The sequence below is a fragment of the Monodon monoceros genome, unplaced genomic scaffold (genome assembly GCF_005190385.1).
Source record: "Monodon monoceros isolate NGI ecotype Baffin Bay Population unplaced genomic scaffold, NGI_Narwhal_1 Super_Scaffold_6, whole genome shotgun sequence".
Classification (NCBI taxonomy): domain Eukaryota; kingdom Metazoa; phylum Chordata; class Mammalia; order Artiodactyla; family Monodontidae; genus Monodon; species Monodon monoceros.
The window spans coordinates 15251513-15323601 of record NW_021703783.1 but is presented as its reverse complement, the minus strand read 5'-3'; positions in this window follow the sequence as shown (position 1 = coordinate 15323601).

Below are 72089 nucleotides of genomic sequence, written 5' to 3'. Positions count from 1 at the left end.
TTTTTTCTTTCTCCTTCCAATGGTTTGGTGACTGTCATATGAATACGATTCAGTGGCCTCTGGCCCGCAAACCTCTACACACCATGGGGCCATTACAGGGCACTGAGATTTGATACAAACATGCTCAGGCCGGAGAACATGCGTCATATGTTCTACTGGCTGGAGAGAGGTTTTGCCTTTCAAGCTCTCAATCTTTATACTTAATGGAATAAACATTAGGGCACACCCACCACGTGCCCAGTATATTATATTAAGCAATGCAGATACAAAAATGAATATGTTCCTTGCCTTCAAGAAAGCAGTCAGCGGAAGGCTTATAAATAATAGTAGTCTAGAAAAGCTTGTAAAGGGCAAATTTCATGCATTTTCGTACTTCTTTTCTTTTTCAGAGAGTGGCCTACCCGATCATCTCAAGGATCATCACAGACTAACTCCTCTCCTTTAATCCTAACATTTAAACAGAATGCAAGCCCCACCTTCTGAATTCCTCTATCACTGCCAAGGCTCGGATCTGCTTCTCTCTCTGCTTGGAATGCTGCAGTAACTTCTGTGTTTATCAGCAACGTTTTAGTAGGAAGGGATAGAAACCTAATTCAATCTGGCCCAAGGGCAGAAACGAACAAACATACAAAAGGTGGAGTGAGGAAATTTTCTGGAAGGAAGGAAAGGTCAGGCGGCCCCTAAAATCGAAAGAGTAACTATGGAACCCAGTACAACTACAGGGCACTTAGAGACCAGAAACTAGGGCTCCTTTCCTGCTACTATTCGCTCCACCTGTCATCTCTGTTTCACCGAGTGCTGTGGACTTCTCTATCCTACTGCAGCAGGTCTGCCCAGACAGCAGGGAGTACAGCTGCACTGAGCTCAACAGTGCCCTGCCTCCACCTGCCACCACACAAAACTCATATCCACCTGGAACCTCTACCTTAGCTGGAAATAGGATCACTGACAATGTAGTCAAGTTAAGGTGAGGTCATACTAGATTAGGGTGGGCCTTAAGTCAGTGACTGATGTCCTTATAAAAAGAGGGACATTTGGGCCCAGAGACACACAGTAAGACAGCTGTGGGACAGCGGAGGCTGACATGGAATGCTGCATCTACACACTGAGGAAAGCTAGGACTGCCTGATACTCCCCTAGAGCCTTCAGAGACAACACAGACCCGCCGACAGCTTGATGTTAGACTTCTACCTTCCAGATCTGTGAGGAAATACATTTCTTTTGTTACAAGACACCCAGTTTAAGTAGATAATCAATGAGGACCTACTTATAGCACAGGGAACTATACTCAGTATCTTGTAATAACCTATAATGGAAAAGAATCTCAAAAAGAATATATATATATATATATATATGTATTTTATATATATATATCACTGAATCACTTTGCTGTACACCTGAAATTAATGCAACATAGTTAATCAACTATAGTCCAATAAAAATTTTTTTAAAAAGACACCCAGTTTGTGGGACTTTCTTATGGCAACTCTAGGAAACTAATATAATGGCCAATAGCATACCCAAATATCACTTGTGTTTAGGAACCCCAAAAGAAAAACCTACTTCTGTCTTCCATAGCATATTTAAAAATCTAACCTCAGCATCTAATTGGCCTTACTTGAATCAGATGCCTCTTCTTCGACAGATCAAAGCACCCAAGGAAGGATGTAATGCCAGCACACGCCTAGGAAATGTATGCATCTTTCTGACTCTAGAGAAGGGGCAAAGGATGGTAAATGGAAGTTTCACCAAAAAGCATATGAAAGGAGAAAATCTCAGACAAAAAGACAAAGATACCAAAACAGTGGGGAAGGGACATCAAACAGACAAATTGACATCAACTATGTTCTCTTATCTCACCTTGTCCTGCCATTAATCCATTTCCCAAACTGTCGCTAGACTAGTCTTCCCCAAAGGTATCGCTCAAAATCCTTCAGCAGCTGCCTTGAATTTTCAGAGTAAAGTATCGCGTCATCACGTAACAGTGTATCATCTTCTTGCCCCTGTCTTCTGTGCCATCCCCAAAACTCACCGCACCTCCAGCTCCAGGTGCTTTCATCACACCCCATCTCCTTGCTCCTCCCTGGAACCTTCTCTCTACTTTTCTCCACTTTATTAATTCCTATTCAACCTTTAGGATTACATTTAAATATCAACAGTAATGTGCTTCTAGGCACGTTACCTCACCTCTCTAGCTTCAGAGGTCTCCTTTACAATATGAGGGCTGGGCATTATTAATTTCAGGATAAAACTCTTCAAACCTCAGTGTGCTTCCTGGGTAACTGACAAGTTAAAGTCTCTGCTTTCTTCTGTGAGTCCAACAGGGCTGACAGAAACCATAGAAACACTCTAAATGACTGCTAGCAAATTGTTATCTATCTAGCAATAAAATGCTTCCTGTTCACTGGGGAAATAAAAAAAAAAAGGTACCATGTGAGCGTTGTGAGTTAAGTTTTATTTGGGGGCAAAATGCGGACTGTAGCCGGGAGACAGCATTTCAGACAGCCCTGAGAAACTGCTCCGCAGACGCAGGGAAGAGGTCAGTATATGATTTTAGCAAAGGAGGTATGTGCAGTCAAGCACACATTTTAGCAGAGGCTTGCTGTTAGGCATGAGGCACAGATGTCACCATTAATGATTTTAGTGCTTCTCTAGGTAGGAAGACATGTAAGAATTGGGCTCATAAAATCTTCTCCTGAAAATATCCGACCATCTGAAGGCTTGTTCTGCCTTTTTCTCCCACAGCACACAGTGCCTCATTCCTAATCTCCAGCCTGAACTCCATTCAGGGTGTGCTGCAGGTCAATGGCCGCAGCGGCTGGTGACTTAAGCCTTGTAGAGGCAGATGTCAAGTGCCCGTTTTTTGTTGGCATTCCTACTTCTGAAATCCTAGATTTGCTGTAAGCAATTCGAAAGCTAGAAAGAGTTGTTATGCAGCAGATGAAAGAAATCACTTATTTCAAAAAAAACAGTGGAAAGAGTAAAGGAAGATACTTTGGAGGGTTACTGTGAAAGACCTGAGTCCCTCTTGGATACATTCCCTGGTCTCATTCTATCTGGAAATCCCATGTAACTTATCCCCTGTGCATCATCATAAAATCCCGATAAGATTTCAGGGGACAACTCATAAGCTAGTATATTTTATTTATACCTCAACATTAATTGTCATATGTAGACCTGAACCACCTAAGCTCTAGACTCAGACTACTTTGGTTCAAACGTATGTTCTGCCATTACATACATGACCTCAGGGAACTTATTCAAATTCCTAAAGTTTCTAAAGTTCTGTAAAATTGGGACAATAATAGTACTTTTCTCATAGGGGTCATACAAGGATTTAATGGCCTAAGACATATAAAGCACTTAGAACAGAAGCTGACATACAGTAAGGTTTGATAAATGTTTTGATTACATTATCTCCAGTCTTTTAGCAGGACCATAACAGAATAAAGGAAAGTTCAGGGTGGCGAGACAAAGAGCATGGGGCAGACCCCATGTACGAGAGGGGCTGGCAAGACAGTTAATGGAGAAGGAAAAGAGAGATGCTACACCGGGCCTCTGGAGGCATCCTTGCTTTAGCAGGAGCTGGTGTTCATTCGGGAAAGTTGAATAACAGAGGGCTCAGCTACTGATTTGGGGCCAGTCATTGCTCTGCCATAGCCTCTCTCAAACTGGAAGCTCCTGTAGTTGGACTGCAGGTAGAATTCTCATCTTCATTTTTTTCCCCTGCTTCTCCACGCTAACTTCTGGCAGGAAGGGGAAACTTTCAGTGATGGAGCTTAGAGTTCCTCTATAATCCAGCAGGGAAAAAACTTTCCTATATGGTGTGGTGATCACCCTGCTCTCCTAGCTCACAATGGCGTGAGGGCCTGCTGAATACGTCAAAAGTTTTAAAACAAGAGTTACGAAAAGAAAATCACACAAAGTGATGAGAGATGTCATTTTAGACCTAGTTACTGTATTAGGGTTCTTAAGGGAAACAGAAGCAATAGGATATGTGTGTATGAATATTTATACATGTATATATGTATACGGAGATATAGATACAGACAGAGACTTCAAGAATTGGCTCACATGAACGTGCGGGCTGGCAAGTCCAAACACTGCAGAGCAGGCAGGCCAGAAACCCAAAGAAGAGTTGATGTGGCAGCTCAAGGTCAAAGGTAGTCTGCTGGTAGAATTCCCTCTTCCTTGGGGAAGGTCAGTCATTCTTCTCTAAAGACCTTCAGCTGATTGGGTGAGGTCTGCCCACATTATGGAGGGTAATCTGCTTTACTCAAAGTCTACTGATTTAAATATTAATCTCATCTAAAACATATATTCACAGCAACATCCAGACCACTGGTTGACCAAATATCTGGGTACCGTGGCCTGGCCAAGTTGACACATAAAATTAACCATCACAATTACCATTAGTCTTTTTGTTTCCCAAATCCCAAGGAAATGCTTCCATTTTAAGCAACCAGATAATAGTTAGACTAGCATTATGTCTCTGTCTCTCTCTTTCTAAAGTAACAAAAACAAAAATTTCAATTACAAATTTTGTTTTATTTCTACTGTTTCTTGAAAAAATAAAACTTTCAGCCCCCAATTCTCTGAGTGCAGTATCATTAGGTTCCAAAGTGCATGTTTCCACATATAGTCATACTATGGAGAACCACACCCCAGAGGCAGCTCCTTAAAATTGGTGTGAATTCATGAAGAGATGCTCAACATCACTAATTATCAGAGAAATGAAAATCAAATCTACAGTGAGGTACCACCTCACACCAGTCAGAATGGCCATCACTAAAACGTCTACAAATAACAAATGCTAGAGGGGATGTGGAGAAAAGGGAACCCTCCTATATTGTTGGTGGGAATGTAAACTGGTGCAGTCACTATGGAAAACAGTATGGAGGTTTCTTAAAAAACTAAAAATAGAGTTATCATATGATTCAGCAATCCCACTCCTGGGCATATATCCAGACAAAACTATAATTCAACAAGATACATGCACCCCTATGTTCATAGCAGCACTATTCACAATAGCCAAGACATGGAAACAACCTAAATGTCCATCAACAGATGAATGGATAAAGAAGATGTAGTACATATATACAATAGAATATTACTCAGTCATAAAAAGAATGAAATAATGCCATTTGCAGGTGGACCTAGAGATTATCATACTAAGTGAAGTCAGAAAAAGAAAGACAAATACCATATGATATCACTTACATTTGGAATCTAAAATATGATACAAGTGAACTGATCTACGAAACAGAAACAGAGTCATACAGAGAACAGACTTGTGGCTGCCAAGGGGGTGGAGGGGTGGGGGAGGGAGGGATTGGGAGTTTGGGATTAGCAGATGCAAACTATTATATACAGAATGGATAAACAACAACGTCCTATTGTATAGCATAAGGAACTATATTCGATATCCTATGATAAACCATAATGGAAAAGAATATGAAAAGGAATATATATATATGTACAACAGAGTCACTTTGCTGTACAGCAAAGATTAACAACATTGTAGATCAACTATACTTCAATAAAATTTTTTTTTAAATATTAAAGTTTATTAAGTATAAAGAAATGAAACTGCAGAGGTAATCATAAGCTAATATAAAATACATGTGAAATACTGGAGGAGTCACAGGCCACAGTGTCAGTACAAATCTGTAAGGGATGTTAGGACATTGCAACTTGGCTGCTTCTATTTACGAGTTCATGGATAAAGGGCTAAACCATGATGCTATCAGAGGGAACTCAGTGCACTGGACATGAGATCAAATGGTCGTGAATTCAGTGATATATCTTTAGAAAAGATATGATGCCAGATTCCTAAGCCTTCTCCCTAACTGTGATTTGTGCTTTATGCTTTTTTCTTCCCTCTGTCTTTGAGAATCTAGGAGCCAGAACACTGTCTCTGAAGATAAGTAATTAGTTGTTATTTATTCCTCTCTGTTAACTTGGATGTGAATGTCTCCATTTTTCTATTTTGACACTGATAATAAGAACTGCACCGTGAGTCAACATTTACAAGACGCATTGAAATCCTGAAACTAGGAGTATGGAGTGAGGGTTACAATTTCTCACCAGAAAATGACCTCCAAAGTCTCTTTGTGTCCTGAGATGCTGTGATACGCTCCGTTTGGTGTCCATTCATCATAACCAAGGGGCCAAGGTCAAGGATGCAATAGTAAGAAGCCCTGGTCTAGCTCAGACACTAAAATGGTGGGAAAAGAATGTGCTCTCAGCATCTTACATTAACAGCCAATAAAATTCAACATATCTTAAGAGCGAATGATAAAAATGAAAGAAAATTAACTTTAAAACTCAAAACAGAATTGGGACAGGGCAGAAGACCTGTTTGGGAAATGGAGTCAACTCTAACTTTCAAGGAACCATATATTAGCAAAGGAGAGAGGAACAAGTTTTTGTTTGTTTTTTTTTAATATGAAAGGAAGTTAAACAGCCACATTTCTATCAAATCAGGAACAGATTTGAGCAGCCACAATTTGCTAGGATGATTGGGCTACCTAAATTACTTAATTGGATGAGGGTCATTTGATCATAGTAACTGATATTGCTTTAACTACATTTAATTCTCCAACCGAAACAAATCAATCCACAGAAGCTTTTGGTGGTCTTAATTGATGATCTTATCATTTGCCTTTAACATTATTTCCTTAAGCACTTGAAAATGTTACTAGAGATTTTCTTCATTTTTAAGCTTTTTCTCTTTTAATATACAGAAGCTCTAAGCCAGACAACATAAGAAGTAAAATAATTAAAGGTAAATTTTATGCAGCATTTTTTAAATGCAAAAGATAGTTTTTTAAGGTCTTGGATATTCTAGATTAAGTCAACAGCAGTGGAATTTGGAAAGAAAAAATATCTTAACAAAATTCTGGAGCAGCAGCCCACAAGAATCCATGAAAAAACTGCTAGAGCTAATCAACAAATTCAGCAAGGTTTCAGGGCACAAGATCAACAAACAAAAATCAGTTGTGTTTCTATACACCGGCAATGAACAATCTGAAGAAGAAATTAAGAAAATGATTCCATTTATAAATGACTGTAATGATTAGTTTTGAAAGTGGAAAGCTTGAGTTCAAGGCCCAACTGCCACTACTAGCCAGGGGGTCTCATGCAAATCACGTAATCACTTTGTGCCTCGGTTGCTTCAGCTGTAAAAATGGAGATAAACCATCACCTACTTCACAGGGTCGCTGTCAGAACAAATCAGTTAATTCATGTAAATTTCTGAAAACCATCACCGGAGGAATCATGAGCACGGAATAAATGTAAGAGATATAAAAGAAACAACAATAAACAAGCAAAAGGAAAGATAAAGTCTCTCTTATTCATCAGTGGTTTTGGAGGTGGATTTATGTATTTGGAGGAACTTGTTCTGTTTTTGTTAATAGGCTGGGCTGCTTCAGACTCTCAGGAAGGTGAGAGCTAACAGTAGAAACTGGCAAAAGGTCCTCAACACAGATGATCATGTAAAAAACACTCTCTTCTCTACAAGATGCTCTAATGAGGAATTAGTCTTCTCTGAAAGCTGCCTTTGTCTCAGTCATTTCCACATCTAATCATTTACCAAGGTCTGTGATTCTACCTTTAAAATGGTTCTCCAGTCTCCCCTTTCTACTTCCTTCTCTACTCTTACTACTCTGGTTCAAGTTTTTATGGTCTTTCACCTGGAGTACTGCCACAGCCTCCAAACTTATGTCCCTACCTCTGTCTCATAGTCTTCAAATCTCCCCTCTACATATCCTCCAAGGATGATCTTTCTAACATCACTTCCTTGCTGAAATGTGTCAAAGACTCTTTGCCATGGCATCCCAAGTCTTCTACGCTAGATCTCTGAGTTCCACTCCATCCTCGTCCACTACATCATTAACCAGTTTTCAATAAACTGCTTGCAGTGTGCTCTTCTTGCTGGTTCTCCCTCCATCACCTTTGTTCATGTTGTCTTCTCTTCCAAGGTGCACCCACACTACCCCAAAATGATTCTCAAGTGATTTTATGACACTCTCCAAATAGCTCCACCATTTCACTTGCTATCATGTTTTATAGGGTTTATGTGTTGTCTCCCCACTTGACTGTGATTTCCTTGGAAACAGAACCTGCTTATTTATACTTGTATTCTCCATGCACTCACTGCATAGTACCTTATACACGTTGAAAACAAGAATTCAACCATTCTGCATCACCACGGTATTTCCAGTACCTGGCACAGGGCCTGACCCATAACAGACACTTAATAAATGTTGAAAAAGGAAGGAAGGTAGGGTGCGAAGGAGGGGGAGAAGAATGTTTGTTGAGAGGGTAGCGTTAAGAGTCACAAAGTTCTGGGTTCTGCATGTACAACAAGCAGAAGGGTCCGTGAAAGAACAAATGTCCACATTGACTAAAATATAAAGTACAACTGTCCAACATCTGTCCAGTGATGCCACTCCTAACTCTGTCCTTTTCCACATGACATAGGCAGTGTACTCCTTAGTGGTGTCACCCATAAAACTGAGCTAGTACTACCTATATTCCATTATTATTATTTTTTTAAACATTGAGACGACTAAAGTACCTGGGACAGAATCTGGTAAATATTTCTCAATAAATGGTAGCGACAACTAGGGCACCTATCAGATGCTGACGCCCAATGAGACAGGTGGAACCCCAAAGCAACCGAGTAGGATGTGGTGGGGAGTGAGGGGGGAGGAGAAATGGAGGGTGGACAAGACCGGTGTTCCTGAGTGGTGGCTGGGAGAGGGGAGGGGTTCCCTCACCGGGAGGGACCCTCAGGGGCTCGGAGGATTGGGGGGGGAGCACGCCCAGCATTTCTCATGCCCAATCGGGCCCTGGGAAGCCTGCTGGGTTCCCGGACTGGGTCCTCCACCCACTGAGGCCCCCTCCAGGATGCATGGCTCCTAGGGGCATAGGAGGGAAGCAAGGGGAGAAGAAGAGAGGCAGATTGGGAGGGGCCCTGCAGGATCAGAGGATCAGGGGGAAGGCACCTAGCATTCCCCCCACCCACTCAGGTCCAGGGAGCCTGCTGGGGTCCCAGACCTGGTCCTCGACCCTCCAAGGCCAGAAGCACTCCTGGGACCCTCCTGCTGCAGTGAGCCTAAGCCCCACCCCCCAGGGCCTTTTCTGGCCCTGTGGGTCCTAAGCATAGGCCCTGCCAACCGCCTAACTCCGTCCCTGCCTAAGCCCCGCCACCCACAGCCAAGGCCTTTTCTGGCTTTTTCTTTTTTTCCTCTTTTTCACTATTGTGGTTCTGTTTTACCTTCTGGTTGTTGTTTCCTCCATATTTTTATTTTTTCTAACATATCTGTTACTTTTCTAATCTTATTTTATTTTTTACTATTTGTTATTGTTCTGCTCTTTTTTTCCTTTTTCTTTTTTTATCCCCCGCCCTGCTCAGCTTGCAGGATCTTGGTTCACAAGCTGGGGGTGAAGCCTGAGCTCCTGCAGTGGGAGTTCTGAGTCCGAATCACTGGACTAACAGAGAACCTCAGACCCCAGGGAATATTCATCAGAGTGAGGTGCCCTGGAGGTCCTCATCTCGGCACCAAGACCCAGCTCTACCCAACAGCCTACAAACTCCAGTGCTGGAAGCCTCCTGCCAAACAACCAGGAATACAGGAACACAATCCCACCCATCCAAAAAAAAAAAAGAGAGAGACAACCAAAGATATGTCACAAATGAAGGAGGAAGGTAAAAACCTGTAAGACCACATAAATGAAGAGGAAATAGGCAACCTACCTGAAAAAGAATTCAGAGTAATGATAGTAAGGATGATCCAGAATCTCAGAAATAGAATGGAGGCACACATCGAAAAATACAAGAAATGTGTAACAAAGATCTAGAAGAACTACAGAACAAACAGAGATGAACAACACAATGACTGAAATGAAAAATAACTAGAAGGAATAACAGAATAACTGAGGCAGAAGAACGAATAAGTGAGCTGGAAGACAGAACGGTGGAAATCTGCCAAGGAGCAGAATAAAGAAAAAAGAATGCAAAGAATTGAAGAGACCTCTGGGACAACACTAAATACACCAACATTTGAATTACAGAGGTCCCAGAAGAAGAACAGAAAAAGAAAGGGTCTGAGAAAAAGAGTCAAATATAGTGGAAAACCTCCCTAACATGGGAAAGAAAATAGTCACCCAAGTCCAGGAAGCACAGAGAGTCCCATACAGGATAAACCTGAGGAAAAACATACACATACAAAACACATATTAATTAAACGAACAAAAATTAAATTCAAAGAAAAAATATTAAAAGCAGCAAGGGAAAAGCAATGAATAACATACAAATAAATCCCCATAAGGTTATGAGCTGATTTTTCAGCAGAAACTCTGCAAGCCAGAAGGGAGTGGCAGGCTATACTTAAAGTGATGAAAGAGAAAAACCTACAACCAAGATTACTCTACCCAGCAAGGATCTCATTCAGATTCGACAGAGAAATCAAAAGCTTTACAGACAAGCAAAAGATAAGAGAATTCAGTACCACCAAACCAGCTTTACAACAACTACTAAAGAATCTGCTCTAAGTGGGAAACACAAAAGAAGAAAAAGACCCTCAAAAACAAACCCAAAACAATTAAGAAAATGGTAATAGGAACATAAATATCAATAATAAGCTTGAATGTAAATGGATTGAATGCTCCAACCAGAAGACACAGACTGGCTGAACTGATACAAAAACAAGACCCATATAAATACTGTCTACAAGAGACCCACTTCAGACTTAGGGACACATACAGACTGAAAGTGAGGGGACGGAAAAAGATATTCCATGAAAATGGAAATCAAAAGAAAGCTGGAGTAGCAATACTTGGATCAGATAAAATAGACTTTAAAATAAAGACTGTTACAATAGATAAGGAAGGACACTACATAATGATCAAGGGATCAATCCAAGAAGAAGATATAACAATTATAAATACATATACATCCAACATAGGAGCACCTCAATACATAAGGCAAATGCTAACAACTATAAAAGGGGAAATCGAAAGTAACATAATAATAGTAGGGGACTTTTAACACCCCACTTTCCCCAATGAGCAGATCATCCAAACAGAAAATAAATATGGAAACACAAGCTTTAAATGACACAATAGACCACATAGACTTAGTTGACATTTACAGGACATTCCACCCATAAGTGGAAGAATACACTTTCTTCTCACGTGCACACGGAACATTCTCCAGGATAGATCACATCCGGGGCCAAAAGTCAATCCTCAGAAAATTTAAGAAAATTGAAATCGTACCAAGCATCTTTTCTGATCACAATGCCATGAGATTAGAAATCAATTACAGAAAAAAACCTGGAAAAAACACAAATACATGGAGGCAAAACAGTGCGCTACTAAATAACCAAGAGATCACTGAAGAAATCAAAAGATACATACAAACAAATGACAATGAAAACATGACAACCCAAAACCTATGGGATGCAACAAAAGCAGTTCTAAGAGGGAAGTTTATAGCTATACAAGCCTACCTCAAGAAACAAGAAAAATCTCAAATAAACAATCTACCTTACACCTAAAGGAACTAGAGAAGGAAGAACAAAGAAAACCCAAAGTTAGTAGAAGGAAGGAAATCATAAAGATCAGAGCAGAAACACATGAAATAGATATGAAGAAAACAACAGCAAAGATCAATAAAACTAAAAGTTGATTCTTTGAGAGGATAAAATTGATAAACCTTTAGCCAGACTCATCAAGAAAAAAAGCAAGAGGACGCAAATCAACAAAATTAGAAATGAAAAAGGAGAAATCACAACTGACACTGCAGAAATAAAAGGATTATAGGAGACTACTACAAACAACTATATGTCAATAAAATGGACAACCATGAAGAAACGGACAAATTCTTGGAAAGGTACAATTTTCCAAGACTGAACCAGGAAGAATTAGACAATATAAACAGACCTATCACAAGTAATGAAATTGAATTAAAAACCTTCCAACAAACAAAAGTCCAGGATCAGATGGCTTCACAGGTGAATTCTATCAAACGTTTAGAGAAGAGCTAACACCCATCCTTCTCAATCTCTTCCAAAAAACAGAAGAGGGAGGAACACTCCCAAATTAATTCTATGAGGCCACCAACACCCTGATACCAAAACCAGACAAATATATCACAAAAAAAAGAAAACTACAGACCAATATCATTGATGAACATAGATGCAAAAATCCTGAACAAAATACTAGCAAACAGAATCCAACAACACGTTAGAAGCATCATACACCATGATCACATGGGATTTATCCTATGGATGCAAGGATTCTTTTATATATACAAATAAATCAATATGATACACCATATTAACAAATTAAGGAATAAAAACCATATGATCATCTCAACAGATGCAGAAAAAGCTTTTGACAAAATTCAACGCCCATTTATAATAAGAACACTCCAGAAAATGGGCACAGAGGGAAACTACCTCAACATAATAAAGGCTATATACGACAAACCCACAGCAAACATCATTCTCAATGATGAAAAACCGAAAGCATTTCCACTCAATTCAGGAACAAGACAAGGATATCCACTCGCTCCACTCTTATTCAACATAGTTTTGGAAATCATAGCCATGGCAATCCGAGAAGAAAAAGAAATAAAAGGAATACAAACTGGAAATGAAGCAAAACTGTCACTGTTTGCAGATGACATGATACTATACACAGAAAATCCTAAAGATGCCACCAAAAAACTACCAGAACTAATCAATGAATTTGGTAAGGTTGCAGCATACAAAACTAATGCACAGAAATCTCTGGCATTCCCATACGCTAAGAACAAGATCTTTCTGAAACATCATAAAGAGAAATTAAGGAAACAATCCCATTTACCATCACAACAGAAAGAATAAAATACCTAGGAATAAACCTACCTAAGGAGACAAAAGACCTGTATGCAGAAAACTATAAGACACTGATGAAAGAAATTAAAGATGATACAAACAGATGGAGAGATATACCATGTTCTTGGATTGGAAGAATCAATATTGTGAAAATGACTATACTACCCAAAGCAATCTACAGATTCAACGCAATCCCTATCAAGCTACCAATGGTATTTTTCACAGAACTAGAACAGAAAATTTTACAATTTGTATGGAAACACAAAAGACCCCAAATAGCCAAAGCAATCTTGAGAAAGAAAAACGGAGCTGGAGGAATCAGGTTCCTTGATTTTGGACTATGCTACAAAGCTACAGTAATCAAGACAGTATGGTACTGGCTCAAAATAGAAATATTGATCAATGGTACAGGATAGAAAGCCCAGAGATCAACCCATGCACATATGGTCAACTAATTTATGACAAAGGAGGCAAGGACATACAGTGGAGAAAAGACAGCCTCTTCCATAAGTGGTGCTGGGAAAACTGGACAGCTCCATGTAAAAGAATGAAAGTAGAACACTCCCTAACACCATACGCAAAAATCAAGTGGATTAAAGACCAAAATGTAAGTCCGGACACCATAAAAGTCTTAGAGAAAAACATAGGAAGAACACTCTTTGACATAAATCACAGCAAGATCTTTTTTGATCCACCTCCTAATGAAAATAAAAACAAAAATAAACAAATGGGACCTAATGAAACTTAAAATCTTTTGCACAGCAAAGGAAACCATAAACAAGATGAAAAGAAAACCCTCAGAATTGGAGAAAATATTTGCAAACAAAGCAACTGACAAAGGATTTATCTCCAAAATATACAAACAGCTCATGCAGCTCAATACCAAAAAAACAAACAACCCAATCCAAACATGGGCAGAAGACCTAATAGACAGTTCAATATAGAGAAATTCAAATGCAAACTACAATGTGCTAACACCTCACACCAGTCAGAATGGCCATCATCAAAAAATCTACAAACAGGGCTTCCCTGGTGGTGCAGTGGTTAGGAGTCTGCCTGCTGATGCAGGGGACACGGGTTCGTGACCCAGTCCAGGAAGATCCCACATGCCGCAGAGTGGCTGGGCCTGTGAGCCATGGCCTCTGAGCCTGCACGCCCGGAGCCTGTGCTCCGTAACGGGAGAGGCCACAGCAGTGAGAGGCCCGCGTACTGCAAAAAAAAAAAAAGAATCTTCAAACAATAAATGTTAGGATGTGGAGAAAAGGGAACCCTTTTGTACTGTTGGTGGGAATGTAAATTGATACAGCCACTATGGAGAACAGTATGGAGGTTCCTTAAAAAACTCAAAATAGAATTACCATATGACCCAGCAATCCCACTACAGGGCATATACGCTGAGAAAACCATAATTCAAAAGGACACATGTACCCCAATGTTCACTGCAGCACTATTTACAATAGCCAGGACATAGAAGCACCCTAAATGTCCATCGACAGATAAACGGATAAAGAAGATGTGGTACATATATACAATGGAATCTTACTCATCCATAAAAAGGAACGAAATTGGGTCATTTGTTGAGACATGGATGGACCTAGAGACTGTCATACAGAGTGAAGTAAGGCAGAAAGAGAAAAACTGTATATTAATGCATATTTGTGGAATCTAGAAAAACGGTACAGGTGAACCTATTTGCAGGGCAGGAATACAGACATGGATGTAGAGAACGGACATGTGGACACAGCATGGAGGGGAACGTGGGACAAATTGGGACATTAGGTTTGACATAAATACACTACCATGTGTAAAACAGATAGCTAATGGGAACCTGCTGTATAGCACTGGGGGCTCAGCTCGGTGCTCTGTGATGACCTAGATGGGTGGGATGGGGAGTGTGGGAGGGATATATGTACACATATAGCTGATTCACTTCATTGTATATCAGAAACTAACACAACATTGTAAAGCAACTATACTCCAATTTAAAAAATAAACTTTTGAAAAAAATGAAAAATAAAAAAATAAATGGTAGCCATTATTTTGGGAATAATTATAGCGTTTGTTGACAAGATTAATGTAATCACATAGCTAGATAAATGATAGATGGATAGAAGAATGGATAGATGGATGAACGATAGATAGATCAATCCACAGAACATCAGGAGATATCTAATACAATTTCTTACCATCATACTGTTAGGTTATCTTTACCAACTTTTCTCTGTGTAATCCTCAAACATTTAAACAACTCTACGTCTCTTCCAGGATTTAATTAGGCAAATATTCAATGAAGGCCTACCTGTGTAGAACACTGTCCTGTGTTCTCTTTTATTCATTTTGGTCAGTACTCTCAGAATGTGACTCTGGTTTCCTTGTCATTTATTTAAAATGTGGTGACCCGAAGTGGATATAGTATTTTAATTAAGTCTTTTTCGCTAAGCATCTAAATAATAATAATTAGAATAAGCAAGAATTATTTCCTGAATCTTATACATAACATCCCATTTACTACATTATAGAACCGAGTTTCCTTTTACTAAAATATTATACTATTTATTCAGCATATGTTGAAACAGATTCTGCACATCTACTTCTTTTATTCTTACACCTAAATACTACCACCTTGGTGCTTAATGCTTGGTTTTGTTTTCTTTTGTTCCACAGAGCACCTTGTCCTAATGTTAAAGAATTATTTTCCTTATTGTCAAGATCATTATGAATTTCAAATATTAATCATAGTAAACAACTTTCTTGGTGAAAATTTGATTTTAAAAAATCACCTTGGGGCTTCCCTGGTGGCGCAGTGGTTGAGAGTCTGCCTGCCGATGCAGGGGACACGGGTTCGTGCCCCAGTCCGGGAAGATCCCACATGCCGCGGAGCAGCTGGGCCTGTGAGCCATGGCCACTGAGCCTGCGCGTCCGGAGCCTGTGCTCCGCAACGGGAGAGGCCACAACAGTGAGAGGCCCACGTACCACAAAAAAAAAAAAAAAAAAAAAAGAAATCACCTTGATCCCTTTTTTTAGACAACTTACTCAAATATTTAAAAGAATATGTCCTAAGACAAGCTCTGTGGGCCACCCATCGAAATATCCTAGGCCTTTCACAAATAAACCACTGCTGAAAATGCTTTGAATATATACAGTATCTAAGCCACCAGGTCACCCACCTGTAGGCACAGTGGTATAAAAAGATCTGAGATGCATCCCACACCTGACACTTACAAGCTTTAGGACCTTCAAAAACGTTACTTAGATGCAAATGCATTTTTCCTAACTTTTCAATTAAAAATATAAAAGCTGAATAACATGGGAACGTTAGATTAGAGAAAATAGTTATCTCCATATCTTTCGGATGTTAGGAGCAAGAAGTATACATAGTATCAAATTTGTACTCTCTTTTGATCATTCCTGTTACCCAATAAACATGCATAATAACTTCCATTTCTCTCAGGCTATTGCCTCAGTTCTATTTAACACAACTCCTCAAAAGAGTTGATTATACACAATATTACTATCATTTATATGAGACGACCCATACTTGCTTTCCCTGTCCTCAAAAAACTCACAGTCTAGAGAAAAGGATAGAGAAGCAAACAGCTACAAGACCATAAATGAACAATAAAAACATTGTACTCACAGCAACACTATTCACAATAGCCATAATAACCTAAATGTCCATCGACAGATGAATGGATAAAGAAGATGTGGTATATATACACAATGGAATACTACTCAGCCATAAAAAGGAACTAAATAATGCCATTTGCAGCAACACGGATGCAACTAGAGATCATCTTACTAAGTGAAGTCAGAAAGAGAAAGATAAATACCATATGATATCACTTATATGCGAAATGTAAAATATGGCACAAATGAACCTATCTACAAAACAGAAACAGATTCACAGATACAGAGAATAGACTTGTGGTTGCCAAGGGGGAGGCGGGGAGGGAGAGGGATGGACTGGGAGTTTGGGGTTGGTAGATGCAAACTATTACATTTAGGATGGATAAACAACAAGGTCTTAATGTATAGCACAGGAAACTATATTCAATATCCTGTGATAAACCATAATGGAAAAGAATATAAAAAAAGAATGTGTATAACTGAGTCACTTTGCTGTATAGCAGAGATTGGTACAACATTGCAAATCAACTATACTCCAATTAAAAAAAAGGAATTCTGTATTCACAGAGTATCATGGGTGCACAGAGGGAGGGGCTTCCAGCTGATGCACAGCAGAGGGCAAAGGGCATGAGCAAGTTTCCCAGAAGAGATGCTGCTTCAACTGGGTCATGAACAACTCAGATAAATGCATCCAGGTATTACAAAAAAAACCACTGTAAATGCAAAAGCTTGGAGATGAGCAACAACAGGTGATTCGGGGAACTGCAAACATTTTGCCATAGCTGGAGAACAGGGTGTTTAGACCTGGCAAGCCTAGACAGGTAGCCTAATATCTCATTAGAGCCTACATCACATTTCACTGTCATCACTTACCTACCGTCAGTCTTTCTCATTAGACCATAGGCCCCATGGGGTCAGGGACAAGGGTTGTTTTGTTCCTTCCTCTATGTGTCACTTCTGCATAAAACATGGTACTCAAAAAATTATTTTTTGAATTTAGGTGTCTTTACTATCATTCATAATACCTTAACTCTATCACGTGGCCAATGGAGATTCACTGAACCACTCACATAAGAGATTTGCATAATCACAGTAAGAAAGATCAGGCTGGCAGCAGTATCAAAAATGAAGGGGAACAGGGCTAGACTGAAAGCAAGGACAGACAATAAATTGGATCCATACAAGTGCTTTTTTTCCAGTCTGAATATTTAACTCACCAAATACCGTAGGTTTATAAATGATATCAAATAATTGGAACGTATTTTTTATTTTGAAGACATTTTAATTCTAATTTTTATTTTATTTTTATAATTGCAATGGAGAATTTAGAAGGTGTAGAATCAGATCAAAATCCTGATGAAAGACTTGTTTTGCCTTCATTTATTTTCTCCTGTAGATTTCTATGAGTTTTAATTATTTTTATAATTCCTTCGTTCATTTTGTTGCTTCCTTTGTGTGTCAAAGTTCAGAGCCTTTTGTGTAAAGAGGTCTAGGACTCTGTGGTTGATAGGCCCATACAACTTTTTAATTATTTAGAACTTCATGAAAAAAAAGTACTGTATTATAGCCAAACAAACAGACATACAAACCAATGGAAAAGAACAGAAAGTCCAAAATAGATCAATTACATACAGCATCTCCAATCAGTAAGGAAGAGATAGCCTTTTTAAATACATGGTGCTATGACAATGAATCACCATTTGGAAAAAGATAAACTTGGATCCCAGGGAATCATAAATTCAAATGCTAAAAAAAATGCAACCACAAAATTACTGGAAGAAAACACAGACAAATTCCTCTATAATTTTGGACAGGGGAAGGGCTTCCTAACCAGTGATCAAAATCCAAAAGCAGGACTTCCCTGACGGCACAGTGGTTGGGAATCCGCCTGCCAATGCAGAGGAAACAGGTTCGACCCCTGGTCCGGGAAGATCCCTCATGGTGTGGAGCAGCTAAGCCCATGTGCCACAACTACTGAGCCTGCACCTGTGCTCTGTAACAAGAGAAGCCACCGCAATGAGAAGCCAGCACACCACAACGAAGCCCCCGCTCGCCGCAACTAGAGAAAGCCCGCACACAGCAACGAAGACCCAACGCAGCCAAAAATAAATAAATATTTTTTTTTAAAAATCCAAAAGCCATGAAAGATTGACAAATTTATTACAGAAAAAATAAAATTTTCTACTAGATACTTTCAGTAAAGCCAAAAATAAGTGACAAACTGGCCATGTATGTACATGTGGGTGTATACATATACATATATATATATATATATTTGTGGCTCATGTCATAGACAAAAGCCTAATTTCCCTAATATGTAAAGAACTCCTAGAGACTGAGAGAAAAGAGACTGGCACCCTTAACCTGTACAAAGATACTTAAATCACTGATCTCTAAATTCTAAATTTTTAAACTAAATTAAAATTATATGAATATACTATTTCTCACCTAAGAGGTCAAAAGCCTAGTATTTGATAGCATACTCTTCTGACAAAGCTGAGGGGAAAGAGGCAGCTCCGACTTCGCTGACTGCCCTGCACAATGCCCTGTGGGATGCCATTCACTACAGCACTGTTTGTAGCACCAATAAAAAAGGAAATACCCAATGTGTATCTACATTAGACCGCTTGTATAAACAATATACCCACTTATCTCTAGATAGTGATATAGAAAGATGTCTATGATACATTGCTAAGTAAAAAGAAAAAGCTAAGTTGTATAAGAAATAAAATAAGAATATATGTATGAATTTTTCCTTGTATATTTCAAAGATACTTAAGAATAAAGGAAAATGGGGCAAGTACATAAAAATTGTCAAAAACAGGTAAGAGACCTCAATGTTACCTTTTTAATATTGTTTTTGGAGGAACCATATGAAGATATCACCTATTCAAAAAGTTTGAAGTCTAAAATGTCAGTGCACAAACTAAACTGCAAACACTGAAAATAAAAAGAATTGGCATAAAAATCGAGAACTAAGAATTCTTAAGAATAATGGCATAGAGACGAAAGATCCAGTGTAGATTTTGTGTTTCAACTCTTCTATGATTTCTCCCTGTGAGATGACTGTCTTTACAATGGCAGCTTCCTTGCAAGTGTCCTCCATACTGTTATGTTACCAAGGCTGTTGCCCCAGAATCATACCCCTGGTCCCTCCCTCGAATAGAAACCAGTTACTTTTATCTAAGTTTCAGGAGGAAGCTGCAAAGAGAAAAAAACAAGAACTGGTTAGAACCAACTAGGCCCAAGATGGTAGAAGATTCGACTTCCAACACACCTTGATTTTCATTATACACTCACTGTAATACATTAGCATGCCAAGTCACACAGCCACCAGCTCCATGACAGTTGACAACTGCCATGACAACAAGCAGAAAAGTCTATACAAGGACAGAGAAGGAGAGCTGCATCAGTTCCAGGTCCAAACCACAACTCTGTTTTCAGATAACTCATGAATATTCCTCCCACTCTTTCCAATTTCCTCCCTTTTACCTCGACCTTCCTGCACATTTGGTGTCTCTGCCCAAATTGGGTTGAGAAGTTGATTTGTGAACTAGGTTCCCACTTCTCCATTCCTTGACCATTGAATAAAGCTTGTGCTGTTTCAGTCTCAGTGTAGGTTTCATTATTGGCTACACAAATCCGATCAGAAAAAAAACCTCGCTGGCTGAGACACGGGGTCTTGGCCCAGGCTAGGACCCTGGTGCAGGTCGGGTAAACCAATTTGTAACAACTACACCCATCCAGCAAAAAAGACTGACTAATAAAGTTAGGAGCTTTTAACATAGGCAGAGAAGGAGCTTAAAAGCTGATGTGAATTTGTTGTTTTCACACCTAACAATTCACCCAAGCACAACAGTGTGGTATTCTTCCTTTAAAGGTATACATCAATATTATTTACATTCCATATGCATAGAGCAACAATACGCTTTGTGCAAGTACAAAAAAGAGCCAGAGGAAACAGGCTTCATTCAAGAGTAGTCAGGAAAATAGAGAGTGGAACTTAACTATTCCAAGAACAGACGCATATGATCAGGTTCAATAATATTAATGTGTCAAAAACGGGTAACTGAAGTCAATCTGCTTCCCCACAAAAGAGATGGAGAGGGCTTCCCTGGTGGCGCAGTGGTTGAGAGTCTGCCTGCCGATGCAGGGGACACGGGTTCGTGTCCCGGTCCGGGAAGATCCCACATGCTGCGGAGCGGCTGGGCCCGTGAGCCATGGCCGCTGAGCCTGCACGTCCGGAGCCTGTGCTCCGCAACGGGAGAGGCCACAACAGTGAGAGGCCCGCGTACCACAAAAAAAAAAAAAAAAAGAGATGGAGAATACCTTCTCTCTTGGGGAAACCTTTCCTGCCAAATCACCCCAACTGATGGCAACAGATAGACCAGATCTGCCCGCACTAAGAAATGAAAGACAAACACAGGAGACACTCAAAAGCCATCAAGCATTTGGGGAAAATAAGAAGGAATGAATGAGTTGGCGCTGACCAAATTTAAAATGCTAAAGTAAGTAGACAAATTTGGAAATAAAGTCATAGAAAATACTACCTACTAGAAAGGCACCTTAAGATGTAGAATATCTTCTCAAAATTCTTATCCAGATCACAGAAATACTGTATTTTCAAATTCATGGAGCTGTTTCATTAAGAATATAGATCTCCATTTTATAGCAGGAAAACTGTGGCTTAAAGAAATAAAAGTAGATTGCCTACAGTTGCAAACGAGTCAACAGTGGAACCTGGGGTTTCTGGAGCCCACATTCTTGACTACCAAAAGCGTCAAAAAGTAACAGGAGACAACCAACGAGGGAAAAAAAATCATAAAGGCAGATTCAAAAACAAACCAAAACAAAATTAGCAAATTTGATGGCCTTTTTTCAAGTGTGCAAATATTTCCCCATACCACAGGAGCACATGCAGATTCTCACCTTTTCATATAACAGGAGAAATAAAAAGAGCAACAACCACAAAAATGAACACTTCTGGACTTCCTAAGTGCCAAGCTCTTTGCAGGCACTATTTCATTCTCTCCTCCCTAGGACCTGCGATTTAGTGCCGTTATCATTCTCATTGTAAGAGAAGGAAATTGGCACTTGGAAAAGTTAATCAACCTACCTCCCCACCCAAATATCAACTGGCAAAGCCAAAATTCAGACTTGAGCCCAATCTCATGTTTATCTCAGAAGCCGGAAAGCCTGAGGCTGAATGCGAATCCTGACATTACCACCTCTGAGATGGGCCACCTTGGCCAGTTACTATACCTTTCTGTGCCTGTTCCTGATAACTCAGCTGCAGCCTGAGAATGGTACTAGTACTTACTTCACAGTGTGCTAGTAAGAATTAAATGAGTTAATACAAACAAAGCACTTAAAAGCGTGCCTGCACACAATATTCTACATGATCACTAATGTTGGCTACTGTGAGGACGATGATCGCTGCTGTGATCTTTAGTGCTCTAGACTGTCTTCCAGCACTGCAAAATAGTGAACACTCATGAGATTTCTCTACACCATTAGGAAAAGTTTAATTTATCTTCAAGAAGCTTAACAGAAAAGAAAGTTGGCCATATATTTTAGAAATTTTTCTACTAAAAACATTTATGTGATTAATGGAGTCTGCCTTAGTAATCCCAAAAAGTCATTATAAGGAACAATGAGGTTAGAAAAATAAGCTGCCTTTGTTTGTGAGACCATTATTTGATTCATAATAGCGAGGGCTGTGCACCAACATTTGATATTTCTTTTTCCTTCATATTTTTGATTACCAAAGGATTTGCAATTAATATTAGTTCTTTTTAAAAAGAAAACCAAAACATTATAGCAACCAGGGAGCGGAACATCTGAATTCTTTTAGACCTTATCTTTGCTTTTTGTTATTAAAAAAAAAATGTCCCATGCTAATCTGAAAAGTAAAATACCACAGTTATCTAAGATTTCATCCATATTGAGTTTAGATGCAGAAAAAACAGGCACCCCTCTAATGTTCCAGTCTGTGTGTATTGTTTCCAAAGCACAAGTTACTACAGTATGTAAATTCTAAACCAAAGAATAAATGCTTACCTTGGGGATAGCGACATTTTTTAGAGAAATATCCCTTTTATGCAACCATTCAACCAAAAACTTTTTCTCTAAGTTCATAGACACATTGGAAATAAGTGGATTTTACTGAATTCTAAATTGGCCCAATTTCCCAGCTGGACTATTTCTTTATGTTTGCACAGATTGATGTTTTTTAATGAACTGCTCTCCTGACTTTGGACGGCACTTACATCCTCTGTGCACAAAAACATCGTATTTCCTGTTCACTACGTGTGAGACACACTTGTCTGTTTCACCACACTGGAGAATTAAGTTAGAATACATATTTTCAGAGAGAGGGAGAGACCACAAAGAAATGAGGGTGGGGGGAATCACTCCTACTGCTATTAAATGGGGAAGAAATATGAATTTGCTAGAGACAGACACACTCCCATAGAAGAAAAAAATTCAGAATCCTATTATTTTCCCATTTTCAACAAAACTTATAGGAAGGAGGAAACATATTTTTTTTAATGACTCAGTAGGAGAAAGGCAAAGGAAACTATTTTAAGTCTAGAATATCCAATTTTTTTTCTCAGTGAATTTTTTATTGAAGTATAGTTGATTTATAAGATCGTGTTAGTTTCAGGTGTACAGCACGGCGATTCAGTTACACACATACACACACACACACACACACAAACATATATATTCTTCTTCAGATTCTCTTCCCTTATAGGTTATTACAAAATACTGAGTAGAGTTCCCTGTGCTATCCAGTAGGTCCTTGTTGGTTATCTATTTTATATATAGTAGTGTGTATATGTTAATCCCAAGCTCCTAATTTATCCCTCCCCCACCCCCCCTTTCCCGTTTGGTAACCATAAATTTGTTTTCTATGTCAGTGAGTCTTTCTGTTTTGGAAATAAGTTCCTTTGTATCTTTTTGCTTTTTAGAAGAATATCTTATTAATCTCTTGTAACAATATGCTTTTACACTTTAAAACATGGAAAATAGACACGAGGAAAAGATACATGTAAGGCAATGGTACACTTTACCAATTGAATGAGAAAGCTTTCCCACTGAATTGGTGTATCCCCTTGTTTTCCACTTTAGATTTTTACCCATTCTGTGTCTTCTTCCAGTACCCTTCCTTGCAGTGAAAGGCCAGGCACAGATTTTTGACAGGAGGGGCCGCACAACCTGTGAGATGCCTAAAATAGAACACAAGGCACCACTCTCCACACTGACAGGCTTCCTGGTTCAACTAGCAAAATATATGGTTGCAAGCAAGGGTGCTGGCACAAGACTGTGGAGGAAGAAAAACTGGGAAAGGATAATATATAAACTAAAATTTTTACAACACTTTAGAGGACTGAAAGTCTGCACAAAATAATATTAAAAGGGTTTGTTCAAGGCAAGTTAGCAAATATTGTATGCCTACTGTGTGCCTTGCTCTGTGCTGGTAATAAGGCAGTATAATAACTTTTAGTATACTCACAAGTACATATTTTGTCTTCCCAAAGAAATCAGAGTCAGAGAGAGCAAAACTTATTCAAGGAACAATGACTAGATCAGCCCAGGTGTCAGCCCGTGACACTGCATAATCCATCTCTAACTTATCATATTGTAAACACTTCATATATGCTAGCTATGATTACTATTTATGTACAAAATCCTATACAATTCCATGTATAAGTGTTTTAAATCCCTAGAAAAAGGTCAAGAATGAAACACAGCAAAGTGTTCACAGCAGAGACCTTTAGGGAGACATGAGAGGAGGGATGGGGGATGAGTCTTTTTCTTTTTAATATCTTTATTATACTTTTTGATTCATTAATTTTTTAATATGTTTATTTTTGGCTGTGTTGGGTCTTTGTTGCTGCACACGGGCTTTCTCTAGTTGGGGCGAGCGGGGGCTACTCTTCGTGGTGGTGCACGGGCTCATTGCTGTGGCTTCTCTTGTTGCGGAGCACGGGCTCTAGGCACTGGGGCTTCAGTAGTTGTGGCACGCGGGCTTCAGCAGCTGTGGCTCATGGGCCCTAGAGCACAGGCTCAGTAGTTGTGGCGCACGGGCTTAGTTGCTCCACGGCACGTGGGATCTTCCCGGACCAGGGCTCGAACCCATGTCCCCTGCACTGGCAGACGGATTCCCAACCACTGTGCCACCAGGGAAGTCCGATCAATTTTTTTATTATTTTTTTAAAATTTATTTATTTTTGGCTGTGCTGGGTCTTCGCTGCTATGCGCGGGCTTTCTCTAGTGCAGCGAGCGGGGGCTACTCTTCGTTGCAGTGCGCGGGCTTCTCATTGCGGTGGCTTCTCATTGCGGTGGCTTCTCATTGAGGAGCACGGGCTCTAGGCGCGCAGGCTTCAGTAGTTGTGGCTCACAGGCTCTAGAGCACAGGCTCAGTAGTTGTGGCACATGGGCTTAGTTGCTCCATGGCATGTGGGATCTTCCTGGACCAGGACTCAAACCCGTGTCCCCTGCACTGGCAGGCGTATTCTCAACCACTGTGCCACCAGGGAAGCCCGAGTCTTCTTTTTAATTAAAAAACCCACACATCCAAGGGCCAAATATAAATTATAAACGAATGCTTTCTTCCATAACTATTAACAACGTCTGCTTCACCTAAATTTGCAGGGGGGTTTGCAAGGCCCAGGAGCCTACACACAAGGCTAAGGCCCCCAGGGCCCTGCCCCGGCCTCCTAATTGCTGAGAAGTGCTGACGGGGCTCTGGTGCCCAAGGTGCGCTGAAGGGCAGGAGCCCAAGAGCAAACGCTTCTCTCTCTCCCCTCCCCCACTAGGGGGAGGCCTCTTACTATGGAAAATTGTCCAGAGAATTCTGCTAAGGACTCCTGCCACTTGCTGGCTTCCAGCTAGTTGGTCAGTTGATTTCTTATTTTTATTCAGGCTAGATTTTATCTTTTAAAAAACATGGCTCATCTCAGCATTGTTTTAGCTTGCTGCTCAACCACACCGCTTAACTTCCTGTTTGTATGTTTATCATCTTTCTCATCTCCCTATTTCTTCCTTTTACTTTTGTCTTTATCTTTTAAGTCACACACTCTTATTCCTAATTATTTTTCTTATCAGCCTTTTTCTCATTTTTTTCTATTGGTTTTACTTACCTTTATTAAAAAATTACATGATTTGGTCATTCTCTTTAACTTTTATTATTTTTAATCGACCTATCTTATTTTTAAATTCAACACATCTTATAACCTTTCTTTTAGCTGTCTCTAGGTTTGTAAAATTCTTTATCTCATTTCTTATATAATCCTTGTTTGGTCTTTTGTGGAGAATTTAACTTTTTTCTTCTCCTTTCTTAAATTTTCATTCAGTTTTATGTTATGATTTGCCTTGATGATGGCTGGCAGACAGCACAGGCAAGGTGGTGGTGATAACAAACATACACACCATGCTACGAGGAGAATCTGGAGACCTCCCTCCAGTTCTACTACACTCTCTGCCCCTAATGAGCAAAAGGCCTCTTTTTTTTTTTTTAATTTTTAAGTGAAGTATAGCTGACTTACAATGTTTCAGGTATAAGCAAAGGTGATTCAGTTATACATCTATATCTATTTTTTTCTGATTCTTTTCCATTATAGGTTATTACAAGATATTGAATATACTTCCCTGTGCTATACAGTAGGTCACTGTTGTTTATTTTACATATAGTAGTATGTACCTATTAATCCCAAATTCCAAATTTATCCCTCCCCGCCCCCCCTCCCCTGCCACTTTCCCCTTTGGTAACCATAAGTTTGTTTTCTATGTCTGTGAGTCTATTTTGTAAATAAGTTCATTTGTATCATTTTTTTAGATTCCACATATAAGTAATACCATAGGATATTTGTCTTTTGTGTCTGACACTTCACTTAGTATGATAATCTCTAGGTCCATCCCTGTTGCTGCAAATGGCATTATTTCGTTCCTTTTCATGGCTGAGTAGTAGTCCATTGTATATATGTACCACGTCTTCTTTATCCATCCATCAGTGGACATTTAGGTTGCTTCCACATCTTGGCTATTGTGAATAGTGCTGCAATGAGCACTGGGGTGCATGTATCTTTTCAAATTAGAGTTTTCTCCAGATATATGCCCAGGAGTGGGATTGCTGGATCCTATGGTGGCTCTATTTTTAGTATTTTTTTTTTTAAAGAACCTCCATACTGTTCTCCATAGTGGCTGCACTAATTTACATTCCCACCAACAGTGTAGGAGGGTTCCAAAAGGCCTCCTTTTATAATGCAGTTTTTTTCTAAATATCTTAGTCTAGAGTTGTCGTGACAGGGTATGTACTGTCCCATCTCTGTGAGGAGATTCCCTACTCTAAAACTCAGTTAGACTATAATCTAAGGAGTTCAAGTGGGGCAAGAGATTATAATAAGAGAAGCTTGCATCATCAATACACCTGGTCTGACTTTGGCTAAACCATCCACAGATTTCTAGCCAAGAAGCCAAAGTAGAGAGTCCATAATCAGATTTCTGACATCATTTCTAGCTTAGTCTTCTCCCCTCTCAACAGACCTATAGCAGGATCATCCCATGTATCAGTTTCCTCAGGTATCTTCCCTCATTACGAGACACAAGGGGAAGCTCCATAGAGCTGAGCTGATCCTCCATGGATGCGGGGAGAGGAGGGTTATTCACTTTGTCTTGAGTCACCTCTGCTTTAACTGGATGACATCACAAATGTAAAGTCACTAAGTGTATGGTCCAGTTGGCCTATCAAAATCAAATGGAAGGATGACATTCCTTCAACTGAAGAGGTTTGTATGATTCACAGAAGGTCTCAGGATACAGTCAAACAGCTCAGTTTGGGTTTCTCCTTCCCTAAGTCATTCCCCCAAAGAGACATACAAAGCTATACTGAGAAAACCACCCAGTCAGTTTTCTGGACTTGGGCCATAATGTTAATTCTTGTTTCCTGTAGTTTTCTCCCATTATGCCTCCGTTTATTCTTTTTGGATCCTCTCTCTGTGGACCCAGCCTGCTGTTGTGCAATCCTTATATATTTTATTCCCCCCGCTTCCAGTCCTAGGAAATGACTGAGTCAAGATCCAACTCATCAGGCTGCTCTTACCCATTACCCACACCCACCCATGACAACCCTCTGCACTCAGCTCACTCACCCACTCACGAAGGCCCCTCAGGTCAGGGCTCTTCCAAGATCTGCCCACGTGAGCTCTCACCTCACCTGGCCTGTTTTATTTGGTCTACTCAAACAGCAACTACAATTCAAGCTGATGCTAAGCTGCATAATCATGCCAGTGTCTACATTTCCTTATCATCAGGAATGTACCACCCAGTGAATGTGAATCCCCAGGAAATGGTCACAAAGGAATTCAACAGTAAGGATGCTCATGGGTTGTTTTTCCTAATCCATTTTAAGAGTAGAAGTCTGCTGTAAGAGAACCGTATCCGAGAAATCTTTTTGCTCATATTCGGTGTTTAGGATACTCCCCTTTTTCCCTCCATCTATAAAAAGGAGAGATGGACAGTAAAAAGGCCTCTCTGAGAGCTGTCTGCCTCAGAGATCAACTGCTGTGCCGTTCATCCTCTAGAAACACGTTCTGCTCACTCCATCAGTTTCCTGATAAGCTGCACACACCTGGCCCACCTAAGCTGTGATCAAGAACAGAGAGCTTTGCCATTATCTTTTTCTAATATTTTGTTTTATTTTATTTCAGACTCTTGACAGAAAAGCACTTATTAAATAAAAGGCCTGGATATATTCCAGAAAATTGTAAAAGTTTAACTAGGCTATTAGAAGAGCTCACTAAAAGAAAAAATCCTAATCAGGGACTTCTGACAGGCTTTCCAGAAAAGGCACTCATGAATTTCCCCCAAAATTTACCAGGTTGTTTGGATTCAGGGAAGTGATCATGGTCTTGGATGGCAGAGAGTGTAAAATGGTTGGTGTGCTTCTGACATTTACAGAAAGCTTCTGCCAAAATCCCAGAGCAAAAATAAATATATCACTTGCTGCCAAACCACGAAAATAAAATATTAAATAATAAAAATATTCCACTGAAAATCCACTTAGAGACAGAAACTAGCTATAACCAAAAGAATCTGAAGATCTCGTCCAGAGCCAGAGATGATACCATTTAGAAAGCATAACCAACACCAAATGACACCTATATTTAATACAAAATGTTTTCCAAGGTTCTCAAGAGACATAAATTCAGTAACTCCTGCTGTCATTCACGAAGTAGGCATTATTGTTCATACAAATGGAGTAATCCAATACGGAAGGTGAAACAACATGTCTGTGCAAAGGTGCTGTTCTCAGAATTACTTATATTTTTTATCTGAAGCCGTCTAAATGATCTGAAATTGTGAAGTGATTAAACAATGATTAATTAGTAAGTGAATTGATCAATGTCAATATACAATGGAATATGTTTCTACGTTGAAAATTATTTGGAAAAATACTTTGCAATAACATGAGAAAATGATATTTTACAACCATATTAATTAGGAGAAGGCAGGAAAAAATTCAATAAGCAGCATATATGCTAAAAATAAAGAAGTTGTAAATGACAAAAATATCCATAGTTCGGTATGGAAACAGGTGACACACAACGCATGTAAGAATGTAACTTCTCCTATACTCTCTCCCAGCAGCCCAATAAGCCTTGAGGACCAGTGCAGATCCAAAAAAGGGAAGAGGAGGTGGTGACCCAGAAGCAAACTTCATCCCTCCCCACCCTGCCACTTTTACTCCCCATTGGGAAAAGGGAGAAAAAAAGAAGTCTTTGGGGCCTAAGCCTGGCTGGTGCTGGGGGAAGAGAAGGAGATATTCATGGAATTGAATATGAGGTCTATACTTCACACTGGGCCAGAGAGAGTATTTAACAACTGAAAGTGACTGGAAAATAGGGGATAGATACAAGTGTCATTAAGCAATGTAAAGAATAAATTCACCAGGCTTCCCTGGTGGTGCAGTGGTTGAGAGTCCGCCTGCCGATGCAGGGGACACGGGTTCGTGCCCCCGTCCGGGAAGATCCCACATGCCACTGAGTGGCTGGGCCCGTGAGCCATGGCAGCTGAGCCTGTGCGTCCGGAGCCTGTGCTCCGCAACAGGAGAGGCCACAACACTGAGGGGCCCGCGTACCGCAAAAAAAAAAAAAAAAAAAGAATAAATTCACCATGACACAATACAAGTGATTAGGGAAAATAAAACCATTTTATATTTCTAGGCTACCAAGTTCACAATATTCAATGAAATATATGTATGTATCTATTTATTTAATGCACAATCATGTACGGGTTTTGTACCTGTTTCTGCTTCATTGGTTTTCAAACTCTATGATTAATCACTTTTAACTTGGTCGTATCAAATATTTTGGGGGATTCAGGATATATAAATTCTTAAGTCCCAGGGCCCTCTATCTGCTCCATATTAGGGCCTTTCGTATTTCGTAAACATGTCTAATTTTTCCCATTAAACTAATACCTCTTTGAGTGCAGAGTTTAAGTTTGATGCATCAATTTTGTCCGCAAAGTACCAACACTGTGCCTTGCATATAGAGAGTACTCAATAAATATTAATGGAACAAGCTATTCATGTATTTTACTGCTATTTCTAAGTATATGAAAAAGTTGTTTACACATTTGTTAATAAAGAGTGATCTGAGTGATGGGTCATTTCATTCTGGAATTATAATTTGGAGACCTTTATAACATCTTCCACCCTAGTAAACCAGCGGTTAACTGATGTCGTTGTGTTAAATATTCACAATCCAGTGCAATACATATGTCTTCCAATTTATTCTAAATTGAGGAAAACGTCCCAACTTATTTTAAATTGGGAAAATCTTAGAGTTCAAGGCAGTTATCTCTATTACCAACTTCTCAAAAATATAATCCATCTAATGCCAAAACTTGAAAATGTTGTTCATCCTTAGTTATCCTAATGATTAATATGAGAAAGTATTCTATATTATAAATCATTCTTATGAATGTGTCAAAATTAAATATAAACTTGAGGAAATTAAGATAAGATTCCTAATCTCTTAGGTGTGGCAAATCACATTTATGCAAGTTTACCAATCACAGCTGGCCAGTTAAGTTTATGCATATAAACGGCCTGAAAGTCATCTAAAGATGTGTTCTGGCAATCTTTCATTAAATTTTCTGGATGGAAATTCTACAGAACATAAGAATTAATGCCCAAGAGTTATTTTAAATGCATAGTTAAAAAAACTAATCCATAATTCCATATTTTAACAACAAAAAATCATTCAAATTCTAGAATCAGAGAAAAGCTTTCCCCAGACTAAAAATTTACCAGGAAACTTAATATATGAAGCAACAATTTTTTCTCACAACCGATTGCTCCAAATTGCATTCTAAATGTTTATCTTTTTACTAGTTCTCTCCGCAAAATACACATGTAAAATTTATCATATGGTTGCAAATGTTATTATACGTATAAAGAGACAGACTTAAAGGTGCATAAACTATAGATGTTCGTGTCATTTCATTAGTGACGATATCAATTAGGAACTCAATTCATAATTATAGAATGTCACTATATGAATGCAATTAAATGTAAAATTCAATTATTTTGCACCCTGTTTCTCTTCAAAAATATATTCAGTCACTTAAAAATGATAAATACAACTATTTTTAAGGATGAAAAAAAGTTTAGAGAAAATAACATGTGAAAAATAGTCATATATATATATAAAACGTCAGGAGCCTTAAACTAAAATTGTCATCCTATCTGAATGTTTAAGCATTTTGATTATAACTTAAGGTGAAATAAATGTCTTTTACACTGAAAAAGAAAGAAAAATAAAAAGGCAAGGTCAGTGCAACAGCTGTGATTGGGCTTAACACCTAGCTCTAAGCTTCCTGGCAGCTAAAAAAGAGAGGAAAATGTAGTAACCTGTTACTTCACCTCACCAATGGAATTATGACAGTGTGTCTTCAAAGATACATCATGGGAACATCCTAAGAAAATGCAGAAGTGTTTGGCACAGTGCCTGGCATGTGGGAGACATCTAAGGATGTTATCTAGTATTGCTATCCAAAAGCAAAAGACAAGTGAAGTTTCTCAGCAAAGACATGGTTAATGCTACTACCAAATCCTAGAAGAATTTTCCTACGTGGATCATTGTATTAGGGACTTAAATGAGAGCCATTTCATTAAACTTGACTGCAGCAGAGTTTGAATTACAAAGATAATTTCTTTTTTCAGGGAATGCTCATTGTACTGGTGCCCGTCACAGTGCCTTGCACACAATAAACAGTCATATTTAATTGATCTGGTTACAAAGGAAGGCTCTACAATAAATATTTCTGGGCATCAAAGCCTTTGTCTTTTTCCATCACAGTCTGTAAATTCCCTGAGGTCTGGTCAAGCCTCTCATCTTCAACTCTTCCAACTACCTTGCAAGGGGGAAAAAAAAATCTAAATTCCCAGCTAATGCCACCCACCATGATGGAGCACATCAACTGATCCAGAGCTAAGAGAGGGAACAGAGTAGAAATGGATGACACCTTCCCTAGTGTCTTACAAGTTGAAATCCTACCTTCTTCAGAACAAAATCTGAGAATTTGAATCTCCACTTCCTAATCTCCCCTCTTACCTCTCATTCACTTTATAACCAGGTTCAAACTTGCTCTGTGCCCACCCCCCCACATTCTCCCAGATCCACTACCAACTCATGCCACCAACTCACCACTAAAACTGCTCTTGCTTTGCAAGGTCTCAAATGACCTCTAATTTCCAAACCTTCTGGACATTTTAATTTGTGTATTTTTAGCTAGCGCGTCTTCTTAATTCCTGTAGGGCAGAATTTGTTCATTGCCATGGATAGTGATTTCTACGTCTTTCTCATTTCCCTCTTTCCCAAACGGGAAACTTTATACTGTAGTAGTTATTCTACTTCTTCTTTACCATTAGATTTTGAGTGATTATGGGGCAAACAGAATGTCTTTTAGATAGGTTACCAAACCACAAGAAGCTACATGTGGCCCTTATGGAGAATACCAGGCATGCCTAGAGATCAAGGACTTTGAGTTGGATGAGTAACTTGACGGAACTTGGTGTTTCATCGTCCATATGGAGGAGCTGATGGTGTTCTACGAATGATCAGAAGTGTGTTCATGGATTTTAAAAGACCAAAATGTGGTCCCTCAATATCCATTTTTCTTTCTTTCAATGACGACAGAGTCTCCACTTTTGAGCTTGGCACATGGCTTCCCAGAATGGAGTCTGCAGCTTCTGCTTTCCCTTTGCAGATAGGTAGAGTCATGTGACCAGGTCAATGGGATACTTAGCAAAAGTGTTCATGAAGCAGCTTCTGGGAATCTTTCTGATGAGACAGAACAGCCTTTTGCGCTGTTCTTTCTCCCTTCCTCTAACCTGCTGCCTGGAACTTAGATGCCACCATCTGTGACAAGGCAATAAGATACAAGGAACCCTTGTCCCTCAAGTTACACAACACATATTAGTCTTCAACTCAGATTTTTATGTGCGTTAAAATAAACTTCTATATTGTTTAAGCCACTGTTGAAAGGAACTTTCTGTAACTTAGAGTAAAACCTCGTCCTAACTGACCCAGGTATATGAAATGGAAAAAGATCTCTTGCTTGAGAACAGATAAATGGTGGTACCATTCACTAAGATAGGAAAGGGCAGGTTTGAGTGGAGGACTGGACTTTGGATGTGTTGAGTAGGGGGTGCTCATAAAAATCCAAGTAGAAACACCATCAGAAGAGGAGTTCAGGCAAAAACAAAAACTCTGGAAATCTATAACATGCAAATGGTAGATTAAATCTCAAGAATGGATAAGTTGATAAGTTTATCTAAGGAATATATATAAAGTAGATGGGTAGCCATGGTATGAACCCGAAAACTATTTTAAGCTTACAAACGTCTGTCATTTCTCACATTCTGGCTTTCATGCTCATGTTTACCCAGCACGCACAGTATTTATGCTGAGCCGATCTCATGTCAGATCTGCCCTTGCCCCTCAGGAATAACCAGTGGAAAACACTGCTCTAATAAAGCCAGTGGAAAGTTCACAGACTTGTCTAAATCTTATCTGCCCTATTTATAGCCCAAGAAACAGAACTAGAACATTTAGGGTAAAACAGGCTTTCGTGAATCACCCCCATCATTCATAGTCGTAACTAAAAAAAAAAATCATAAAATCTCAGAATAGAAAGTACCCTCAGATCCTTCCAAACCAATACACCATCATAAATGTTACTATACAGAAAGAGTACATATCATAAATATAATTTACTTAACAAGAAGCCTAAATGAACAAATTTAACAGCTATTCCTACAACATGTTTAAAAGAGTAAAAAAACTTCTTTCAAGAAATAATGTAGTAAATATAAAAGTATTAAGTCCAAAAAAAAAAAAAAGTATTAAGTCCTTCTCATGTAGCCTCAAGACAGATCTTTCCCATCTCTAATATTCACAAAAGCAAACTCAGTGATGATATTCTGACATCAACAAGAAAATTCCGTTTAAATATTGGGAGCCACCTTTTAACTACAAGGTCATTCAAACATTGCTTGAGTTTACCAAAAGGATTTATGGAATCTCCCTCAGAGGTTTTAAAGAATCAGTTAGACACTCATTTGAAGGAATTAGTTTAAGATAACTTGTATGTACTTCTTTTGAAGCACGGAGTTGAACCACAGGTTTTTCTATGACAGTATTTCCTGGCTGGATATTGAAGATGGCAGAAGAAAGTAACAGTGAGTTGCAAGTTTGGGGGGATTATTATTTAAACAATTTCCTCATATTTAATGAGCTGCAACTTTCACCATTTATGGCATTTAACTATATTCAAGACTCTAGGACATTTTTCATGCCCTTGCCAAATGGGATTTATTTAATTTCTGACTAATTTATACTTAGGATTTCTCTGAAGGAGGTTCTGGCTCCAGCTTTATAACTTCCAGTCAAGGCAGAGAACCACAAGACTGAGCTACCACAGTGGACTGACCTCCATTGTTCAAGGTCATCTTGGCTTGCCCGGACACTCTTTGATACTTGAAACTAGTATTTGAAGTCATACAGAGAAGTCATCTTATGGCTTGGAAGCAGTTAACTTTTCCAACCAACAATCTACACAGTCAACTTTTGATTAATGGATTAACATGGTAGAGAAAGGTAATGACTGAATTCCGAATCACAGATAAAACAAACTGCAAATATCACGGTTAATCCCCACCAAGTCATCACCTCAACATTCTAAATGAATAACGAAAGAACATGTATAAGGGAAAATTGACCCAAAGAGTTATGCAGAATGCAACCTTGGAAATCAGGGCTGTCAAGGACAGAGTTTACAGGAGAGTGATGGGTTATGCTCTAAACCCTTTAAAAAAAAAAAAAAAAGAACCTGGATGTAGAATTCTCTTTTCAGGGGTATAGGAAAACAAAATCACTTTAAATTCCTCATGTCCCAACAAGACCATAATTAGCAACAAAGTAACTGTTGAGCAAATTATTAAATGGCCAGAAGAGAACACTGCTTGCTGAGGCCTACTACAAATGACACCATTTTAAGAGTCATAAAATGTCTAGTAAGTCAAGGATTTAAGTCAAAGTTCCTCCTCTAGAAACAGAGGCCTACCTTCCCTGCACCTCTCTGTAAGTCCGGCCAAGGCTGCAGGAACAAAAGTTCAGTGCTCCTGTGGGTGGGGCGATCTAAGCTGCTGCAGCATTTACAGGCTACTGATTAAACCATAGGGCATTATGGCCAAAGCATCTTCATCCTCGATGCCTTCCACCTGGGGAATGTTCCAAACGCAAAAGAAAACTAATGGCTGAAGGTGGAAAGAGACTAAAGCTAGACAGCTTCTTTCATGAAGAAGGACGATAGGGAATGAGTGCATGTGACTGGCTGACCTTTGGCATAGCTAGCAGTGGATACGTTGACCTTGGTCTACAAAATCTGTGTCCAAGACCCCAGTTCTTCTGTTTCCTGTATGTACACTTGGGAAAATCTTATACTTTCTCTTAAAAGGAAGAAAAAGAAAAAAGAGAAAGAGAAGAAAGAGGAGGACAGGGAAAGGGAGAGGAGAAAAAGAAATCCATATGATATCTACCTTAATGGATTGTTGTGAAAAATTCAACTTTTGATCCAACTCAAAAAGTTAATTATATGAAAGTTCTTTGCATAGTACAGAATTCTACAGAAAACAAGAAATTTCTGTTTATTATTTCATGATCATTCCTTGAGTTCATTCAATTTGATGTCCTCTTAAGCACCACCTAATTCTGTTCCAAAATCCACCAGAAGTTACACTTTCTAACGCATAAAAAAAGATACAATATCTACTGGTGGGAATGTAAACTGGTACAGCCACTATGGAAAACAGTATGGAGGTTCCTAAAAAAACTAAAACTAGAGCTACCATATGATCCAGCAATCACACTCCTGGGTATATATCCGGAAAAAAACAAAAACTCTAATTCAAAACGATGCATGCACCCCAATGTTCATAGCAGCACTATTTTGTTTTTTTGAATTTTTTTGAATTTTATTTATTTTTATACAGCAGGTTCTTATAAGTTATCTATTTTATACATATTAGTGTATATATGTCAATCCCAATCTCCCAATTCATACCACCACCACCACCCGGACCCCCCGCTTTCCCCCCTTGGTGTCCATACATTTGTTCTCTACAACTGTCTCTAATTCTGCCTTGCAAACTGGTTCATCTGTACCATTTTTCGAGATTCCACATATATGTGTTAATACACGGTATTTTTCTCTTTCTGACTTACTTCACTCTGTATGACACTCTCTAGGTCCATCCAGGTCTCTATGAATGACACAATTTCATTCCTTTTTAATGGCTGAGTAACATTCCATTGTATATATGTACCACATCTTTATCCATGCGTCTGTCGATGCACATTTAGGTTGCTTCCATGTCCTGGCTATTGTAAATAGTGCTGCAATGAACACTGTGGTACATGACTCATTTTGAATTATGGTTTTCTCAGGGTATATGCCCAGTAGTGGGATTGCTGGGTCGTATGGCAGTTCTTTTTTAGTTTTTTAAGGAACCTCCATACTGTTCTCCATAGCGGCTGTATCAATTTACATTCCCACCAACAGTATAGGAGGGTTCCCTTTTCTCCACATTCCCTCTAGCATTTGTTATTTGTAGATTTTCTGATGATGCCCATTCTACCTGGTGTGAGGTGATACCTCACTGTAGTTCTGATTTGCATTTCTCTAATAATTAGTGATGTTGAGCAGCTTTCATGTGCTTATTGGTCATCTGCATGTCTTCTTTGGAGAAATGTCGATTTAGGTCTTCTACCCATTTTTTGATTGGGTTGTTTGTTTTTTTAATATTGAGCTGCATGAGCTGTTTATATATTTTGGAGATTAATCCTTTGTCCACTGATTCATTTGCAAATATTTTCACCCATTCTGAGGGTTCTCTTTTCATCTTGTTTATAGTTTCCTTTGCTGTGCAAAAGCTTTTAAGTTTCCTTAAGTCCCATTGTTTATTTTTGTTTTTATTTCCATTACTCTACGTCTACAAAAGACCTTGCTGTGATTTATATCAAAGAGTGTTCTTCCTATATTTTCCTCTAAGAGCTTTAAAGTGTCCAGTCTTACATTTACCTCTTCAGTCCATTTTGAGTTTATTTTTGTGCATGGTGTTCGGGAGTGTTCTAATATCATTCTTTAACATGGAGCTGTCCAGTTTTCCCAGCACCACTTCTTGAAGAGACAGTCTATTCTCCATTGTATATCCTTGCCTCCTTTGTCATGGATTAGTTGACCATAGGTGTGTGGGTTTATCTCTGGCTTTCTATCCTGTTCCATTGATCTGTATTTCTGTTTTTGTACCAGTATCATATTGCCTTGATTACTGTAGCTTTGTCATACAGTCTGAAGTCAGGGAGTCTGATTCCTCTAGCTCCCTTTTTTTCTCTCAAGACTGCTTTGGCTATACGGGGTCTTTTGTGTCTCCGTACAAATTTTAAGATTTTTTTGTTCTAGTTCTGTAAAAAATGTCACTGGTAATTTGATAGGGATTGCATTGAATCTGTAGATTGCTCTGGGTAGTATAGTCATTTTCACAATATTGATTCTTCCAATCCAAGAATATGGTATATCTCTCCATCTGTTTGTGTCATCTTTGATTTCTTTCACCAGTGCCTTATAGTTTTCTGAGTACACGTCTTTTACCTCCTTCGGTAGGTTTATTCCTAGGTATTTTATGTTTTTGTTGCAATGGTGAATGGGATTGTTTCCTTAATTTCTCTTTCCAATCGTTTGTTGTTCATGTATAGAAATGCAAGAGATTTCTGTGCATTAATTTTATGTCCTGCTACTTTATCAAATTCATTGATTAGCTCTAGTAGTTTTCTGGTGGCATCTTTAGGATTCTCTATGTATAGTATCATGTCATTTGCAAATAGTGACAGTTTTACTTCTTTTCTGATTTATATTCCTTTCATTTCCTTTTCTTCTCTGATTGCCGTGGCTAGAACTTCCAAAACTATGTTGAATAATAGTGGCAAGAGTGGACATCCTTGTCTTGTTCCTGATCTTAGAGGAAATGTTTTCAGTTTTTCACCACTGAGAATGACGTTTGCTGTGGGTTTCTCATATATGGTCTTTATTACGTTGAGGTAGGTTCGCTCTATGCCCAGTTTTTGGAGAGTTTTTATCATAAATGGGTGCTGAATTTTGTCAAAAGCTTTTCCTGCATCTATTGAGATGATCATATGGTTTTTATTCTTCAGTTTGTTAATATGGTGCATCACATTGATTGATTTGCATATATTGAGGAATCCTTGCATCCCTGAGATTAATCCCACTTGATCATGGTGTATGATCCTTTTAATGTGTTGTTGGATTCTGTTTGCTAGTATTTTGTAGTATCTTTGTTTGGTTTTAGTATCAGGGTGATGGTGGCCTTGTAGAATGAGTCTGGGAGTGCTCCTTCCTCTGCAATTTTTTGGGAGAGTTTGAGAAGGAGGGATGTTAGCTCTTCTCTAAATGTTTGATAGAATTCACCTGTGAAGCCACGTGGTACTGGATTTTGTTTGTCGGAAGATTTTTAATCACAGTTTCAATTTCCTTACTTGTGATTGGTCTGTTCATGTTTACTATTTCTTCCTGGTTCAGGCTTGGAAGGTTATACCTTTCTAAGAATTTGTCCATTTCTTCCAGGTTGTCCATTTTATTGGCACAGAGTTGCTTGTAGTAGTCTCTTATGACGCGCTGTATTTCTGCAGTGTTCATTGTAACTTCTTTTTCATTTCTAATTTTACTGATTTATCTCCTCTTTTTCTTGATGAGTCTGGCTAAAGGTTAATCAATTTTGTTTATCTTCTCAAAGAACCAGCTTTTAGTTTTATTGATCTTTGCAACTGTTTTCTTTGTTTCTATTTCATTTATTTCTGCTCTGATCTTTATGATTTCTTTCCTTCTACTAACTTTGCATTTTGTTTGCTCTTCTTTCTCTAGTTCCTTTAGGTGTAAGGTTTGATTGTTCATTTGAGATTTTTCCTGTTTCTTGAGGTAGGATTGTATCGCTATAAACTTCCCTCTTAGAGCTGCTTTTGCTGCATCCCATAGGTTTTGGGTCATCGTGTTTTCACTGTCATTTGTCTCTAGGTATTTTTTGATTTCCTCTTTGATTTCTTCAGTGATATCTTGGTTATTTAGTAATGTATTGTTTAGCTACCATGTGTTTGTGTTTTTTATGATTTTTTTTCCTGTAACTGATTTCTAATCTCATAGGGTTGTGGTCAGAAAAGATGCTTGCTGTGGTTTCAATTTTCTTAAATTTACTAAGGCTTGATTTGTGACCCAAGATGTGATCTATCCTGGAGAATGTTTCATGCATACTTGAGAAGAAAGTGTAATCTGCTGTTTTTGGATGGAATGTCCTATAAATATCAATTAAATCTATCTGGTCCATTGTCATTTAAAGCTGTGTTTCCTTATTAATTTTCTGTTTGGAAGATCTGTCCATTGGTGTAAGTGAGGAGTTAAAAGTCCCTCACTATTACTGTGTTACTGTTGATTTCCTCTTTTAAACCTGTTAGCATTTGCCTTATGTATTGAGGTGCTCCTACACTGGGTGTATATATATTTACAATTGTTGTATCTTCTTCTTGGATTGATCCCTTGATCATTATGTAATGTCCTTCCTTGTCTCTTGTAACATTCTTTATTTTAAAGTCTAATTTAGCTGATATGAGTATTGCTACTCCAGCTTTCTTCTGATTTCCATTTGCATGGAAAATCTTTTTCCATTCCCTCACTTTGTCTGTATGTGTCCCTAAGTCTGAAGTAGGTCTCTTGTAGACAGCATATAGATGGGTCTTGTTTTTGTATCCATTCAGCCATTCTGTGTCTTTTGGTTGGAGCATTTAATCCATTCCCACTTAAGGTAATTATCAATATGTATGTTCCTATTATCTTTTTCTTAATTGTCTTGGCTTTGTTTTTGTAGGTCCTTTTCTTCTCTTGTGTTTCTCACATAGAGAAGTTCCTTTAGCATTTGTTGTAGAGCTGGTTGGGTGGTGCTGAATTCTCTTAGCTTTTGCTTGTCTTTAAAGCTTTTAATTTGTCCATCAAATCTGAATGAGATCCTTGCCAGGTAGAATAATCTTAGTTGTATGTCCGCCCCTTTCATCACTTTAAATATATCATGCCACTCCCTTCTGGCTTGTAGAGTTTCTGCTGAGAAATCAGCTGTTAATTTTATGAGAGTTCCATTGTATGTCATTTGTCTTTTTTCCCTTGCTGCTTTTAAATTTTTTTCTTTGTTTTTAATTTTTGTCAATTTGATTACTATGTGTCTCAGCATGTTTCTCCTTGGGTTTATTCTGCATGGGACTCTCTGTGCTTCCTGGACTTGGGTGGCTATTTCCTTTCCCACGTTAGGGAAGTTTTCAACTATAATCTCTTCATATATTGTCCCAGGTCCTTTCTCTCTCTCTTCTCCTTCTGGGACCCGTATAATGTGAATGTTGGTGCATTTAATTTGTCCCAGAGGTCTCTTAGGCTATCCTCATTTCTTTCCATTCTTTTTTCTTTATTCTGTTCCACAGCAGTGAATTCCACCATTCTGTCTTACAGGTCACTTATCCGTTCTTCTGCCTCAGTTATTCTGCTATTGATTCCTTCTAGTTTATTTTTCATTTCAGTTATTGTAGTGTTCATCTCTGTTAGTTCTTTAATTCTTCTAGGTGTTTGTTCCTTAATTCTTCTAGGTCTTTGTTAAACATTTCTTGTATCTTCTCGATCTTTGTCTCCATTCTTTTTCCAAGGTCCTGGATCATCTTCATTATCATTATTCTGAATTCTTTTTCTGGAAGGTTGCCTGCCTCCACTTCATTTAATTGTTCTTCTGGGGTTTTACCTTGTTCCTTCTACTGGTACATGGTCCTCTGCCTTTTCATTTCGTCTACCTTTCTATGAATGTGGTTTTCGTTCCACAGGCTGCAGGACTGTTGTTCCTCTTGCTTCTGCTGTCTGCCCTCTGGTAGATGAGGCTATCTAAGAGGCTTGTGCAAGCTTCCTGATGTGAGAGATTGGTGGTGGGTAGAGCTGGGTGTTACTCTGGTGGTCAGAGCTCAGTAAAACTTTAATCCACTTGTCTGCTGACAGGTGGGGCTGAGTTCCCTCCCTGTTGGTTGTTTGGCCTGAGGCAACACAGCCCTGGGGCCTATAGGCTCTTTGGTGGGGCTAATGGTGGACTCCGGGAGGGCTCACACCAAAGAGTACTTCCCAGAACTTCTGCTGCCAGTGTCCTTGTCCCTGCGGTGAGCCACAGCTGACCCCCGCCTCTGCAGGAGACCCTCCAACACTAGCAGGTAGGTCTGGTTCAGCCTCTTATAGGGACACTGCTCCTTCCCCCTGGGTCCTGACGTGAACACTACTTTGTGTGTGCCCTCCAAGAGTGGAGTCTCTGTTTCCCCAAGTACTGTCAAAGTCCTGCAGTCAAATACCGCTAGCCTTCAAAGTCTGATTCTCTGGGAATTCTTCCTCTCATTGCCAGACCCCCAGGTTGGGAAGCCTGACATTGGGCTCAGAACCTTCACTCCAGTGGGTGGACTTCTGTGGTATAACTGTTTGCCAGTTTGTGAGTCACCCACCCAGCGGTTACGGGATTTGATTTTATTATGATTGCGCCCCTCCTACCATCTCACTGAAGCTTCTCCTTTGTCTTTGGATGTGGGGTATCTTATTTGGTGAGTTCCAGTATCTTCCTGTCAATGATTGTTCAGCAGTTAGTTGTGGTTCCGGTACTCTTGCAAGAGGGAGTGAGCGTACGTCCTTCTATTCCACCATCTTGAACCAATCTCCTGGATTTGTTTTTATTAGTCTGTATTGTAATGAATGTTGAAGTCTGGTCTGGAAACCAAATCTGCTCCAAAAATAAAAGGTCTAATTATTGTTCTAAGTTTTAATCACCAGATTGTACAGTCTGAGCAGACAAGCTGGCAAGACTTGTGAGTCAGTCTGACAGAATTATTGAGAGTGAAGGGTCTGCACTGGAAATGCTGCTGTCTTTCCTCACTCTAACCTGAGCAGAGAAAATAGAAAGTCTTAGCTTCTCCACCAGGTGTCTGGCTTCCATGATCTGAACCACAGAACAGGCTATGGGATGGGATGGGGGCAAGGAGGAGCCTGCAAGGAGCCCTGGATGTCGTTCCCCCCAACAATCACAAGTTCTGCCATGTCTTCCACATGGGAAGTCTGGGCATGGAAAAACAGAGTCTTACCCACCACATTTACGTTTCTCAGGGTGACTAAGGTGCCATCGTTGTTCACCTTGAGGTATGGGCTTGAAACCTCATAGTGTAGCTTGTCATTTCCCTTACAGTCACTGAAGGTCACTCTAAACTCTGGAACTCCACAGTCCAAGGCCCCCCTCAGCCCTCAGGCTGTGCTGCCTTCCCCCTGCAGCACAGGTCCTGCATAGCAGCACTATTTACAATAGCTAAGACATGGAAACAACCCAAGTGCCCATCAACAGGCGACTGACTTAAGAAGATGTGATATATACATATATACAATGGAATATTACTCAACCATAAAAAAAACTGAAGTATTGCCATTGCAGCAACATGGATGGACCTAGAGAATATTATGCTTAGAGAAACATTCAGAGAAAGACAAGTACTATATGATATAACTTATATGTGGAATCTAAAATATGAATCTATACACAAAACAGAAACAGACTCACAGACAGAAAACAAACTTATGGTTACCAACAGTGGGGGGTGGGGACAAATGAGAAGTACGGGATTAACAGATACAAACTACTATCCATAAAATAGGAAAGCAATAAGGATTTACCATATAGCACAGGGAATTATATTCAGTATCTTATAATAACCTATAATGGAATGTAATCTGCAAAAAAAATACCTGAATCACTATGCTGTACACCTGAAACTAATGAAATATTGTAAGTCAACTATACTTCAGTTAAAAAATAACATACAATACTTAAAAATATATATGTATTCGCAATCAATAGGCCACATATATAAAATGAATGTCAAGCACCAAGTCCAGCTCATAGTATACCACTTATTATAATATATATATCACACACTTAATCTATAATTTTTCAACAACTTCTATAAAACTGTGAACTCTTTTCATAAAAGCTGGGTACCTAGTGACTATGCCAAACACTCTGTTTACTACTGCCCATAATATTTTCTGTTGGGATCTGAGTCTTGGGATTTTTTTCTTTTTCTCTGTCCTATTCTGTAATTATTTCCTTCTCTGGAATTACCTAAAGAATGCCTCATCTAATAACTGCTCTTTACTAGTAAAATTCAGAAAAAAGAAGTTGACCTTTATTGTGAAGCTGTCATGGGCTAAATACTTTACTATGCTATTGAGACAACTAGGGACGCCTAATGCTTGCTGAGAAACTCTCATGCTCCAGGCACTGTAATGGCAATTTCCACATGTTATCTCATTTAATTCTGACAGCAATAATGAAAAATGCCTATTTTTCAGATGAGAAAACTGTGCCTCAGTGAGATTAGACTTACCTAAATTCATGTAATGGGCTACAAATCTGGGATTCCAGCGGGTTAACTTTCTTATTCCAAATATGTTTGAATTATTAACCAATTTATTTGTATGGAGGAAATAAGGTTCACAAAATTCCTAGAACATACAATTATCTATAGAACAACCACGTCAATGGGCAGCAGCATCTCTCAAGACCCAAATAACAGTGAATGAAACAAAATATGGCAGCAGTCCAAAAAGAAAGTTATCACAGTTGGTGCCATCTTTCTTTATTTCCGTTAGTTATATCTTCCTTGGATTGGGACGTATAGAACATTTTGTAAGTTTTTGTTAGAGGCAGATGCCTGTTCTTTCTTAGACTAGCTACTTGAGAGCTAGGATAAAATACGGAATTTGACAAGTAAAAACTTTATAGCACAGGGAACTATACTCAATATCTTGTAATAACCTATAGTGGAAAAGAATCTCAAAAATAATACGTACATACATACAAACAGACACACACACACACACACACACACACACACACAGCATTCACTCTATGGCAGAGCCCTTTGATTAGTGTTTCTTGGAGGGACACCAACTCTAAGCAAATCTTAAGTATAAACAAAAGACCACCTGATTTCAATGTTTTAAATATAACATGGTTGAACACTTTTTGCATTATCAGAATGTTTCCTGTGGCTTTTCTGCCTATAAAATGATTAAAGCCAAACGCTCTAAACTGATTTCATCCAAAAATAAGAGAACATCCTGCCATCACACCTGCATCAAGCCATTTCTGCTCATTCCCAGAGTTATATTTACTTTCAAAGGTAAGAGCTTTCTTCACATTTTCATGATTTTTTTTCCAAATTTATTTCTCAACAAGCAGCCATACCTATGTGGTTTTATCTCCTGCCCCTTGTTAGCTATTAATATTCCAAATTCAGCTCACCTGCAAACTGGTTAAAAAGTAACTGTCCTGAGGCAAAGAATATGAAAACTATACAACACTAAAAGCAATAAAAACTATTATTAAGAATAAATATTTGTCAGGTTAAAATTTAGAGAAAGTTCTAAAAGATATCTAATAAATCGCCCCCATTGGTGATTAGCACTATTTTACTTATAAAAAAATTTTAACTTTATAAAATGAATTGTTTAATCAGGCTGGATTTTAAAGTCTAGAATCACTGCAAATGGGCTGGTTTGTGCATACAGAAATCAACGTTTCAATTTCAAACGATTTCCATTTTCCATAATATCACCTTTGTCATCCTTTACGTAACACTGTCTTCTCTCAAATTTCTTACATCGTAGACGGCAGAATACCCTCTCTGCTGCATCCTTTGCAAACTAAGCCTTTCTCTCCTGAAATGATCATGTCCTTTTTCCTGAACTTCCTTCCCTAAGTGAATCTCCACTATAACTCATTCAGGAGTTTTCACCCAATGAGATTTACCGCCTCTGATTAAAATGGCAACACATTACTTTCACTTGCGTGGACAGACTAATAATCTGTGAAGCATATTTTTATATCAGCTCAAGATATAATGCATTGCCCTTTTCTGTAATCTTTGGCCCATGGCTCTGAAAGTTTTCTCAACGTATTTTGGTTAGACATGCTCAACTTGTATTCTTTCTTATGAATTTTCTTCTGCTGTTGGACTTCTTTCCTCATTGTGCAATGGCATCTTTTCTGTTTAATGGCTAGTAGAAAATCTTATGAAGAAAAGGATAGTTTCCCTCTGAAAATTTCAAAGATTTCTCAAGATACCATTTCCAAGTTCAAATTTCTTTATCAGTGAGGTGAAATAATCTTAGGATTATTATATTTTCTATTCTTTAATAATGATAGTAGTAAAAACTTTATTTTCTTTTCTCTTTTGCCATGAAATATATATGTAAAAGAGTGTGTTAATTGTTTATTTATATTTCAGAGAGAAATAATAAAATGATCAACTGTATATGAGCCAACTCGCCTCAACAGAGCTTTGCTGATAACTACAGGCTCCCTGGGAGAAATTTTCTGTTATCAAGTTCTTTGAATAGACTTTGAATACTTCAAAAGACCCCTTTCATCCACCCTTCATTCCACTCCTAACTAAAGATGCCCAACCTTACCTCTGCTAACATTTCCAACCACTCTCTAGGTTCCCAATCTGGACCACATAACCACTCACTTTGGCAACTCCATCGCTGCTCTCTAGACTTCCCCACATCTCTGGCTTTCTGATATACCAATGTGCAAGTCTAATATTCCCAATAGCTAATATTTATTGCTCTTCTATGAGATAACACAGCATTGGGCTCAGTCCCACACATTTAATCCTCACAACAAACCAATGAAGCTGATATTGTTAGTTTTAATATCTTTGTGGTCTTTTTATAATACAAGACTGTGTTTTTTCCTCTATAATTAAAAAAAATAAAAGCTTTTTAAAATAAATGTTTGTTGAATGAAGATTTGGAAAAATCTTTACATACTTGTAAATAAAGAAACACACACGCTTATCCATCTAGAATCGAAGGGGGAAATGTGGAAGGAGGAAGTAGAAAGTCTGGCATCACTGATAAATAATATCCATTTTTTAAATGCTTAAATGTATCCAAGGAGGAAAAACAACACGTGCTAATTCATTCTCTACATGAATTCTTTAGGACACTTTGAGGAAACTTCATCTTTATTCTCTTTTAGTCCTTTTCTTCTTTGCTGAAATTCTATTAAGGGAAATAAGTATTTGTGGCAACTATAATTTTTCCCTTTAATATATCGTTTTCTGTAGACGTTATAATTAAGGTCACAAATACACAGCAGGTAAGATTTTTTAAAAAAAGATAGACTCTATTTGGGGTTCTGTCAAACCCTGGCTGAGTGAATTTGAAAAAAAGGATTAGCTCCATTTTTTTCAATTATGATATAATAATCTTGCCACCTACTTCAAAGAATTGTGTGAATTAATGTGATAAAATTTGAGTTCTTTCAAAATGAGCACTCTAAAAATAAGTAAACTTATTTCACACTGTTCCATTAATTCTGAGTCTCCTTATTTTAAAAAGGAAACGTAAAAAGGGAACAAATGGCAACCATAGTTTATTTTCTAACCACTTGCTCTTAAGAAAATTACTTTTGATTTGTGTCTATTACAATCTATTTCTGCCATTTCTTGAGAAATAGCATTAAAAACTTGTATTTGGGGCTTCCCTGGTGGCGCAGTGGTTGAGAGTCCGCCTGCCGATGCAGGGGACACGGGTTCGTGCCCCGGTCCGGGAAAATCCCACATGCTGCAGAGCGGCTGGGCCCGTGAGCCATGGCTGCTGGGCCTGCGCGTCTGGAGCTTGTGCTCCGCAACGGGAGAGGCCACAACAGTGAGAGGCCCGCGTACCGCAAAAAGAAAAAAAAAAAAAATTGTATTTGCCCTTTGACCCAGTAATTCTACTCTTGTGAACTTTGCCTAAGAAACATGTCAAAATATCCCCCCAAAAAAAGTTTTATACACAAATATGTTTATTGTAGCCTTAATAGCACAGGGAAAAAAGAAACAACTAATGATCCAATAATGAGGTTATGTTTAAGTAAATTGTTATTTAGCCACATGATGAATCATATAAATATTAAAATATATATAATATATACATAAAGGAACTTCATAACAACACGGAGGAGGTCTTATCTTAAAGTTAACTGAAACAAAAGACAATGAAATTGTTTACATACTCTGAGCTCAGCTATATCAAAAAAGATTAAGATGAAAAAGGTTATTAGCAATGCAGATCTTAAAATAGTAGAGTTATAGATAATTATACTATCTTCTTTTAGTTTTCCAATTATCTATAGTGGATTTTTTTTTTTTTTTTGGCCGCACCGCACGGCATACAGGATCTTAGTTCCCCAACAAGGGATCGAATCCGTGCCCCCTCCAATGGAAGCATGGAGTCTTAACCACTAGACTGCCAGGGAAGTCCCTTTGCTATGTTTATAATAAGGAAAATTGGAAGTCACATTGTACACAAAATACTTTCAGGATACATTTTAAATTCAATGGGTTGAGTTTACCAAGAAACTGATGCAAAGCAACACATGACACTCTGGTTCCCAAACATGGACACTGCTATCAGACTCAACAGCACCTCACACATTTTATTCAACAAGGAGTAGAATTAAACCACTCTTGGAATTTCAGTGAGATCCTAATGCTCTAGTACCACAAAGAAAATTCTGCAAAACAGAACTTAGTCACTTAGTACACCCCAGCCCCCCATCGTTCACTTCGCTACTCTCGCTAGACCAGACACCTGGTTCTTCAGGAGCTCAAGTTCTGTTTCCCTAAATTGGCCAAATAGGCAATTACTGCCTAGCTCCATATCAGAGCCCTGAATGATGTACCCTTCTCAAGTTCCTAAATAGATCGTCTTAGTCCTGAGACAACTAACAATTTATTTTGCAGGATAAAATGGTGTCCGGCAGACCACAATGGCTGAGTAAGTTTCTGAGGACAACCTCTTCTTTTTCACTCTTACTTTGGTTTAGGACAGGCCCAGCTCTGTCCACCGAGAGAGCCATAAACCTCCCAGAGAATTTCCTCTGGTTTCAAGCTAACTTTGTTCACCAGACTTGAATCCTTGTTCTGAGACTAAAAATGGTCTTATGGGTAAAAGCATGGGCTTTGGGATCAGAGAACTTTGGGTTCAAATCTTAGCACAGCCATTTATTTGTTCTGCAACTTTCAGCAGGTTACTTGACTCCTACAGCTTTCACTTGAAAAATGAAAGTAACAATTCTTAAACTTTTTGAGTTTGCAGGAAGATTTCCTGAAACGATGTAAGTAAGAGGCTGATATCTAATACTAATATTCACTAGGTTGTAGTTTAAATGAATGTACAGGTATTAAAATAAAGGTTTCAATTGAGAGTTTTTTTAAATGAGGAACTAGGACAAGATGCAAAATTGTTTAAAGAGTCTAAGAACCAGAGTAAAGACCCTCCATCAAAGGGACATGAAGATTGGGAGCTGGACATCAGAAAAGAAGATATTTGTCACATTGATTTTAGCACCTAGTTGATATTATTGTGACTCTTTTTTCTTAATTAGTGTTATTGGAGTCTAACACAAAGTCACAAAGCATAAATGTAAGGCACAAGGAATTATCGCTAAGTAAACAGCCATATAACACCCAGCACCACAGGCCAAGATCTAGAACATTGCTGGCCCCAGAGAAACAAAAGAGGGATTTTTAAGGAAAGTGTTTAAGTGTTCTTAAAAAGAGTATTGTCTATTTCAATGTTGTAAGTAGCAAAAACATCCTCATACCTCCATGTCACTCACCTGAACACCAGGACACTGCACAACATAGTATAGCAATAATGAGGAAGAATCACCTGTGGTCCAGGTGGGTGTCCAGGTTATTGCCCAGACCCACACACACCCATGTGTGCCTTGCTCTGGTGGGCCGCCAGAACATGTCCCTATGCAACCTTAGTGAAGCACAGGGTGGAAAACTTCATCCAAAAAAGCGTCTTTCCTGGGATCTGACATTGCATGCACTTGTCGTAGTGATTGCTTAGAGCACTGCATTGTATCAAAAAAAAAAAGCAGGGCGGTTAGCATAAATGAAAAGTCATTCAAAAATAATAAAAAATGTGACTTTCTTCCTCTATTTACAGCCTGTGATACAAAATTTAAAGCTCAGTGAGGATCAAATAAGGTAAATATCATACACCAGAAATATGCTGTCGATTAATTCCCACAGATAGAAGCAAATTAAATAGGGTTCTTAAATATGAAAGCTGGTACTGGTTTATATTTAATAGTCCTATAGCTCTAGAGTTTAAAAACTGAATAAATTAAAAATTCATCTTCTAAATCTTTGTATATTGATCAATGAATTAAAATTAAATTTTGTGATATGCCTTTAGCCAAGTTCTAGCCTCAACCTAATATTCTGTGTGCCTGTCTTCATTATAGGGACTAGGTCCTGATCTAAAGGTATCTATGTTGGAAGAACCTTGAAAATCATTTTATTCTACCCCCCTCCATCTTCCACACAGGGAAAACGAAGACCCAGAGGGATAGAGAGGCTTATCTAGAATTACCTAGCTAATTAATTGTGAAGATGAGTCTAGAACTCCAACTAATATCCTGTGCATTATACAAGAGATTTTCCTGTTCTCTACAACCCTTGGATCTACAGATGCTTTGGATCAAAGCGTGCCCCAGGTATTAAGGAAGAGTTTTAGCAGTTTGCTGCAGAATACCAGACCCCATTATCCTTTCGCCATTTCAAACTAAGCAACTCCATTTGTTTTACATATTGGCTTCCACGTTAGATTTCATTTGAGGAACACATTTGGCTAGAATAATTTGACAGCCATTGCTTTCTGTGAGTATCGGTGGACTTTCTGTTTTCAAAAAACATGCATTGCGAATCAACAGAATCAACATAAACCTAATTTACCATTTTGCTAGGCTCGACAAGATAAATTTGAACTGCTGTTAACCCTCAACAAAAACAACAGACATCAAACAGCCTTTAGATTGACACTCCCCTGCCTAAAGATGCTAACTTGCAAATAAATCACTAATTGGCTGGTCACTGGACCTTGGCTGAATAATTGATTTAGCTACATCATATATCGTATCTCTGTTTCATTTCACAGAAGAAAGCCACTCAAGGAAAATATGTTTAGAACGTAACTTCATATGAGAGGGTAAAAAGACCAATATGTGTACATCAGGCACATTTCCACAAAACGCAGGCCAGTTACATTGGGAATGTCAGCTGTTGTCATCATTTCAAAATCCTGTCACTATTTGAGAACTTTGCATCTCAGGTCATCTTTGGTCAGATATATCTACCTCCAATCATTCTAAGTGCATAGAAGGTGCTCTCTCTGATACTAATAGAGAAAAATCTATGCTCTGGAAATGCCTAAAATGTCCTGACTTTGTTAACTCCTCGTCACTGGGAATCTTTATTCTTACAACTGGTTTTCCAATTACCTGAAAGAAGATGATGGGTAGAGAGTCGATGGACAGAAAAAGCAACAACAATCAAAATGCCTTTTTGGCATAAATAACACTGATTCTTCCAAAGATAAGAAGGAAATCACTTAAGCCAAGATGAATAGAATCCAAATAGGTAATAAATGAGTAAGGAGTTCAGTACATACCTGAGGGCAAAGGGAGCAATACCTTTCCACCTTCTATATGAGCATTTGCCCTTTAGTTAACTTTCGAGCTCTGTCCCCTTGGTAACCCGATAAAAGCTGACAAGTTACATACCTTACCAGGCAACTCTGCTTATGGTAGAAGTGATTTCTGATTGGCAGACTGCATCTGAGAGAACAATAAATACCTCTGGGCTCCCCTGAGGGACAGGCCTCTTTCACTCAGCCTAATGTTTTCAAGATTCATCCATGTTGTAGCATGTATCAGTATTTCACTTCCTTCTTTTCTTTTTTCTTAACTTATTGAGACATAATTCACATAACATGCAATTCATTCATTTAAAGTGTACAATTAACTGGTTTTTAGTATATTCAGAGTTGTGCAAGCATCACCACAGTCAATTTAGAACCTTTTTGTCACCTCCAAAGAAACCCTGTACCCTTTAACTATCACCCTACTCTCTGCCCATCTCCTCCAGTCCTAAGCAACCATCAATATGCTTTCTGTTCTGGACTTTCATGTGAATGGAATCATATAGTATGTGGTCTTTTATGGCTGGTTTCTTTCACTTAATGTACTGTTTTCTAGGCTCATCCATGTTGTATCATGTATCAGGACTTCATTCCTTTTATGGTTGAACAATATTCCATTGTAGGCATATACCACATTTTATCCATTTTATCCATTATCCATCTATCCAATTGATAAATGCTGGGTTGTGACCACCTTTTGGCTATTATGAATAACACAGCTATAAACATCTGGGTACAAATCTTTGTGTGGATTTCATTTATCTTGGGCATATATCCATTTGCTGAGTCAGTGGCAACTCCAGGCTTAATCATTTGAGGAACTGCCAGACTGTTTTCCAAATTGGCTGCAACACTTTACATTCCTACCAGCCGTGTATGAGGGTTCTTATTTCTCCACATCCTCCTCAACTCTTTTCCAACTTGGTTAAGATGCCACATGGTTATTTTTAATGATCACTTTTTCCTTCTCCAAAGGGCTTGCAAACTCCATTCCGGGATATTTTCAAGAATTCTGCCCAGTATTACCAAATTCTCCAGCTTTCAGGTTGTAAAAATTTTCTTTTTAAGAGATAGTGGCCTTTGCCCAGCGCCTGCACTTATGCCCATTCTTCAAACTTGCCCAAATATCACCATTTCTCAAAGATCACTTTGCACTGAGAGAAACAGAAGACTGGGTATCCACTTGTGTCTTTTTCTTCAACACTGAGAAAAAATTTTGCATAAAAACAACCCCCCAAACACAGATGATTTTAAAAAAAAAAAGTTAATTTTGGTTATTTGGCACTACTTTTTTATTTCCCTCTATTATTCCTATATTGAGTTATAATAAGTCACATGTCATGACATATAAATCAGTGCTATAAGAGAAAAGGTTACTTAAGCACACAAAATTGAGAATATATTCAATCAATAAATGAATACCATAGTATTTTAAACGCAGAATCTAATCCTTTCGAAATGATCTGTTGGTTCTAATGAATAATTATTTCACAGAAAGTTTTTAATAAAATTCAGGTTTTAAAGAGGAAAATTATTAACACTGTATTTTACTACCAAAAAGTTATTGCATGATTCTGATAATTTAAAACAGAGAGTATAACAAGAAATTTCATTATTATTTCAGACTAGTGTTATGACTCTATACAACCCAAGCAAAAGACATCATTTTATTGAGGTATAATTGACATATTATATATCTTTCTGTGTCTCACTTATTTTACTTAGCATAATGCCTTCAAAGTCCATCCATCCATGTTGTTGCAAATGGCATGTGCGTGTATATATATATATTATATATATATATAACAAATACATAAAATACACACACATATATATCTTATCTTCTTTATGCATTCATCCATCAATGGGCACTCAGGTTGTTTCCATATCTTGTCTGTTGTAAATAATGCCGAGATGAACATGCGGGTGCATATATCTTCTCAAAGCAGTGTTGTTGTTTTCTTTGGATAAGTACTAGAAGTGGAACTACCAGATCATATGGTAGTTCCATTTTCAATTTTTTGAGGGACTTCTGTACTGTTTTCCATAATGGCTATACTAATTTACATTTCACCAACATTGCACAGGGTTTTTTATTTTCCCTTTTCTCTATATTCTTGCCAACACTTTATTTCTTGTCTTTTTGATAACAGCCATTCTAATAGGTATGAGGTAATATCTCATTGTGCTTTTGATTTGCATTTCCCTGATGATTAGTGATGTTGAGCATCTTTTCATCTATTGTAGGCCAGCTGAATGTGTTCTTTGGAAAAATGTCTGTTCAGATCCTCTACCTATTTTTCAATGCGATTGGGGTTTTTTTTGTTTTGTTTTGGCTATTGAGGCAATTGCCTTCTTTATAAATTTTGGATATTAGCCCCTTGGATATATGCAAATATTTTCTCCCATTTATGAAAACATTTTCTCCCATTCAGTAGGTGGCCTTTTCATTTTGTTGATGGTCTCCTTTGCTGTGCAGGAACCTTGTTTGATGTCATCCACTTGTTTATTTTTGCTTTCGTTGCCTTTGATTTTGAAGTCAGATCCAAAAAATTCATCACCAAGGGCTTCCTGCCTACTCATTCTTCAAGGTGTTTTATGGTTTTAGGTCTTACATTCATCTTTAATCCATTTTGAGTTACTTTTTGTGTATGGCATAAGATCGTAGTCTCGTTTATTTTGTATATGTCTGCCCAATTTTCCCAACACCATTTCTTGAAGAAACTGTCTTTCCTCATCGTATATTCTTGGTTCCTTTATTGTAATTTAATTAACCACACATGACTGGTTTATTTCTGGACTCTCTATTCTGTTCCCCCAACCTATGTGTCTTTTATGCTAACACCATACTGTTTTAATTACTATAGCTTTGTGATACAGTTTGAAATAAGGAAGCATGATACCTCTAGCTTTGTTATTCCTTCTCAAGATTGCTTTAGCTATTCAAGATCTTTTATGATTCCATACAAATTTTAGTATTTTTTGTTCTATTTCTGTGAATGTTTTGAATCAAACATTAGTTACCTCCTCCTTTGCAGATAAACTTAGAACTAAAAATTAGACAAACTTACAAAGAAATGAGCTGAAGTTTAGCAATCCTATCACATTATTCTGGTAGCTGACATGGTTAGTCTTTGTCAAGTATGGAAAACAGACGAGTTATGAGATAAGAAGCTGTATAATAAATCGCAAAAACTCCAATCCTTGAGGAGTAATATTATCTGTATGTCCATTATTGATTCCCAGAATACCATATTCAAAATAAAAATACAAATATATTTTACTACCAAATGTAGTTTTAAATTATCTGCCACTGTTTAGCTAATGCAAATCCAAGCCCCTCCTCATTTTATCGTGCTTACTTGAAAGTTTTCTATACCTCTAAATTATATCTGTAAGGATTCTCACATTTTATAGGATGAGTAGTTAGTAGATATACATATTTGGACCAATGCCTAAGGCTAATTTTACTCACTTTTTGTTTAGTTCAAGTCCTGTCCAGTCCTCTGGAATTAATCCTCCAGAAAGAAGGGGAAAGCATGTGGTCATAACCAGGGTGCTAAATTAAAGAAGGGAAAAGAGCCTTAGGAGTAGCAAATGTCTGTCTGATTTTGTTGGTATCTTTTTAAGAAAGCCTCTCAGGTAGAAGGAGCATCTATACAGGGACATCTAGTGGCAAAGAAGAATCAATACAGTTATTGGCCTCAACAACACTTGAATTTTACCTTTGCCACCTTTGTACGAGCAAGGAGGAAAAAAACCCTGAACTCTAAATAATGGCCATTTACAGTATTTATAACCGTATTTGAGCAAGAAAAAAATACTTGAAAAAGCAAAGAATTTGAACTGAATCTTTTTCTTTTTCATGATAACAAAATTAAGCTTATAGCCAAGATAGATTTGTTCCCATCAGGTTTCTCTATTTTTTCAAGCCATAGTACTGTTAAGAGATAAAAGAACAGTTTTACCAAAATTAATCTTTCCAGAGACATCAAAAGCCAGAATAAACCAATTCCCCTTATGCTGTAGAACTTAGTTAAATAGCATTACTTTTTTAAGCAATATGACTGTAATTAAAAAAAAACTAATAGAAAACTAATGATCTGTATCACAAATGAAACCATTAAAATGAAATAACAGTGAATCTTAATTAAACCATTCAGTAACCTTAAGATAGTTTCTTATGTGTCTCTTCTATAGAAATCTTTTTGTGTCTTTCTTTGAAATGAGACTGAAAATTAAGCAAAAACTGACTTCAGTGCAAATACTCTTTCTCCCCACTAGCTTTCTTTCCTACCGGAACAGGAAAGGCAACTGCTTTTTCAGATATTTCTGGAGAGTTGTAGAGCAAAGGACAAGAAAAGGGTGAGCATTTAGATCTGGGTCTCAAAAGGCGTATATTATTAAGGATAACAGGTACAATGTTTTGACTTTAATTACTGACCTGAATCATTTCAGCAGACCAACGTGGAATCTTACTCAAGACTAAACTTCAGAATGGTTATTTAATTCGCAAGGTGTTTTGTTTTTACCTTGCCTTCAAGACAGGAATTTTCCTCCACCCCACCAGGGGAACCAGCCTAGCACTTCTAGCTCTCTCCCTGTACCAGCTTTTCTCATCTCAATGCTGGTCCTTTTCTTCTCATAATTACCATAGCTTCCCATTTTTACTGATATAAAAGTGGGCTTTAATATTTCACGGCCACTTTGCACTCACGCTCGTTTAGGAAAACACTAAAGCCCAATCATCAGGCAGAGTTGTTATTCTCACTTTTCTGGGCACCTCATTTCTGACGGCCTGAATACTCACTGTTCTCCCTCTCAGTCACTCAGGATTTACCAGGTGTAAGATGATTTGACATTGATTTTTACTGAGGAAACCTGAAATTGCTAAACATCTCATTTCATCTATTCCCAGATCATAAGTTGATCCTATTTGTATACAACTACCTCAATATCATATAAGTATATGATACATAGATATAGATAGATAGATATAATGAGGAAACAAATGGTACAAACTTGAAGAACATCAAGAAACTTACCTTAACTAAAAAGGCAGAAAAAGCATAAGTAGTGATTCCCTGAATCCAGATGGAGGAGATGGGGAAAGGGTGTTACTTTCTTATGAATTTAAAAAAAAAAGAGTATGATAGTTGTGAAAAACCTGTTACTTACACACTAGTCTAATATTTAGTATACATTTTTCAATCTTTTTCCTTATGTCTTGCCCCCAAATGTCCCATCAACCAACAGCTTTTCTTGGACAATAAATGTAATACTCATCATGGATGGAATTTTTTTTTTTTAATTTGCAAAGGCCAGACTAGACTTGGGGTACACCGTAGGCTGACAAAGTCATCATGTGTATAAACTAACCCAATGGAGTAGATTAGGATATGGTTAGGGAAGACTGCATTGGATGAACTGTGTGAATGTACAAATTCTGACAGACTGATACACATAGAGCTATATATACACATATACATACACACAGAAATACAGATATAAATATGTGTATTAGCTATAGCCTGATTCCCTACATCTGCCCACTGAGAGGGCCTGGAAACAATGATACCTCAATAACCATGAACACACCTAGTGTCCAGATCTTGGCTTTTAATTGCCATTCTCAGCTAAAAGAAATTAAGGCTCCTTGGAGAAATGGCTGACTATAGACATGATTGAAACAGGGAAAGAACAAGACGACCCTGGAACATCTTATTATGCCAGAGACCAAGGATGTGCACAAAGAATGATGGAGATACGTCAAAAGGACATGGAAACCAGCTTCAACAAACTAGTGGTTAAGCAGAGAGCAATCTGAGGATCACATCAAATAAAGACAGTAATGGGGTATAATCCATTGAATAAAGTGGGAAACAATCGTATTTAAATAAATAGATAAATTGATAGTTTGGTGAGGAAAGAGATATTTTATATTGTCTTCAAGTACCTCCCCACAAAATACTTACTACAGAGAGAAAACAGTAACTTTACAGTGGGAAAAGTCTGGCGGACACCACCTTAATCAAAAAATCAATCATTAGCAATGGGACAAATCAAAATCATATGCCACATAACAAGATGCAACGAAAAGAACTTAGCATCACTTCCGGCATGTTCCTGACAGACTCACAACTGAGTCTAATCTTGAGGAAATATCAGGACAACCCAAATGAAGGGATCATTCAAAATTCAATTATCTTCAAAATAATTGGCCTTTTATTTTCAAAAGTGTCCAGATTGTGAGAGTCAAGACTAAAGAACTGTTCCAAAGTGAAGGAAGCTAAAGGGAGATGACAGCTAAACGCTGGATCCTTCTTCTGTAAGTGGCATTATTGGTACAATGGATGAAACTTGAATGAATTCTGAGGAATATACCAAAGCAATGTATAAATGTAAATCTCCTGATTTGGTGGTTAAATTTGGTTATGTAGGAGAATAGCCTTGTCAGTAAGAAATACACATGAAAGTATTCAGGAGTGAGCAGCATATTAACAAATGATTCAGAAAAAAAAAAATTCTGGGACTGTACTTCCAACTGTTCTGAAAGTTAATGCTTATTTCAAAATTTTAAAACTTACATACATGAAAGTCTGAATTATACAAATTATACAAATGAATTATACAAAACTAATTCAAAACCAATTTTCCACATCTGTTCCATTAATTTGGCTATTTGATTGGAAAACATCATTCTGTAACTATTGAGAAAGTGGTATTTTTTTTTTCTAGTTGATACGATGCATTCAACAAATACAGTCAATGAGTACATATTAAAAAAGGTAATAAGGTTCCAACACATAATAAAGTAGACAATGTGGGTTTTCTTCCAGGTAGTAATCATTTATTTTTTTAAAAAAGCACATTCTCTGAGATTTTAATTTAACTGCAGACAGTTCAATAAAATATCAAATCATGCTAACATGGTGAAATAAGAAAGTGATTGTGTCTCCTTTTGCCCCTTCCATGTTCCTCTTTGCCTCTAGTTTCCAAACTGTGGGTTCAATTTGGGATGACAATGAGTACCTTAGTGTTCTTATCTTTCTCATTAACTGATGGGATATAAGCCAAGGTTTGCCACCTAGTGGCCCATAGGTATGCCTTGTGAGTTATACTCAGTATTAGAAAAATCAAGGAAGTTCACAGATAATGTGCATTTCCAAATTCTTTCAATAACAAAACTGACTGCAGTAGAATGATGGCATGCCCTTTTTATTTTTTTAATGTTGTTATTGGAGTAAAATTGCTTTACAACAAAGTGAATCAGTTATACATATACATATATCCCCATATCTCTTCCCTCTTGCGTCTCCCTCCCTCCCACTCTCCCTATCCCACCCTTCTAGCTGGTCACAAAGCACCGAGCTCAACTCCCTGTGCTATGCGACTGCTTCCCACTAGCTATCTATTTTACATTTGGTAGTGTTTATAGGTCCATATATACACTACCAGGCTCTCACTTTGTAGACAGTGTCTTAGTATTAACTGAGTTTACATTCTGTAGAGGAGATGGACAATAAATAAATAAATAATTTCAGATAGTGACTGTGATATGGAGAAAATAAAATAAGGTAATGTCAGAGTAAGTGGAGAGGGTAAGAGAGGGCTTCCCTGGGGCAGTGATACTCACATGACAAGACCTAGCAATGAGAAATCTAGACAAAAATAGTCCAGGCAAGGGAAACACCTTGTACAAAAGCCCAAGGCAAGAACTGCAGGGCAGCCAGTGTGGCTGGAAAGCAACAAGCAAGGGGAGATAAGAAAGGAGGTCCGAGATAAGAGGCAGGGCCAAAGTCACAGAGGGCTTTGTAGGTCACGGTTACTAAGAAGTTAGGGTTTTATTCTAAGGGCAGTGGATAATTATGAAAGGGTTTTGACCTTTAATCACCACTCTTACCTTTAAAAGATCACACTGTCGAATCCAAATTGGAAAAGAAGAAGTAAAACTGTCACTGCTTGCAAATGACACGATACTATACATAAAGAATCCTAAAGATGCTACCAGAAAATTACTAGAGATAAACAATGAATTTGGTAAAGTAGCAGGATACAAAATTAATGCACAGAAATCTCTGGCATTCCTATACACCAATGATGAAAAATCTGAAAGAGAAATTAAGGAAACACTCCCATTTACCATTGCAACGAAAAGAATAAAATACGTAGGAATAAACCTACCTAAGGAGACAAAAGATCTGTATGCAGAAAACTATAAAACACTGATGAAAGATATTAAAGATGATACAAACAGATGAAGAGATATACCATGTTCCTGGATTGGAAGAATCAACATTGTGAAAATAACTATACCACTCAAAGCAATCTACAGATTCAATGCAATCCCTATCACATGACCAGTGGCATCTTTCACAGAGCTAGAAGAGAAAATTTTACAATTTGTATGGAAACACAAAAGACCCCGAATAGCCAAAGCAATCTTGAGGGAAAAAAACGGAGCTGGAGGAATGAGGCTCCCTGACTTCACACTATACTACAAAGCTACGGTAATCAAGACAGTCTGGTACTGGCACAAAAACAGAAATATAGATCAATGGAACAGGATAGAAAGCCCAGAGACAAACCCATGCACATATGGTCACCTTATCTTTGATAAAGGAGGCAAGAATATACAGTGGAGAAAAGACAGCCTCTTCAATAAGTGGTGCTGGGAAAACTGGATAGCTACATGTAAAAGAATGAAATTAGAACACTCCCTAACACCATACACAAAAATAAACTCAAAATGGATTGAAGACCTAAATGTAAGGCCAGACACTACCAAACTCTTAGAGGAAAACATAGGCAGAACACTCTATGACATAAATCACAGCAAGATCCTTTTTGACCCACCTCCTAGAGAAATGGAAATAAAAACAAGTAAACAAATGGGACCTAATGAAACTTAAATGCTTTTGCACAGCAAAGGAAACCATAAGCAAGATGAAAAGACAGCCCTCAGAAAGGGAGAAAATATTTGTAAATGAAGCAACTGACAAAGGATTAATCTCTGGAATTTACAAGCAGCTCATGAAGCTCAATATCAAATAAACAAACAACCCAATCCAAAAATGGGCAGAAGACCTAAATAGACATTTCTCCAAAGAAGATATACAGATTGCCAACAAACACATGAAAGAATGTTCAACATCATTAATCGTTAGAGAAATGCAAATCAAAACTACAATGAGGTATCACCTCACACCAGTCAGAATGTCCATCATCAAAAAATCTACAAACAATAAATGCTGGAGAGGGTGTGGAGAAAAGGGAACCCTCTTGCACTGTTGGTGGGAATGTAAATTGATACAGCCACTGTGGAGAACAGTATGGAGGTTCCTTAAAAATCTAAAAATAGAATTACCATATGACCCAGCAATCCCACTACTGGGCATATACCCTGAGAAAACCATAATTCAAAAAGAGTCATGTACCACAATGTTCATTGCAGCACTATTTACAATAGCCAGGACATAGAAGCAACCTAAGTGTCCATCAACAGATGAATGGATAAAGAAGATGTGGCACATATATACAATGGAATATTACTCAGCCATAAAAAGGAACAAAATTGAGTTTTTGTAGTGGGGTGGATGGACCTAGAGTCTGGTATACAGAGTGAAGTCAGTCAGAAAGAGAAAAACAAATACCGTATGCCAACACATGTATGGAATCTGAAAAAAATGAAATGGTTCTGAAGAACCTAGGGACAGGACAGGAATAAAGACACAGATGTAGAGAATGGACTTGAGGACACAGGGAGGGGGAAGGGTAAGCTGGGACAAAGTGAGAGAGTGGCATTGACATATACACACTACCGAATATAAAATAGGTTGCTAGTGGGAAGCAGCCACATAGCACGGGAAGACCAGCTTGGTGCTTTGTGACCACCTAGAGGGGTGCGATAGGGAGGGTGGGAGGGAGACGCAAGAGGGAGGGGATATGGGGGTACATGTATACATACAGCTGACACTTTATCATACAGCAGAAACTAACACAACAATGTAAAGAAATTATACTCCAATAAAAATGTTAAAAAAAAAAAAAAAAAGAGATCACATTGTCCACACTGCAGGACAAATGCATTGGTTACAGGGATGCAAGAAAGGTAGCAAAATAATAAATTAGGAAGTTATTATAGTACAGATGGGAATTGATTTGGTAAAAACCAGGATAACAGTGGGACATAAAGTAGATAGACTGAGAATGTACTTTGGACTTGATAATACAACACAGTTTTATAAGATACTACCAATTTTTGATTGAGCAATTTCTATGTACCCAAATTAACTTCTATTTTAGTACTTAAGTCTTTAATACTGGCAGGAATAAAGTGATTAGGATCCTGTGAGCCTAGTTAAACCAAAAACAAAACAAATTTAGGGCAAAATAAAAGTGCAAACAGAAAGGACCTCCTTTTGATCTGTACTTCTTTCAATAAAAATGTATGTTCTGGGACTTCCCCGGTGGCACAGTGGTTAAGAATCCGCCTGCCACTGCAGGGGACACGGATTCAAGCCCCAGTACAGGAAGATCCCACATGCTGCGGAGCAGCTAAGCCCATGCAGCACAACTACTGAGCCTGCACTCTAGTGCCCACAAGCCACAACTACTGAGCCTGCATGCCACAACCACTGAAGCCCACACACCCTAGAGCCCATAATCCACAACAAGAAGCCACCCCAGTGAGAAGCCCGTGCACTGCAACGAACAGTAGTCCCCGTTCGCCCGCAACTAGAGAAAGCCCGCACACAGCAACAAAGACCCAACACAGCCAAAAATAAAATTAATTATTTTTTTAAATGTATGTTCTACCCTAATGTGAGAAGTGCTAAGTAGTATTAATTATTATTCAAAGAAGTGTTGACTGACACAAAATGAGCACAAATTTGTTATTGGAAGGAAGGAAGGAGAATATATTTACATTTGAAAAACCAGGAGATGAGATGTCAGGAACTACCATAATCCTGAAGGTTTGTGTGGTGAGTTGGGGCAGAGAAATGGAGGGTTTGGGGAAATCAGAATGTCAACCCTGCGCTCTGGAAATTTTATCAGAGGATATGACACCACAACTAGCCAAGAAAGGGTGTGTTGAACTATCAGACTTGACTAAAACCTGGAGAAATACATCACTGGAGCCCATTGTAACCCACAAACAAACTTTGCAATGTCAAATGGTCTACCCAGATTAACTTCCCTTCCTGACAGCAGTGGTCTTTGGAAGTGAAGGGATTCAGAATATATCACTGTGAAAAGTTTTTTGTTTTTATTTTTGTTTTTTCTGAACTCTGCTTAACTGCCTAAAAGCAGAGCCTCTCAAAAGAATTCACTTGTCATAAACACACACACCCCCCCACCCCCGGGAGAAATTATCAGGGAAGATTAACTCCTATGACAGCAGACAAGAAGTTGGCACCAGCATAAGAAATTGCCTAAAACAGACGTCACAAAACTATCGTTATCTCACATCTAATCTTCTAAAGGCCCATATTTCTCTTTCCCAAAGTCATTTGTTTTCTCATAAGTGGCCTTCTCCCCATCTTTTCCCCATTAAGATGGTATATATGCCCCAAATTCTAACTGCCTCTGTGAGTCACATTTTTCTGTGAACACTCCTGTATATACGTGAATAAAAATCTGTCTTTTCTCTTGCTATAATCTGTCTTTGTCAGTTTAATTTGCACGCCCACAATCATTAAACATAAGAGGGTAGAGCAAAGGGTTTTCCTCCCTAACAGAAGAAAAAAAAAAAAGAATTTCTTTTATAAAAGAGAACTAGCTGAAAGACAAAACCCATTTTGCACCCAGCTGTTATTCTCACAAGTTTCATTTATAGATATTTTATACCCATGCTAAGTCTTACAAAGAATTTTAAGCAGTACCCAACAAAAACCCATACAGTAAAAGAGTAAACTATTGTTGACAAAGAAAAATGCACAACATGAGAGCTGTGAGTTTAAGTTTTATTCAGGGACTTACTGAGGACTATAGTCCAGGAGACCCTCTCAGTAGCTCTGAGAGAACAGCTCCAAAGGGGTAGAGGAGAAGCCAGTTTATATATGAATTTTTTTGGCCTGGAAATACATGCAGTCAAGCATACATCTTGATGAAAGATTATGCTAATCACAAATATATCTCCGGTTAATGATTTTAGTGCTTTTTTATGTATGGGAAGATGCAAGAAGCTGGAGTCACTGAAATTCTTCCTGAGATACATGTCTAACTACCTAAGGCCGTGTTTACCCAAAGCACAGAGTGCCTCATCCTGTTTTTCATCCTGAATTCCTCTCAGGGTGCACTGCTGGTGGGCAACTGCAGTGGGTTATGACTTAACCCTCGTAGAACTGGGTGATGAACAATGCTCTTCATTTTTCTTCATTCACACTGTCGATAATAATAAATCACTCCCGGGAAAATTTAAGGGAGGCAGTAAAGCGAGTATTCAGATCGTAAGTGTCTATGTAATTCATTTTTCTAAAGTAGTCAAAGGGAAAAGGAAATTATGGTTGATTTTCTGTTGTTAACAGGAGAGAAATAAAGATGCAATGGTTCATCAGAGAAAGCAGAACTTTTCTTAGCTCTTAGGGCTAAATGGGATTTCTCACATGGGATTTTGCTAACGGGGCACTGAGCCATGTTGTAGGCAGCATCCTCGACAATCAGAGTTCACAAGAACGTTTCTTGCTGCTTTCCTCCAAGAAACATAGGTATAATAGCTCAGTGGAGCGACGCTTAGCAAAGGGGCAAATTAGCTCATTAGCATCCCTGTTTATTTTCTATCCTGCTGGTGTGACTCAGCTTCTTAAAGCTTTATCATTCCTGGTTACACTGATCGACAGAGTTCAACAGAAGCCAGAAAAGGAGTTCCTCAGGTCCTCAGAACACAGCAGGTCTTTTACATTTGGTACATTTTCAAAAATATATATATATGACAGCCCTCAAAGAGGCAGACCACTTCAAAGCACACTTTCTTGCTTGACTAGTATCTACAATGATCAAAGTGCAATTTAATACAAGAGAGGGAGAGAAATTAAGCTGAAAATGTTCTAAGTTAAGACAATCATTCCAGCTCTGGCTCCCCAAATGCATGCCCTTTGAAAAGTCATTTATCTTCTGTGTCTCCATCCCTAAAGTATCTAAGATATGCTTTGGGAAAAGCTAGATTTATACAAAGAAATATCAAGAAATAGACGTGAACTCCTTTCAATCGTTAGCCGCCACTGATTCACAACTTGCCTAAAGAGGAGCAAAGCTACATCCCTAACACAGCAGAGCCTATGAACAATGAGCCGTCAACTGGAGCAGCTCATTTGGAAATCTGTCACTTCCTAGACAGTTACAAGTATGAGTTGGAAATAAAAAAAATGAATTTGTCCTTGAGACTCAAAGAACCATTTTCTAGGAGGAGGCATAAAAGTATGGGATACGGAATGTTCAACAGACGGTTCTATTTTTGATTACATGCAAAGTGAAAGTGTCTCAACAATCAAGAAGTGAAAGGGAAAAAAAGTGTAACAGGAAATTTTGTCCACATGTTTAAAAGAGTTGCAAAACTCTTTTCTCTTTCTAATTGCTTCCAGGAAATGATTTTTCCTGGTCTGCCTTTTGGTAAGGAGATACAAAAAACTGTGTCATTGTCATGTGATGCCTGTTTAACCAGTCAGTTGATCGACTAATTAGGGGCTCTAAGAAGAAAGAGGTCACTTAAAGGAAAACCAATTAAATGGGTTGCTTCCTTCTGAAGGTCATAGAGCATTGTGGTTAAAAGTACAGATGTGGAGTCAAAATGCCTGGCTTAGATGACAGAGCAATTTACTCACCGCTCTATACCTTTGTTACCTTATTTGCAAAATGGGGATGGTTAGTGTAAGCACATCATCAGGTCATTTTGAAGATTAAACAGCATAACTCATGTGAAGTGCTTCGAGCAGGCTCTGCTTTATAGTAAGTGCTCATAAACGTTCACTGCACTGATCACACCTTTAGCCTCTAGAGTGACTCAGGTTCCTCAGCTGGCACCCATCCCAAGAGGTGGTCCCACTAAATAACTGCCGAGAAACGAAAAGGGGACTCTCATGCTGACGTAGTCTAAGATAGACTCAGAAATTCAGCCATTTCCACTCCCCGAAACTATTAGTTATTCTAAAAAAATTTCCTCCCAAAACTATTTTCTCCTCAAAAAATTCAGTTCAACATTTCAAGTGTAGCTTAAATGTACTTTCACTAGCTACAAAACATTCCATCTTACATAAACCCGTTTTAAAATACAATCAAAAGAAACAATGAAATTCCATATGGGGAAAGAAGACAATGAAACTGTGGTCACCATCTGAACTTCATAGATTATAGCTGGAATGTTTGTACAGCTGCACTATTTAATTGGTTTACTATCTTCCCAGAATTATGAGCAATACCAGGGGAAGACTGCTAGACTGTTCTTTTCATCCTGCGGGAAGTTAGGGGAAAATGTGTTGCAGAAGCAGTTTATAGATGGAGGCAATTTGTTTACCTTGAGTTTGGTGGACTGGGAAAAAGAGTAGAAAGTTCCAGATGACAGGAACTTCTAGGTATATCAAGAATGTAACTGTTATACCCAAAAAAGGATGTAACAAAAGTGCACAAGAGCAGACAATATAGGAATAAAATAGGAGTGTCCCTCCTGCTCCCACAATTGAACCCAGTTCCCACTGATGGGTAATCTTGCGCCATTTAACCCAAATGAAATCCTCCCCAGAAACCCTAGACTCTAATCTCCCAAAACTTTCCTCCCCTGAACTCAACAATTTCCATGAACTTCATCCACCTTCCAGAAATCAGAACAGAAGTCCACCACTCCCCATATAGCTTAGATTGTTGTGCTTCCCAAATCACTGTTGCTCCTGGGGACAGGACAGCTTTACTCTCTCCTGAATCCCTGTGTCTCTATATCCAGGTAAGGGAGAGAGAATGGAATTCCAAAACATAAAGACCATTCACAGGTAGAGATGCAGCCAAAAAAAAGACCCTGGATTTTGAGTCTGAAGATCTGGGTTCAGCTCTTAGCACAGTTACCAACTGGATCATCTTGGGCAAACCGGAGGTAAATCCTCTCCCGGCCTCGGATCTTCTCAGTTGTGAAATAGGTAAAATATTATCCTACCTAAGAGTTTCTTGAGAGGATTAAAAGGGATGATAGATGTCAAAATTCTCTGTAAACTCTAACGTGCTGTCAGAGTCGGTTACAGTGATTGTTTGACCAGGTTCCCAACAACTGTGTTTTATCTCCCTCAAAGAGATTGTGACTTCCTTGGGTGTAGGCACCGTTTTCTCATTTCTTTTATACTTACTAATTTCTTGAGCACTATCTTCATTGAGTACACAGAAAGAACACTGAACTGTAAGACCTGGGTTTCAGTTTCTTCTATGAGTCATTTAATCTCTTGATCTGAGTTTCCTTGGCTTAGATGTTTATTTTCTCACATAAACAAGGGCAAGTCTAAAGGTACAGCAAGTTTCAGGGTTAACTGATTCAATGGCTTGAAGATGTCATTAAAAGATCACATTTAGTCCAACGCATCAACTTCATCCTAAGGCTGATCATGAGATGATGGGGTTGTCCTCCTTCACTTTGCCCTTAAGTGTGAATGTGCATCCTTGCCTTAAAAAGTAAACCAATAACAGCCACCAGGGGAAATGTCAGAGCACACCGATTGGATGAGACTACTGTTCTCCATTACAACTGCACTTAGAATCACCCAGGAAGTACTTTTAAAAACACCCAGTTCTGGGACTTCCCTGGTGGTCCAACGGTTAAGACTACACCGTGCTTCCAAATTCTGAGGCGTGGGGAACTAAGATCCCACATGCCACACAGGGCAGCCAATAAGTAAGCAAGTAAATAAATAAATAAATAAATAAAATAAAAACACACAATTCCCACATTCCAGAGACTCTGATTCAGTATGTCTGGAAGGGAAGGCGATTGGGGCTTTTTGTGTGTGTGTGTGCGGTAAGCGGGCCTCTCACTGTTGTGGCCTGTCCCGTTGTGGAGCACAGGCTCCGGACACGCAGGCTCAGCAGCCATGGCTCACGGGCCCAGCCGCTCCGCCGCATGTGGGATCTTCCCAGACCGGGGTACGAACCCATGTCCCCTGCATCGGCAGGTGGACTCTCAACCACTGCGCCACCAGGGAAGCCCCAATTGGGGCATTTTTTTAAAGCACCGCAGATGATTCAAATATGAAGTCAGGGATAAGAAACAACTTCAGGGTAACTGGGATACACCCATAAAACTGGGGAAGGGGAGGTTTAGAAGGTAACCAAGCAGTAAATATTGTAGTAGCTACTGTTAGCTACATAATATATATCCCTCTAAAGGTTCGAAGTGTACAACTGCATATTAAGCATTCAACAGTAAGGAAAGTTAGTTAATGTTTTGTTCTTGTTTGGGGTTTTTGTTTGGGGTGGGAGGTGGGATTGGCTACTTAACAAAGGGTCCTGGCAAAGAGAACAAAAGAGCTAACAGCCGAGTGAAGAACTAAGGACAAAAATCCCCTCTTAATAGTCTCAGACCAATATCCTTATAGGAATTTCCGAGATAGATTAGATATAAATGAACTATGTCAGCATAAAACAGGAAGTTCAGGAAGACCAAAGTTAAGGAGCACATAGAGTGCAGAGGTCAATATAAAGCTGTCATTCAGGAATCTGAACAAATAAAGTCAATATCAGGACCAGGGGACCATGAAGTGACAGTAAACCCAGGCAAAAAGCATTTCTATTAGGAAAGTAACCAATTCCAGAGAATAGACAACTCAGGACCCAAGGAAGAGAACCACCCTGGAAGTGAAATTAGCTAGAAATGGTACCAGAAAGAACAGCAGTTGCAGATACCCTTCAAGGTCAACTGGCTGTCCTGCACAGAGAAGAAAAGGAACTCTTTTCAAAGTAACAGCGAGGCAGGGAGATGAACCACATGAGACCTCTGAATGGGCAATACTACTCATTATCTACCGTGCCTTTAGCAGAATTTTTCTTGCCAAGGTGCAAGGCTCATGACCTGGCGAACCAAACATTTGGGTTCTGGCCAAAAGGGAATTAAAAGTACAGAACACTTACTAACAGCTCAAAAAACACATCAAACAAATATGTGGTAAATGAAGGATGTGGGGAAATATAGCACAGACATTCTGATATGCGTCAAGAACAAGATATAAGAGAAGCAGTGATGTAAATGTTTTATCAAAATGGTATTAATGAGGTCATTAGTGATGTCTGAATGTTGGCAACTCAAGGAGTCTTGGATATGTAAGCAAAAATCACACAGAACGCAGTTCTGGCAAAGTTACAAATAGGAAGCACTTGTGCAAACATTATGTGACAATGTCCCTCTGGGAAAAGCATGAGTGTCATCCAAAAAGAAGTGTATTTCTCCATTCTAAAGCAGCAATTAGGTAATTCCTGACCACTTCTACAGGCACTCCTTTGAATACGTTCAGAGTCAAATCGTCAACAGAATCTAGCTGGTAGCCATTGACAGAACAACTTTCCAATGCACACCACTTCAACACACATGAGGCTCAAGAAGCCGTTCTGCCCAAATTGAACTTTTTATCTTTCCAGAGACTTCCATCTCCTGTCTTAGGATTGCATTCACCACAAGTCTCAGAAAGGTTGTAATTCCTCCCACCCTTCTCATTCTCGTTAAGAGCTCTATATTATATATTTTTCCTCTTTGCAAGGGAAGGGGTGGAGGCAGTTCGGAATGAGAAAGTTTCGTTAATAAAAATAGTGTGGATTTAAAAACAAGAGAAAGAATTGAAGACAAAAATGCAAATGTTTCATCAGAATTCATTCAACCATCTATAAAAACCTACGATAAGCCAGACACCAAGATTAGGGCTAAGTTCATGAAAGTATTCTGTTGATCAACTGCAAAAGAGGAATTTGTGGACCAAAACTTGGGAAGGTGATGGTAGGAAGGTATTTTGTCCCTGTAAATTTGTTAGTACATGTGGCATTTACTCCTTCCAAAATTTTAAATGATTTTCAAATTGTAAATCTATGTACTTGAGTTGTTAATATACCCAATGGCATTAGACCACAGGAACATATGTCAAAAACTGGCTCCAAATTTACATCTTTCAAGAAATCTTCCTTCCTCAGTCCCTCCGCAGCTGTCCCCCTGGTACCCATTTACATTATTGCGTACAATGTGATAGCTGTACTGCAGGGGGTTAAACCCAGACGCAGACCAGCTGTGTTCATATCCTGGCTCTAAAAATTACGGGCTATGTGATCTGAGATTTTCTCAGAAACGAACAGTCCCTTGAAAGCCCTTGTCACAGTTCCTGGCACAGGAAAAGTGGACAGCAAATGTTAAGTATTATTATTTATGGTTTGCTTTATTATTTTAAATTCTTGATTTGTTTCATATACAGATTTTTGGTCTCAAGAAATGTCTGTTAAATAACTACTTTCATAAACTCCAATACATGGAAATATAATGATGGAACCTGAGTATCTTAATTTATAAATGGCCCCGTGTCAGAAATTCAGAGCACTGTTCTTATAGTGTATCAGAAATTCTGAACATTTTTTTTATACTGGGTTGGGTTAATAAGGTTAAGTATGAGGGTTACATTGACTTTATTTATTATTTTTACATTGACTTTATAAGTATATACTCAAGTTCATGAACTTTTAAGATCTGGCATGCTTAGGCTCACAGGAAAACCCAGTCATTCATGTGTCTCTAACCCGCAGGCCTAATAAGATATAAGAAATGCGGGGTGGGAGGGGCAGGGAGAGTAACTTCTGGATAACCATTTCAGAGCTAGAAAACATAAGAAGAGAAGACTATAAAGTACAAATGTTACGATAAGTTTCTGGTACTCTAGCCAGACTCTATAGCAGGCCATCTCTTCCCTGGAGGGATGGAGGAGGGGATCCAGCCACCTGGGTAGAGGTGCATATCTGGGGAACGCACATGCGGTTCACCTGCCCCTCTGAATTGAGGCTCAGGGCTCCAGTGCATCTGTGGTTCACACCAGATCCGAAGATATTTTTAAAAAGCCAACATGAGAGGTTCCTAAAGTTAGAAACCTGTAGAGATGACTTCTTGAGGGTCTTGGAGGCATTGCTTCGTAAGTCCATGGCTGTGTAGCTGACAGTATTTCAAGTATGAACTTACTAACTACAGAGACCATGGCATTAGCAACGATGCAAGGTTCCACATCCTAGGAAAGGCCTCCCACCACTTGCCTTAATTTCCCATGGAGGTCTTTTTTTTCTTTTTCGAATGATAATATTTGATACCTGAGCTTCCTGGAGACTTAACAGAATCCTCAACCATTCAGCAATCCTGCTATGCAATATAGTAAGAATATATAGAAAACCATTTCTTTGCCCTTCACACCATGGCTCTAATGAAAATAAAGACACACCTGATGGTGATAAACATTGAGTCAAGCACAGAATTTTGTTTATGGAGATGGAGGTGTTTGGGGAAAGAGAGGAATTTTTTTTTTCAGTAGCACAATACTTTGCAGCCATTAATTCATGATCCCATTTAATCCACTTACCTCTCCTGGGCTTATTAGCCCAATATTCCTTAGAATCTGTGATAATTGTCAAAGTAATTTAGGTTTAGCAGGACAGATCTGACAGAGCTTGGGAAAAAGAAGCTAGAGGGAAAAAAAACCCAATGAAGACTACAGTACAAATAGCTCTTTCTAAAAATAGAGGTCACCTGCAGTAGAACTGAATGGTACTCCTTTATTATCGCTCCATATACTTTTTTTCAGCATCAATTCAAGAGATTTCTCTTTTTAGAAAATGTAAAACATGCTACAATGGCACAGGCAATTAACCTTTATTAAACAAACATAGTGTTGGCATTTTAAAATTACTATTATCAATATATTCTGAAGGGGAGGCAATGAATAGTCCCTCCCATTATGAATCACCCAAACTCTCTCTATAGACACTCTTTTCATATGAGATTGGAAAAAAAAAAAAAAAAGACTAGGTCTTTTCGGTCATTTTTTGAAATAAATTATTTAGTAAACCAATTTGACTGTGATTTTTAGGCTGTGATGTGCTAAGTGTTTAAGAATAAGCTGTCACTTGTAAACACTCCCGCGGTGGCTGACTTGCAGCTACCACCATGATGTTCCTAACACTACGTTGAGAAGAGATACGCACAAACTGGCATGAATCCACTCTGAGACACCTGAACTGACGTGGAAGATGAAGCACACCCCCCAAATTCAGCTGTTACACCAACATTTGAGGAGGTAGGGGAGCGTAACAGAAATGATTTTTTCCTCCTCCTCACTGGAAAGTTTTCTAGTAGTTTATCCCAGATCCTAGACTAGCAGATACATCAAGAACAGCCAAAAGAAAAAAAGGGAGGGGAGAGTTATTAGTTTCACTTGTCTAGATGATGTCATAATAGCCCTTATTAGTATTATTATTGACTAAGATAAAGCACTTAGCATGAATTAGCCCAGGGAATTCTCCAGGACCGCTAAGGAGAAAATAAGCGGTAAGTGTGAATTCCATTTAATAGGAAGCAAAGAGTTTTCTGAGAAGAAATCACATTGAGCCACAGAACACTGAGCAGCAAGAATCCTTTTCAGCTGCGTGGTAGATGAGGCCCAATCCTCTGGGAAAAACAACTTATCTTTCTCCTCTGCACACTTCAATCTTAATACTCTAACAGCTGTCCCACTTAAACTCAACCTATTTTTCACCCAGCAAGTGCTCAGGGACTTAGTTAGAAAATCAACCAGAAGCAGCAGCCTCTGTGAATCTGGATTTTCCTTTACCTCCTCGGGTAACATTACCCATCCTAAAAACGTTCGTCTAGAATAAAGTGTAGCCTCATGAAACAGGCCATATTGTTGAGAAACTAAAATTTGTCTTCTCTTCCTTGCTAAGAAATCACTGTCTTCTGTTCTCCTAGACATGTCGTTGTAATCTGAATTTCCTGGGAGAAAAGGAACCAGTTCTGATTTCAGAACCACTGGGGTGGATTAAACTCACGGTCTCAGAGGTGGAAGGCATGGAGGTTTTTGCCCCTACAGACCCTGGAGAGAAATGGATCTGCAGGGACTGGAAGCTGGGGGTGATGACCTCGAGTGGAGGTGGGAGGCTGGGAGTACAAGCAGCAGAGCTTCTGTGTGACCGTCAGGATGCTGAACGCTGCACAGCTCGGGGGCCCAAGCCCCTTGCCCCATGGAGGCAGTGAACGGTAATGGGGAACTACCTTCAAATGAGCCACACAAGCTTAAACAGCAAACACCTCAACCAGGACAGAGAATAGAGGCCCCCTTGTCCAAT